This window comes from Mixophyes fleayi, chromosome 4 (assembly GCF_038048845.1).
Source record: "Mixophyes fleayi isolate aMixFle1 chromosome 4, aMixFle1.hap1, whole genome shotgun sequence".
In the NCBI taxonomy this organism is placed as follows: domain Eukaryota; kingdom Metazoa; phylum Chordata; class Amphibia; order Anura; family Limnodynastidae; genus Mixophyes; species Mixophyes fleayi.
In genome coordinates this window covers 95,069,677-95,141,765 of record NC_134405.1, presented here as the reverse complement: position 1 = coordinate 95,141,765, position 72,089 = coordinate 95,069,677, and the positions used below count along the sequence as shown (strand labels likewise).

The 72,089-nt window shown below is 41.1% G+C and overlaps 1 protein-coding gene across 1 annotated transcript; it reads left to right on the top strand.

The window, feature by feature from the left end:
- Window positions 1-21,595: 21,595 nt before the first annotated feature.
- Window positions 21,596-58,238, top strand: RLBP1 (retinaldehyde binding protein 1). Its single transcript, XM_075207769.1, has 8 exons — window positions 21,596-21,761; window positions 24,242-24,281; window positions 29,850-29,978; window positions 36,834-37,038; window positions 53,187-53,365; window positions 54,388-54,546; window positions 55,078-55,188; window positions 55,997-58,238. The coding sequence occupies exons 2-8, from the start codon at window positions 24,270-24,272 to the stop codon at window positions 56,153-56,155; spliced, it is 954 nt and encodes a 317-aa protein (XP_075063870.1). The 5' UTR covers window positions 21,596-21,761; window positions 24,242-24,269; the 3' UTR covers window positions 56,156-58,238.
- The last annotated feature ends 13,851 nt before the right edge of the window (window positions 58,239-72,089 follow it).

Sequence of the window (72,089 nt, the reverse complement as noted above, 5' to 3'; positions counted from 1 at the left end):
TCAAGCATCTTTGGATGTAATCTCAGTTTCTTCACAGCTCTCTGCACTCATTCTAGTGGCAATACATTCCTTATGGCTACACTCTTGGTCTGCAGTTGCCGATTAAAAATGTCACCATTTGATGGCGTGATACAAATTGGACCCAATTATTCAGGTGGCCGCTGGGGCAAGAGCTAAACAGGACCAAAGCATGGGATCTCGCCCCTTCAGTAGATCGCAAGGGGCTTCTGCATGGGGGCAGTCCTCTTCCACAAGGGGTGGGTTCTATGGGGGCTTAGCGGATTTTAGACTCGGAAACCCCAGGCAGACAGAGACGGTCTCCGCATGACTGGACTCCCAGACATGGGATGGTGGTACAGTTCAGTCGTATACTTTTTCAGGAACAATGGCTAAAATCATACCCCAATGCCTGGGTTTGTGGGATTGTCAGGGTTATGTGATCGATCTGCTAAATTTCCCACATCGCAGATTCATCACCACTGATCTGCCATGCTGCAATCTTCAGCGCAGTGCACTGCGGGAGGCAATTCAAAAACTCTTGGATTCAGGTGTCATCATTTCAGTCTTTCCGCTGGAATGGGGCTTCTGGTTCCAAAGCTGAACAGATGAAATGGAGTCGCTGAGGTCTGTCATCAGGGGCATGGAGCAAGGGGAGTTCCTTGCTTCTCTAGACATAAAGGATGCCTAGCATCAGTGTCTCCTTAGCTTTGCGGTCTGCAATGCCTATTATTAGTTCAGGGCTTTACCCTTTGACCTGGCTATCACCCCAAGGGTTTTCACAAAGGTCTCAGGGTGTCACAGTTGTTCCTTACGTGGATAACCTAGTCTTGAAGGCCCCATCTTACTCAGCCCTGCTCCGCCATCTTCGTATGACTGTCCTTAGAAGTACATGGCTTAATAATCAACATGCCCAAGTTGTCCTTAACTCCCGCATGGAGGATGCGCTTTCTGGGCCTCAACTTTGACTCCAGTGTCATTGAGTGTTTCTTATGGAGGGTAAGGTTCTCTTGGTCCTGTCCAAGACCCAGGTCCTGCCAGGCAAGCCCGGAGGTGGCCCTTCTCTGGTGCATGAAGTTGCTTGGCACCATGATATCCATGTTTGAAGTGGTACCGATTCTCTGGCATTTTAGAGAGCTTTTTCGGAACAGTTCATGAGGTTGATCATGACAGTTCGCCAGTGCCTCATCTGGTGGTTGGACTGGTCACATCTCGCCATGGATCGCTTCTTCCAGCCTTGGGTGTGGACACTAGTGACCAGGCGCCAATCTGGGATGGGACATGGTCATTGGTGCTCTCCGGTTCCAGGGCCACTGGGACTTCCAAGAGGCACTTCTGACCATCAATGTGCTGGAACTCAGGGTGCTTGTGCAGGGACTGCTGGCAGGCTAGCTTTTGAAGGTCCAGATGGCGGTGACCTACCTGAACCATCAGGTGGGCACCCGCAGCGCAATGGCCTTGAGGGAGACTTCAAAGATCGTGTCTTGGCCGGAAAGTGTCGTTCCGGTGATATTGGCTATTTTCATCCCAGGCGTGGAAAACTGGGAGGCTGATTAGCTCCGTTACAACAGTCCATTCGGGAGAATGGTCTCTTCACAGGAACATGTTTGCCCTTCTGGTTCAGCATTGGGGTCAGCCAGAGATATATCTCATGGCGTTTCACCTGAAATTCAAGGTCCTTCTCTTCAGCTCAAAGTCCTGTAAAGCTTATGTGCTATGGTGGGAGGGTCAGAATCTTCACACCTCTCGCTTTTGCCTTTTTTTCGTTTACACTTCTTCCTTCAGTCAGGTTTTGACAAAGATCTCCCTTTACCTTGTTTAAATATGCCATTTTCTGCACTGTCCACTTTTTTCAGTGCAAGTTGGCGGGCATGATGGATGTCCATGCCTTCCTGCAAGAGGTTCTTCATGGTCAACCCCCCTTTGTGCACTGGTGTAGCATTGTTACTTGCTGTCTCATCGGTGCATAGGGTGTCAAAGTTGGGGGCTTTGTGCTGTACTCCTCCTCTCTTGTGATTCTTCCGAATCAGGCAGTGCTTCGCACAAAGAACTCTCTTGTCCCTAAGGTGCTCTCCGGGATTCATTTAAACAAGGAGATTATTGTTCCAACCTTTTCTCTGCGGTCTTCAGATCTATCCTTGTTGCTTTTAGACGTGGTCAGGGCTCTTAGGTGTTATGTGGACTGTGCCGCTGTAGTTTGCAGGAGATGGAGGATGCACTGTCATCACTAGCTTCCTCACAGAAATCGGGACAGTTTCAGGTGGCAAATGGCTGTTCCTGAGAGAGGCCCATTTGGGGAGCTGTCCTTTGGACAGAGTGTCATCAGTGGGTCTGGGAACATGGGTGGTATCTCATTTTTGGGCTTTAGAGGAAAGCCCACCAGAATCTAATCTGACTGACTGACATGAGAGAGAGTCCCATATATGGTCAGCTAGGGTTGTACAGTGCACCTCAGAGGCTCCTCCCTAATTCATGTGAAAGAAGACTCCTCTGTTTTGTATTCTTCTCCTCCACCATTTCATTTCAACTGTGTGGGAGATTCTAGTCCTTTAACTACCAGGTAAATATCTGTCTGTTTATCATTGTAAGTGCACTTTTTTCAATGACTGCTGAGGCTTATTACATATTTCTCCCCTTCTCTGTACTACTTTATCCCTGCTGCCATGTTAGAAAAAAAGACCATATTTAGTCCTTGACCCTATGCTTAGAGTTCTACAAACCTGAAACTATTTAAGGCCATTTGTGTTGGTGACATGGAGGTAAAATCATCTGCTTTTGCAGATGATATTTTACTATATCTAATCCTAAAGAATCTTTACGTCCTTTGATGTCCTGCATTGATGAATATGGAAGAGTCTCGGGATTCTCAGTAAATTTTGACAAATCACTAGCTCTCTATCTTAGGCTGCTAGGATATCGTCGTCCCTACTGGGCTAGAGAGAAGGCAATGAAATGGGCATCTAAAGCCATACCCTAACTGGGGATCTGGCCCACGACAAATCTAAACCGCCTCTACCACCTCAATGTCTCAGTGGTGTTTGGAGACTTGTCACGCAAGATTGCAGGGTGGCAGTCTCTTATGTAGGTAGAGCTAATCTATTGGAAATCATATAATTTCCACAACTTCTCTATTCCCTGCAATCTCACCCAGTATTGCTGACATGAAGAGATATGGCTGTTATCAATAAACATTTCTCTACATTCATCTGGAATAAAAATAAATCTTGCATTGGACTATTTAGACTCCCAACGACTTTTATAACCAGGCTGCCCAGCTCAGATATTTGAGAAACTGGCTGAAAAGGACTGAAACCTATGCCAAGACCCACTTAGAAGAACAATTCTTTCCCAACATCAGCCTTCCGGCATGCCTACAGATGCATGAGCATGAAGTACCTGTAGTTATACTAGAGAACCCTCTCTTGGTTACCACTAGAAAATTGTCACATACTTCGCCATAAGCATAAGTTGAACCCCTGCTCCTCTATCTACCTCACCCTACTTGGTAATCCAAATTTACACAATGGCATGGCTGCTTACCCCTTCAGATATTGGTCTCGTAAGGGCTTTGGGACGGTGAGACACTTTCTAAATATCTCTGCTAAAAAAACAAAGACTTTCGCGCAGGCAGTGGAAACCTATGCAGAATTTAGACCTTTTAACCTAGCATTTTTACAGGCACAACATTATGTGAGTGTGATAATTAGGTCCTTCTCTCAAGCTGATTGGACCAATCCCTTGGACAGCTTACTTCTTAAAGCGCTACCCTCCAGAGGTGGTATTTCTCTGCATTATAAATTCCTTCAGCCCACATTAGACTAAGATGCCTTAAGCACGGTATTGGGACAATGGAAGGAACATTTCCCTAACTCACCCACTAAATTCTTACTGGTTTCCTTGTACAAGCCACGAAACTACTACCGGCCACCACCTATGTTGAAATGTTTTTGAACATTTACCACACAACCTATTTGTCCCCATTCTGTCACTTTAAAATAGGTCTTACCTCGGACCATACTTGTCCTAAATGTGGCTTTCCTATGGTGGATATTACTCTTTGCTTATGGGTTTGCCCAGTTATTAAGCGGTTTTGGGCTAGCGTCTGGAGGTTCGCTAATGACCACCTAGTGAATTATGTTCCCTTAACGGCTGAGTGGGCCATTTTTGGTATACTACCTAAAGATCTGAAACTAACCAAGGACTGTAGGAAGTTATTACTAGCAGTCTCAGCAGCTGCCAGAAAAAGTGTTCTCTAGATGTGGGCCCAGAGATGGCCCCCTACACCAGTGCTATTTAGGAAAAAAACTACATCACATATTTTGTATGGATTGGGTAGAGGCCTCTATGACAAAAGCAAATAACTTTTATATATAGTTATATACATAATTTATTTTATTGATTTTATGTTAAATAAATGTTTTTGAATGATTATCAGGAATATGAGTGTATTTATGCCATATCTGTTTAATGTTTAATTTTTATTTGATATAACCAAGCTGGCTGGTGCTCCTTATTGTGTTTTTTTTAAGATCATTTATCAAGCCACAGGCAACGAGCTGTTTTTTTCCAGTAAGAAGGTTTACACTAAGGATCGAAATACTAAGTCATGGTGCATTTCTATACCAAGACTTGGCTCGTCTGGCTTTACCAGCGTGGTTGTTGAAGACGTGGCACTGAGAGTGAATTGTCTTCTGGAAGAGGTCATCAAGACCATTAAAGCCAGGAAGCCGAAATACCATAGGGTGTGGAAATTATATATTTCCTGTTGTAACAGGAAAGTGTTCTATACCTCATCCTTCAGGTTGCCATGCCTTTTTTCTTTCTTATAGGATGTTCTTGATAGCCTGAGACTAAGGTCCAGGTTTCCGTCCTGTCAAATTTTTTTTCCAGTAGAAACTGGACTTGATTCCGAAGGGCCAGACATTCTAAAAGTAGTCATCCTTGTATAACCATTGTATGCCCCTCCAAAGGCGCCTTGTGATCCGAATTTGGTCTTTTATCTGATTTGCAGAACCCACTATTTGAGTCCTTGGACACTGATGATCTTAAGTTCCTTATATGAAAGACAGTATTCTCTTTGGTCATATTCTCTGAGAGGAGACTTGCTGTATTGGCATGCAGGTCACCCTTACTAGTATTCCATGATGACAAGGTTGTCCTATGCACAAATCCATCTTTCGAATCTAAGGTTGGTGTTGGGATTCCACCTTACCCAGGATGTTGCTTTATTTGCAGGACGTGGCCAGATCACTGAAAACCTATTTAAATAGAACTTCTGATTTATAGGACAGGTAATCTTCTATTCCTTTATGACGTGCAGAAGAAAGGTTGGCAGGCAATAAAAAGAGGTGATTGCCAGGTGGATTTTGAGAGTTTAACATAGGATTTAGAGGGGCAACATTGCTATACATCCCCATGGTAGCAATGTCCCCAATAGAAAGAAAGAAAGGATTTTTGTACTTATGTTAAATCCATTTCTCTGATTATTTTTGGAGGACACTGTGGTCCCACCTTTACACTTATTGGTTCATCTGTTTTGCACAATATTTCTGTTTGCACAGTGAGTTTTGCTCCTTGATTAATTTCTTAACCCTATCCTTTGGGTCTTTATTAGTTGTTAACTGGAGAACCGTTGGTGAGGGCATGTAGAGGGGAGAGGATTCTAAATCTGAAATTGTAAACTCCTACCTGCCGAACTCCTGCACCAGCTTCTATACCATATGGTAGCAGTGTCCTTCAAAAGGAATTAGAGAAATGGATTTAACGCAAGTACAAAAGTTCTCTTATTATTCATACTGCTTAAACATGTCACCGTTCATTCTGTGATGTGTCCTTCAGAATCAGTATATGATAAACACTTCTCTTGTTTGAATTCCAATCTTTGCTTAGTGTGAGCATGTTATAGTTTTGATGGCAGCCTTTTTTGCTTTTTAACTGCTCTGAATGCAATGCAGAGAGTGAAGCATGGGGCATATCATCAAAACATCAGTGTTTTCAATGATGTACAAATTTAATCTCAGACAGGCAATCGCTACTTATAGGACTCGCCTGCCGCTACCAAAATATTTGCCTTCCATAACTTTATCATGTTACGATCTGCAACAATGTGCAAAACTATTCAAAAAATTCATCCAGACAATCATTTTGTGGCGAATACACTGGAGGATGGGGTTGTGGGTTTAGAAAAGGATCTTTTTAAACTGAATTGAAAGTGTCTGCAGAAATCTTCAGGACACATCTAGAAAGGTGAAAAATAACTTTGTTGTCTAACAAAAGTAGGCACGCTTTAAATATTGCCGCCTTTAGAGGACAATGGAACATTGCAGCTCTCTGCTTTGTGTTTGAGTAGATTAAAAAAAAGTGAACTGTTTGTCCAACTTTCATGCCAGATCCACAGCCATTAGACAGGTTATCCCAGAGCTTACAATGGGTAATCTGCTTTGTGGTGATGTTTTGGCGTTAAGCAGAGTTTTTTTTTTATTCTTTTTGCTGTCTTTTGCTATATTAGAAAGCAAAGGGCAGCTATTTTCACTGTCCTCCCTAATAAGGAGATGGGACCCCTGGCCTTCTTTAAAAATTGACCTACTTCCTAGATGTACATATTAATATGTATACTTTTCCAATACCAGAAATAGGAAGAGTTGATATCTATAATTGCAGCAGAGGATATGAAACTGTAGACCTTTCTTTTTTAAGCAAAACATGTTGGATACTTTTCATTGTACGCAATTACAGTGGTGCTAGAAAGTTTGTGAGCAAATAAAATTTTTCTGAGTTTCTGCATAAATGTGACCTTAAATGTGTTCAGATCATCTTTTGCTCAACCATTACCAGAGTTTTCCATTTAGAAATACAGGCTCCTTTCCAACAGCTCATACTCCATATTAAGTGGATTAAACCGTCATTCTTTGTAGTCTTTGACAGCTGTTAATTTAGAAGTGTCCATAGATTTTATGGGACCCTATTGGTCTTTAAAGAGATGTAACTGAACAGCTGGAGCCAATAAAGGGGGCTGACTTGGTCATTTCAGCCTTCAAGTTATTAAATGTTCTGTTCTTGATGCCTTCATCTCCTTCTGTCATAGCAATAGATAGATACTCAACTTTATTTAGATAGACTTTATCGGTTTACCATTGTTAATTGTATGATGTGAAAGAATAGCAGATTCCATTGCCTAGTCTCCTATAACTATAGGTTGTTTCTGAACTCATAGGTAGTTCAAGTCCTCATTAAATGCTGTAAAGGGTATTCATACTCCTGTCTACCAAGTGTTTTATAGGAGTCTAGAAGTGTTTTGAGGTCTAGTCAAAGTATGAACCAATGTTTGTGGGTTGGAAGTATTCCATCTATCACACTTTACTCTTTGCATACAGTGAGACCCAGTGCTTGCAAATGTATGTTGTGATAGGAAACACGTAGCTTTATTTAACCAAGACCGTTTTTTGATACACTGCTTCCAGCATTTGCAATGAATATTCCTTGTCAGCGATGCCAAGCAGTTTGGAACTGCAGAATTATAGACATAGTTGGGGTTTCCTTTTGGAGCCAGTCTGCCAGTCCTGAAAACACCTCTGTATACACTCCTGAAAGATTGTCCTGTTCCTAGTGTATGTATTTGTTTAAATATATTACATACATTTTTCCCTAGTTTAACCACTGTAGCATTCATGAATACTGGTCTTGTTGCATTGCAATTGCATTCATTTTCTGTGCCACTAGAGGGCAATGTGGGATATTGGTGGAATTTAAATTTTAAAAAAAATGTTTTCCAATCTGCAAAACCGATGCCATTTTTTTTAGTATTATTTTCTTTGAACAGTGTCATCATTTCTAATCCGTAAACATACACAATTTAAAATAGCTGACGTTTACATTTGTGATCATATTTTTTTATTTTCCTCACCAAATGTATGGTTTACAATGATCTCAGTAGTGTATGCACATAGGTTAAAAAAAAGTCAGTATTTAACCTATGTGCAAAACAGAATACTAATTTGCACCCCTTGCATTGTAACATGGTTTTGTCCAGGAGACTGAAATAAGAAGTTTCTCAAGTTAAGATCCTTAATGAATCAGGCCCATACAGAGTAAGTGAGAATGAGGTATGTTTTCTGATTTAGTGCTTCTTGGCTCAGAAGCACTATGTAAAATGACCGTTTCTCTGACGTTGGTTGTTAAGCACTTGCTGCAGAATATTGTCCTAATTAGTGAACAGTCCCTCTTACATTGTCAGGAATGAGTAATTAAGTAAAACACACATCAAGTGGCCACAAACCTATGGAATAATGTATTCATTACTATTTTTTTGTGTGGAAAATGTTTTGTTTGACACAGTTTCACACTCTAAACCATGTTATAGAATTAATTGTCCAGACTTGCCCTGTATAAAAGTATAATTTAATATTTTCTATTATATTGTTTTTTTTGGATGGTTTGAAAATGCATTTAATTACTTCCGTTTGTGTCACTAAGACAGCTCAACAGCAATCTGCTAAAATTCTGATTAATCTGGACACCCTGCAATTATCAGATGAACCAAATTTATTTGATTAGATATGGTGGGAAACTGGGTTAAGCATCCACCCTTTACATCATTACACAGCCTGGAAGTGCAGGAGCACTCGGCCATAATGCAATCTTTCAAGGTTTTTTTTTTTGTTTGACACAGTGCTAAAACACCCAGTTAGTGTTTGTGTGGCCAAATTGCCCACTGATGTAGTTGTATTGACCAGGAAGGTCGCAGGCATGTTTGCTGCTTATTTAGAAAAAATAATTTGCATATTCATTGTGTTATTATAACAGACTGCAGCATAGTGTAAATTTGCAACATTGAATGAATGTTTACATTATAAGCTCTTTGGGACAGGGAAGAACAATTTTCTCATTACCAGTTTCCCTAACATTATGCACTTTTCTTTTTGTCTATAACTTGTAATCTTGTAAGGTGTACACTGGTGGTGTTATACATACAATATAAGCTCTCTGGAATCATTATGTGTGATCAGCTCAATTGTACAATGCTATGACATGTCTAGTGCTTTCAATAAATAATAATATAGTTACATCAGAAGGGCAAATTACTGAGTAGAACTTACAGGTTATGAAAATGCAGTGCCAGATTTCAATGTTTGTCTTCGCAATTTGGAATTAATCCCACTGTCATTAGACCATCTTTGGCAATCTTACTTCTAAATGTGTCTCTTGATGTTTACTGCCGAAGCTTCAGTTTATCAAAACACAATGTGAATCTAGGAATATTAGGCCTGCAGAAGTACTGTTACTGGAAGAAGCAGGGGTGGGCCTAGACTTTATTTTTAGGGGGAGATTTAGCATAGCTATGCTCCCTCATTCTGATTGGCTGGTCCAGATTGGCCACGCCCCCCTTTGCTCAGCATCTTGGCAATTTAAAAGGCATGATTGTGCTGTTAGGGAGGGCATTTGCCCCGATCACCCCCATGGACCCGCCACTGGGATAAAGAGAGTCTCACCCACCCCCTCTCCCCCTATGGACAACTGCAATATAGAACAGTTGTATCATTTCCTTCACTGCAAATATAAACTCTAAATTGTATTACCATTTATTTATAGGGCACCAGTATAAAGCGCAGAGTTGTAGACTGAGGAATTGCTCATTATAGATGAAACGTAGTTGGCAGCACGGTGGCTCAGTGGTTAGCACTTCTGCCTCACAGCACTGGGGTCATGAGTTCGATTCCCGACCATGGCCTTATCTGTGTGGAGTTTGTATGTTCTGCCTGTGTTTGCGTAGGTTTCCTCCGGGTGCTCCGGTTTCCTCCCACACTCCAAAAAAGCATACTGGTAGGATAATTGGCTGCTATCAAAATTGACCCTAGTCTCTCCCTCTCTGTCTGTCTGTCTATGTGTGTGAGTGTGTGTCTATATTAGGGAATTTAGACTGTAAGCTCCAATAGGGCAAGGACTGATGTGAATGAGTTCTCTGTACAGCGCTGCGGAATTAGTGGCGCTATATAAATAAAATTATGATGATGATGATGAAGTAGGTCAAACACTGAACTAACTAAATGATCAAAATACTGGACAAACATAAATCATAGTGCAGAACATAAGTCAATACAAGGACCCACATCCTGTTGAGTTGGGGACAGACAAGAGGAAAGGGCCCTGCTCCAAAGAGCTCACAATGCAAATGAGCCACTGTATTACTTATTTCACACACAACTAATAAACTAATGTAGAGAGACAGATGTGTCCCATAGCTTCCTGAGTGTTGTACATAATAGGAAATCTTCTGTGCTTTCTATCATTTCCTCTTGCTTTGATGTGTTCAGGCTCTGATAGTCTTCAATTCATCCCTGTTGGAGAGGCTGCTCCGTGTCACACCTTAGAGTTTAAGTAAATAGACAAGTGAGGCTTGAACAAAAGTAGACAAATCCCAGGGGAATACAGACAAGAAACAAAGCTGCTCTGTGCTACTGAATAGGCTATTGTGTTTTCAAATCTCTGAAATTACAGAACAAGATCCCTGCTTCGGCCCTTTAATTACATGAAGCTGTCGGCCACTGTCCCAGAATAAGCAGATCATTTGTAGTACAGCTGAAGGTCTGCCTGTTCCACATTTGTATGCTAGAAGGAAGCATTTACATTCTAGTTTGTATGGCAACAGTAAAATCCTGTTCATTATAGGAATAGTAAATTGATGCGTTTGTATTTCATTTAAAGAAATACACCTAAAAATAGTCTCCATAGTTTACAACATGTGCTTATTTTATAAATGGAATGTGTTGTAAAATTGCTATTCCCACATGCCCTTATGCATTAATGGCAAGCGTTTACTTGTTTGTTATCAGTTGTCTATCAGTTACCTTCATGCAGTTTTGAACAAAATAGCTTAATTGAAATGTACAGTTATTAGAACTTGAGAAAATTAAGTAAACCTAAAGTCACCCCTCCCTCACTGTCCAGTAGTTACTGTTAATGTGCTTTCACCACAATTTAAATTAACAGATCCTGTGCTACTAATCTCTTTTGGTTATTCAGAGTCAATTTGGCAGACTTCCTACAGCGCGGTGTCATAACATTTTCTTAGCAGCAGACTGAGCATGCTCCTACCAGTACATAGGATGTTCACATACTCCTTACACCTGAATATAAGGGCTTGTTGACCCTGATTTTTTTATTTATTTAAATTTTGTTTGCATGCTAACGGATGGATCATTGATTCCAGTTATCTCCATCCCTACCTTGTCTATACTGAAAGGTGTGCTAGTCCACTGCTTCAGGATCTATGAATGTGTGAGCCACAGTGGCCAAAGGACCTAGGCTGGGTACACACTACACAAAATTTCCCGATCTGCATGCCAATTCAAGTGTACACTCTAAACACACTTAGTGTGTACCCAGCCTGAGTTATCCCAAGGTGACTGTACATACTACAAGTGGAAAATATGCAAGCAGCACATCCTGACCGCACTGCCTGTAGAACTGTTTCCGATAAGGAGCCCTGGCTCATCGTTGATTGGAGGTCTGCTATACACTAACTACCAGATTTGTGGTCTGTTTTACATACTAGCCACCTATGTAAGTAACAGGTCTGTTTAAAGGGAGATAACTATGTTACACATAAGGTGTCCACAGCAAGTGATTGTAGAGCTGGATATAAAGTGTTTTTTTCAGCAGGGTTTTTAAACTCTCCACATACTCAGTGTCTTCAAAAGTATTCACTGTCTTTTCACATTCATGGTAAAAAAAAACCACTATTTTAAATATACTGAATATACTGCATTTCAAAAAGATGTAAAAAAAAAAAAAAGTATATTACATATACTTATTACATATGTTTAAACAGCCTGCTTAGTATATTAGCCGGACCTTGCATTCACTGACTGCATTAGCAGTTTTCTTCTACAGTTTTATATTCCCTGTATGACCACTGGGGGTTAAATATCTTCACTCTGCTTTATAGCTCACATGTTTCTTGAGTAACAGTTTTCCATAAACTTCTTATACAGAAAGAAACCAAGGTTAAGTCTCATGAACAAGGGGGAGCTTTTGTTAGCAGTGCTGATGTAAGAAGCTTGGTTTTGAATTTAATATATGAATGGAAGTTTAGAAGGGGCAAGTCTTCCAATGCTGAAATCTGTCCACTTTCTTCTTTCGGAGAGCCTAAGCTGTCGAATCACCAGGGCATTATATGTTCTATATTCAAATTCAATTTGTCTAAACCATGTATCACCTGTCCTAAACATGGGGATACAGTATTTTAATGAATAAGTTAAGTCAATTATGATAATCAGTGTGCATTAACCTGCTGGTTTTACGATAAACTAAAGGGATTTTCCACCTAAGTAGCCCCCAGGGCCCCCAAAATAATTATGGGCCCTGATAAAGCAACTTGTTGGGCCCCCTCCATAGATCTTTACCGTACAGTTTTTATGTGCTGTACAGTCCAGTGGGGGCATTGGTACCTGGCTTATAGATCAATATCAATAGACTAGCTAGTGGGTGAAGCCACACCAATGTGGGTTGCACCAACTAAAGAGTCAAAAAGTACAGTTTCTTTATTCCTACCTACCCCCACACACCTTGCACCTCACAGTATGCACAGTGCCCTAATAGTACTCTACATTATACCCTACAGTATGCACAGTACGCTCATAGTACTCTATAATTATACACAGTGCCCCCATAATACCTCACAGTATGCACAGTACTCTCATATTACTCTATAATTATACACAGTGCTCCCATAATACCTCACAATATGCACAGTACCCTCATATTACTCTATAATTACACACAGTGCTCCCATAATACCTCACAGTATGCACAGTACCCTCATATTACTCTATAATTATACACAGTGCTCCCATAATACCTCACAGTATGCACAGTACCGTCATAGTACTCTATAATTATACACAGTGCTCCCATAATACCTCACAATATGCACAGTACCCTCATATTACTCTATAATTATACACAGTGCTCCCATAATACCTCACAGTATGCACAGTACCCTCATATTACTCTATAATTATACACAGTGCTCCCATAATACCTCCCACTATGCACAGTAGCCTCATAGTACTCTATAATTATACACAGTGCTCCCATAATACCTCACAGTATGCACAGTACCGTCATAGTACTCTATAATTATACACAGTGCTCCCATAATACCTCACAGTATGCACAGTACGCTCATATTACTCTATAATTATACACAGTGCTCCCATAATACCTCACAGTATGCACAGTACTTTCATATTACTCTATAATTATACACAGTGCTCCCATAATACCTCACAATATGAACAGTACCCTCATATTACTCTATAATTATACACAGTGCTCCCATAATACCTCACAATATGCACAGTACCCTCATATTACTCTATAATTATACACAGTGCTCCCATAATACCTCACAGTATGCACAGTACCCTCATATTACTCTATAATTATACAAAGTGCTCCCATAATACCTCCCACTATGCACAGTAGCCTCATAGTACTCTATAATTATACACAGTGCTCCCATAATACCTCACAGTATGCACAGTACCGTCATAGTACTCTATAATTATACACAGTGCTCCCATAATACCTCACAGTATACACAGTACGCTCATAGTACTCTATAATTATACACAGTGCTCCCATAATACCTCACAGTATGCACAGTACGCTCATATTACTCTATAATTATACACAGTGCTCCCATAATACCTCACAGTATGTACAATACGCTCATAGTAATCTGTAATTATACACAGCGCCCCCTTAATGTCAGTATCACCAGTACACATGAAAGGACACTTAACCTGTCTCTCTATATGGGTGATGTTCTGGGCTCCAACTGCAGTAGGCGTGTTGCTTCCAGGATCATACTGCGCATACACAATGTTGCAAAGAGCGGTGTGAACTATCACACTTCATCCCGGGGCAGGACCAGGCACCCGGGGTATACTTAGCTCTGCACGGGTCCACTCCGCTGCTCACAATCATGGGGGTGCGAGTTCCCCCTCCCCTCTTGGCACCCCTAGTTTCCCCCCCCTCCTCCCCCCATCACCCTTTCTATAGTACCCTATTTTAACATTAGATACTCACTATACTTATCTTATTATATTGTCCACCTGTGCACACTATAGGTCATTTACAAATACATTGATTACAGCACACTATAATGAGGAGAGCACAGGGGTGTCAGAAGCAAGCCCTTATTCACATCTCAGGCCGATTTTTCTGTACTACCCACAGCCCTCTCTTGTCTAAATATTCTGCAACACTGTCACCAAATCTACCCGTTTATAGTCTGCTTAAATCATATTCAGTTATTATTTATAGTCTTATAAATGAAAGATAATGTACATGTCATTGAAACTAAAAAGTATGTAGTTATTGACAGCCATATTGAGTGTGTCCAAAGTGAACTCCAGGTACATGTCTGCTTTATGTGAGTCTCTCTTCTACCAAGTATTTGTTGTGGATGGATTGAGGGTATCGTATAATTTCTCCTGATTTTACAATGAGAAACTTTGTTAGGAAGTATCTATGAATTTGTTTCCTATGTCCTGTTGCCTTTTAGGTTCCTTTGTTTATTTTAACTTTGGACCAGTTCTTGTTTCTGTGTTGCCCCAGCTAAGCCGCCAACAATATCTCCCATCAAAGTCAGTGAAGCAACCAGGGCCTGATTAAGGGTTCTGGCCACCCTAGGCTAATACGGCCGCAGCGCCCCCCCTCCTCCGAATATATAGGTGTATAGGAACACTCCTGAATATGAATGTTCATGTGTATTCTCCAGCATTCAAATTTAGACAGATTGTGCCATTGTCTCTTACCTGTTCTTGCTCTTCGCTCTTGCAACTTTGTTATCCTCTCGCTGGCTTCTGGAAAGTTGGCGTCCTGTTTTGAAAATGCAAAAATGTATTATAATGCAAACCCTGAATGATTAGGCCCTTTAGTTAAAACAAAACACTCCATTATGGCCAGCTAAAAGTACCCCATTGGACAGGCATATATAAGCAATATCTGAATATTTGTTGTCAATCAAATACAAACCTCTACCAGCCCCATCTCACTAATATTTCGTATTCTAGTGATTGCTGAGACCACCCATGTGACCACCACACAATCATGAGATTCTGCCCCCCAAAGCTATTTTTTAAATACCCCCTGCAGCCATTTTCCTTAACCACAACCCCCCCCCCCCCACAGCCATTTTCCTTAACCCCTGCTGAAGCCATTTTCTTTACCTCCCACCCTGCATCCATCCCCCTTGCAGCTATTTTCCTTACCTCCACTCTGTAGCTATCCCCCCCATCACTTAAAAACTCCTCCAGTCACATATATCAGACCCCCTCCTCTGTCCTCCTTCATACATATCAACCTCTCTCCCTCCCTATAGATTTTCATGGCAGCCCCCCCTCCCACCCTATAGATTTGTATGACAGTCCCCCCTCTCCCTCCCTATAGATATGCAGGGTAGTTCCCCCCCCCTCCCTATAGATATGCAGGGTAGTTCCCCCCCCCCTCCCTATAAATATGCAGGGTAGTTCCCCCCCCCCTCCCTATAGATATGCAGTCTAGTTCCCCCCCCCTCCCTATAGATATGCAGGGTAGTTCCCCCCCCCTATAGATATGCAGGGTAGTTCCCCCCCTTCCTATAGATATGCAGGGCAGTTCTCACCCTCCCTATAGATATGCAGGGCAGTTTCCCCCCCCCTTCCTATAGATATGCAGGGCAGTTCCCCCTCCCTATAGATATGCAGGGCAGTTCTCCCCCCTCCCTATAGATATGCAGGGCAGTTCCCCCCTTCATTTTACTGTAGTTGTGCCAGCGTCACTCCTCTCCTCAGATCAGCAGATAGGAAGTGAAGACGTCCTGCTTCCTGTCTGCTGCACAGCAACAGGCAGCCTGGCGATTGGCTGTGTGTTGCTAACCACTGACCATCAATGCTTTTGATCGTCGAGCCCTCCACCCCCCCCCCCCCTGCGGCGACCCCCCGAAAAAAAATGAATGAAGAAAAAAAAAAAAAGAATGAAAAAAAATAAATAAATACCTCGGGACTCAGCGCCCCAGCCTAGTGGTTGATCAGGCCCTGGAAGCAACTGTGGAAAACTCGGATTGTTGCAAAGTAAAGAGTCAGCCAATCGTTGGTGTAGTTAGTTCTGTACAACAACATATGTTACAGAATATGCATATCATGCAGTTTTATATCTAAAAAAAAAATTGGGTTGTTAATGTTTATCATTTTTTGTATCAATAAAATGTAGTCACTTAATATCATATACATGTATTATTGCCTGCTATCTACAAAAAATGTATGTATGTCTCAAAGCATCTGATCCACCTAACACCACTTTTCCATTCAGCTCTAATGTTTGTCTTCTATGTATTGAAAGGACTTGTTTCCCATACTCTACAGTGGTAGAGTAAAATGTTCTTGGATACTTCAAAAATATGGAGCAAATGAAAACAGACATAAAAACTCTTTTACACTAAATATAAATACATATACCTTAGGATGTATAAACTATCTTCTATTGTTTAAGTGTTATCATAACACTTAAACAATAGAAGATAGTTTATACATCCTAAGGTATATGTATTTATATTTAGTGTAAAAGAGTTTTTATGTCTGTTTTCATTTGCTCCATATTTTTGAAGTATCCAAGAACATTTTTTATTACTTGATGGTGTCTCGAGGCACATACCCGGCCGCTCCGCTCCACCTCTGACCTCCTCCTCAATTCACATTACCTCCTCCCATGCTCACCTCCAAGACCTCTGTTGTGTTGCCCTCAGTGTTTGGAGCTCCCTACCTTGTCTCACTTGACTCTCTCCCAAACTTCAGTCCTTCAAACGCTCCCTCAAAACTCACCTTTTCAAACTTGCAAATCCTACCACCTCCTGTCCATTCTACCCATCATCTCCTCTTCCTTCCTCTGTCATTTCTATTTTCTCCCAGTTGGTCCTACTGTCTCTCTCCTCCCCTCCCTCTAGAATGTACCTGATCTATTTGTGACTTACTTCTGTATACAACATCTGTGGTGTCTGATAAACAAATAATAATAATATACATAAGTATGACACTAGATAGACAGAAATGTTAGTCTCAAAACAGAAGAAGCTGTTGGTCTTGGAGGTGGGAGGCTGTTGTATAAGAGATGTCTGGTTTGTGAGCCTGCTCCTTGAGACTTGTTTATTGATGCTTTTAATGTGTCTCAGTACGAGACATTTTTCAATCTCACTTGTGTCCTATTTTTACAAAAACATTTAATAAATGAACTATCCTGTTTATGTTCTGTGTGACACATGGAAATAACAGCCCAATTACTCCCTTTCTCAGAGGTGATCTTGTCAATTTCCCTTTCATAACTGTGCTGGCGCATGAGCCAGAACAATGGATTTCTGATACATCAGAATGTCAAGGCTTGTTTGTGAATGAATCACCATCCTGAACTCAAAAACAAAGGAGCTATTTATGTCTGACTACCCTACTTTACAAACAGGGCATCAAGCGGGCACAATGCAGGCTTTGTTCCTCCTTAGGAAGAAGGGAAATATGGCATATATGTGATGCATAACTGATGTTTGGAAAAGACAGAATATGGAATGTTGCAGAACTTTGTACTAATAGTATTATTCATGGTCTGGTCAGTGCAGTGTGTAGATTTTTATGTTGTGTTATAGTCTAGTGTGGTAGCAGAAGACAACCAAATATTCTGTTTCATTGCTATAAAAATCCCACAGATGAAAAGAATTAAATATATTGCCCATCTTATAAATACAATGTTGTTTTTATGTTACATGCTTGGTTTTATTGTTTGATATGTCAGATTATGTTGGCACTCAAGGAATGTAATATAATAATTTATTATTTAATTGATCAATACTTTAACAGGGAGAGGCAGTTGATAGTTTAGCTGAATGGGCAAAGCACTAATATGAGATCATTGTTATTGGAGTGTACATAGCACAGTGTAATTTATAGAAACCATTAAGAAAACCATATTTATCTCCTTGACATGCCAAGACATCAGATTGCTATGTGCATGGGTTTAAAACAACTAAGGGAGAATGACAGTTGCCAGTATGTTCTGGATGCTAGGGCTTGTAGTTCTACAACTGCCAGCATAATCTGGCAGCCATAGGTAAGTTGACAATTGTAGTTTATATAAGTACCAGTATACACCTTTGGAATTCAGGCTTTGCTGGGACCTGTAGTGCACCAGCAAAAGAAAACACTAATGCAAATATTGCTACTTTATTACCCTACAACCATTGCCCCAGGGGGTGTCTGGGAAGAGTCTAAGGGCTAGATTTACTAAGCTACCGGTTTGAAAAAGTGGGGATGTTGCCTATAGCAACCAATCAGATTCTAGCTTTCCTTTATTTAGTACTTTCTACAAAATGACAGCTAGAATCTGATTGGTTGCTATAGGCAACATCCCCACTTTTATAAACCCGCAGCTTAGTGAATCTAGCCCTAAGTGCCTTCAGCACCTGGCTGTTTTATTATAGGGGTTTTGCATTATATTTTTGGGCCTGATTACCCTAAGAAAATCCGCCCTGTGGAAAACAAGCTAGAACTGGTTGAAGTTACGCCAGGGGGAACCCATGCTGAGGGTCATCCTGTTACAGTGTCACTAGCCCAGCCATGTATAGCCTAGTGCTGTCAGGGCTGGATTAACCTGAGGTCTAACTGGGCTACAGCCCAGGGGCCTCGGGCATCTGGGGGGCCCTTGTTACTGCTACTTGTTAGTTTCTTTTTGTTTGTTTTTTTAGCTGCTCAGCTGTAGCAAGGCTGGGGGCTCCGACTGTCAGATGATGGTCACGTAGAATAGCAGACAGCTAACAGCAAATGTTATGCTGTTAGCAGCCTGCAGAGCCTGTCACCCCTCCGAGCACTTACCTCCGTCTTTTCTTCACTGTTCTTCCGTCACTCACCCCCTGCTTTAGTCCTTCCGTGGCGTGCAGTAATCTTCTTACTGAGGAGATCGCGTGAGAGTGAGACTGTGAGTCATAGTCTCCATTAGCCCGGGAGCCTCCATTCCCTTAATCCGGCCCTGAGTGCTGTTAGCGGCTTTATTCAGGGGGACCCCACGCTGTTGGTCCCCCCAATTTTGCAGTTACCTGCCTAGACTAGGAGCGCTTTAAGACAGTAGAAGGCCTTGTTTTATCTGTACATATATCAGACAGAACAAATCAGTGGGTGCAGAAGCTGTTATTGCACTTAGACAATTCGCTTATAAACTTACAAATAAAAAATTGATCACCACAGTACCATAGCACTTGGATAATAATGACTAAATATTTTTCATGTCATAATGAAACCACACCCTTATATAAGTAGATTGTAAATGCTGTCTGCTCCTGAAGTTAATACAATGTACAAATAGTTATATTGTCTGGAGACACTCTTTGGGTGAATAAATACTCTTTATGTTACAAAAAATGTCTAGGATTAATGTAGTTGACCATCAAAATATTCTGCCCTTTACGTTAAATGCACAAAGTGAAACTTTTTCCTCTACCCAATTTGTCAATGTCTCCCCAATCATTACACTTTCTGAGAGAATCTATAGAAATGAAGAGTTGGGCATTCTTGACACAGAGGAATCTTTTGTTCCCTCTGAATAAACCTTCTAATGAGGAAACCTTATGTACTGGAAGCAAATAGAAACAGCTTCTGTTTGTGAATATACAAGGGGGGAATATGTGCCTTAAACCCCACTTCTGGACACAATTAAAGATTTGCTCACTAAACTTTGTTGTATATTGCTGTATCTGCACTTAAAATGATGTTAAGAATATTGAAGGAGACATTCCAGATTTTATTTACTGCTTAATTTACTAAATATTCTAACACTATAGACGTAACAAGTGAATATGCCTTTAAAATTTGAGTTGTGTTGCTTGGGTGTCTTTCACATTACACCAGCAATTTAATGCCAGATATTTTCTATATTATTAGCTATGTTTTAATTATTGCTTTATCATTATTTTCCTTTAGTTGTAATACTAATACTTAGTTGAGACAAATTACACACTTTTGTGTTTTAGGAAAATGGTGACGAAAGTTGATTTAAACACAGAGCAATTCAGGATTAAAATGTTACACATTTCTCTGGCTTTATGTTCTATGTGGTATCGCCCTAGTCCGCAGAATAGCAGAGCAAAAGTTGAATACAAAATTGTATTGCTGTAACTTCACACCTCTGATATGTACGGTTATATACCTGAAATAACGGACATACTTACACTTAAGTAAGTCAGCATGATATTTGAATCAGAGTCGAAATCTTTAAATATCTGTCTAAGAGAGTAGCGCTTTACTAACTAGTTCACAGAAATAGACTGTACCGATTGGTTGACACCAGAGGTGGGACTAGTGAGCTGTGGGCCCCGATGCAGTGAAGTACTAAGGCAGGAACCTTGGGTCCCTTCTTTCCACTTCCGTGCACCGGGGTCCACAGCTCGCTAGGTCCCCATGCAACGGGCCCTAATATCTCTGTGGGCCCGGGTGCACCAATGGTAGTTCCACCACTGGTTGACACCCAGTGTATGGGCAGCGTTGCCATAGCATTTGCACAACTAACATGCTATGCTTTGCCATTAGAGGTTCTTTGTGTGGTCTCACACAGGCGCTTTCCACCCCGTCTTTAAAGAGCAGCATCTAATCGCTTCAAATTAAAATAAATAATTTTTTAGGAGGGACAATGAAAGGCTGTAACATAAGAGTTTTAATCACTCAAGTGGTTTTTAAAACTCTGACAATAAAAATACTCTGTGAATGAAATACATTATACTTGACCCTGTCACCCAGAGCATTTAAGTACACTTTTCCAGCTGGAATAAAACAATATAAATATTAGGTACTAGTGGATTTTGGGTTTGAAAAGCCATAAGAGCTGTGTAACGTATCTTTTGCTTTTTGTGGTGGCTGGAGGTGGGTGCAGCTATGCTTTGAAGGAACAAGGTCGGTGTCACCAACTAGCATTATTTCCTATAGACCTTACTTCAGTTATACTGTGCATAGCAGACCCATGTCCAGCACAAGAGCCACAGAGCGAGCTACATGTCCACAAGATAGCTATGCCTTCTAAATATGTCATTTTAGTTTGGTATTTAATTCTGAATAAAATACACTTGCAGCATAATTCTTATCCACAGTCTAGTGTGCTTAGAGACCTCATGTGTTTTATTTTACTACATTTTATTACAGGAAATCTTTGCAATTCTTATTTTCTGTAAATTATTACTCCAGAAAGGCCTGCGTTAATAAGGATCCTGGGGATATATACTCCTTTTTACTGGATTACAAGCACTGGTTTGCTGTGGAGAACATGTTAAGTGATCAAACCTGTGTCCTGATTTATACGTAAACCATGAAGTCTAGAGACTGACATCACAGACCGGCAACACAGAACATTGAAATGTATTAATAAAGGGTTCTCAGGAATCCGGGGGACCAGGAAAAGGGTTATTGTACCAAATCCCATTCAACCAGTTACTTGTCTCCTCCTTTTCTGTAACATCTAATGGCATCTCTTGAATGTTCTGTGCTGATTTAATTAATAAGCCTGACTGAGTAATGCCTTGTGACGCCTAATCCCAACCTGATGACTATAGAAGCTTTGGGCTGGCGTCTCCCAGGCATACACATCGTGACTACATTCGATCCATCTCAACTATAGCTTCATATTTAATAATCTTTTCAAGTTCAACATATTCCAACACTGACTTTCTTTGCTGTTTTGCTCACCACTGTTCAACGGTGAGTATTATTTATTTCAATTTGTTTTGGAGATTATGCTGAAAGTTTACAGTGAGTGGTGTGTGTTTTTGTAAGTCCCCCCATTCAGTTATCAGTTTCCTGTGACTTTGTATACTATCAGCAATAAGAATGATACTTTGCAGAACAGGAAACAGATGCATTTTCTGTTTGAAGATAGAGTATATTTATCAGTCGAGGCGATATACAGGAACACACGTTCTGTTTAGTCAGGTAGACAATGAACTCTTATTTCTATATAGGTTTGGCTCCAAACACTGCATATATCAATTCACATTGCTTATCAAAACCTCGTGGTTTTTGAGTAAATCTTTGTACTTCATAACATGGGAAAAATCTCCAGCAGATTCCGTAGCTGCCAACTCCCCCTGTATTCCAGAGATAGTCATAAGGTTGTCTCTAGCAATGTTCCTGTTTTAAACACTGACAAATTACCCAATAATTTTTTCCTGGTTCCTGGATTATATAGAGATGACCAAAATCACGACGAAATTCCGGACGGAACTGGTCGGTTGCGCAGTCTTGGCGATACAATCGTCCATTTCCACTTTTGTTTTGCCATTCCATTGTATTTATATAATTGTAAACTCACATTTCATAGAATTTATAGTCTATGAATAGAGCTGGTACCACAATGGTCAATATTATCTAATGTGTGGTGGGGTTGGGGTAGGACTGGGAACACTATAAGGCCAAATTCTGTCAGTGACACATGGAACATTTTGCAGCCAAATACGTTGGATGCTAATATCTTGTTCAACAGTCTTGAAAATTTCTACCATCTGTATTTAAATTGAATCAGAATTGCATGATGCTCATGTCAGGTCACGTGTTGGTTATATGTACTGTTTGGATGGAATGTAATAGGATTGTATTATGCTCATGTCCATTTGCCATGTTATATTGATAAGTGTAGTGTCCAGTGTCTATATAGAGTGTAATAGAATTGGATTATGACCAGAATCTAGTCCCCACGTTTTATTCAGTAAGTGTTCTATCTGTTTAGAGTAATGGAATTTTATTGTGATAATTTCCAGTGTTCAGATTATGTTGGGTAGTGTAGTTTTTTTATGTTTGTATAGATTAATTATATTATCTATCTATTCTCAATGTTATATTGGGTATGTGTAATAGAATTGTTTTCATGATAACATCCAGTGCCCAGGTTGTGTTGGGTAGTGTACTTTTCTACACTAGAATTTCAGTATGGCCACATTCAGTGGTCCGACCTTATTGAGGGCTGTTCTGTCCTATTTATATGCAGAGTGTAATAGAAGCGTATTATGACTATATTCAGTTCACATGTTATATTGGGTAAGTGTAGTCTTCTGTTTCTGTATAGTGTGTAATAGAATTGTATTATCTCCATCTCGCATGGTCTGGTCATGTTGGTTATGTGTAGTACAATGTCTGTCGGCAACGGCAAGTGTGCAGAATATTAATGTTGCTAGATTTACAGGTTATCATTTTAATTTCTTTAAATGGAAGCAGTGTCTCAAATATCCATCTGGAGAGTGTGGAAGAAACTAATCCCACACAAACATGTACGAATCCTTTTTTAATATCTTTGTACAACAAGTATTATTTACTATGGGATGTTATGTAGTTTGCTTCTTCCTGTTAACACGTTAACACAGATTGCATGAAAAGAACCCCAGTGACAAATGCCTTTTCTACTGACATATTTATAACAATGTTTGTCCGTGTTCAGTTTTTCAAAATATGTTGGCACTTTCTTTTCGCAAACTAAAATGGGATTATAAAAATAACAATGAATGTTTTGGGGACTTTATCTGTAAGTAACTTGCCTAGACCAGCAAATAGAAGAAGACTGTTGTACTGTTTTAGTCTTTGAAAATTGGCTTATAACGTCTTTTGGCTTGCTGGGTAGGGTTGGATTGCAAATATACACACACAACCTGCTTCCCTCCAGCTGTTATGGAACTACAAGTTTCAGCATGTCCTGCCAGCCCAGTTTATTGTCACCATTATTTACTATTAAACTCCACTCCATTAATTAGTTGTCCTTAACATATCATCAAAAAGACAGAGGTGGACAGTCTGTGACTGTGTACATGCTGTGGAACCACAAGTACCAGCATGCCCCGCCACCCTGTATGTTTCCAGATATCCGTGGTTCTCACTGAAAGCATCTGTGCACATCAGTATACACGACACAGTGCTGGGATTTGTAGTTCTGCAACAGCTGCTGTGTCATTATGGGCTGCCTATCCTTGTTATTAGAAACAAGTATAAGGATGTGTATAAATGTTTATTTTGCTATTACTATTAGAGCAAGATGATATACACACATATATATATATATATATATATATATATATATATATATATATAGTACATATATAAATTAAATATATATGTACTTATATAAACCAGGCAAAATGTGGTGCTTGAAATTAACGAGTTTTATGGTATTTCCTCTGCTTTAATTATTTCCCCAGCTTCTTGCGTGGACGTAGAAGAAGTGAAATGTCAGACATTGTAAGTATTTTACTATGGTGGGGATCTCTGTAAACTCTGTTACTTGGTGTGTTTTTCCCATTTGTAACGTTTTATTTGTTTTCTAAACAAAATCCCTATTATGTGGCACACATACCTTTCCATGTCTCTCTTTATAGCTATGAGTTCTTATGGTAAATGCATTTCCTCGCTTGCTATACAACAGTGCAGCAGATAGAACCTTTGTTTGTTTAAGATCAAGCAAAGAGGACAGTACAGTTCTGGGCCGCTTGTGTGGCAGAACCGCAAGAGTTGTGTTTCCTAAATATAAAGCTCAAGAGCCAACACAATGCTGTGTACAGTAGGTCACCGTGATTCTTTTTTTTTTTGGAAAAATTGTGTTCTATCAACTGATAAACTTGTTATTACTCAAATCTGAATAGTATTGTTTTATATGTCTCCAATTCCCTATTTGTTACACACAATAATTTAAATGTTTTATCAACAATAAAATAATTAAAATAAAATATTTATGTATTAAAATCAGAATTTGTGAATCACCCATATAGTATGTGCCCTGTCAAAAAGCCTATGATAGTTGACTTTTAAAAACTTTTTTAAAGAAAGTTTGTACCTTATGAGCAGCTCATGCATTTATAGCATGTTTGGCCAGCACAGTGGTTAGCATTGCTGCTTCACAGCACTGGGGTCATGGGTTCCATTCCAACCAGGACACTATGTGTGTGCAGCGCTGTACACAGTACAAACAGTAGACTAAACAGGGTAAAACAGTACAAACCAATAAACAAAAATACCCTTACTTCAGAAACTCCAGGCTGGCTGATGTAGTAAACAAGGAGCAGAAGAACGGTAAGGAGACAGGAGGGAAGAGGGCCCTGCTCGTGTGAGCTTACATCCTAAGAGAGGGAAAACAGACTGGCACAGGGGGAGCCAGATAAGGCAAGGGGAGAGCGGGTGGAGTATAGAGAAGGGGTTATGCGGATGATTGGTAGGCTTTGAGGAAGAGGTGGGTTTTCAGCGCACGTTTGAAGAAGCACAGAGTAGGAGAGAGACGGATGGAACGAGGGAGGTCATTCCAGTGAAGGGGGGCAGCACGGGAAAAGTCTTGGATTCTGGAGTGGGAAGTGGTGATAAGAGTGGAGGAGAGGCGTTGGTCATTGGCTGAGCGCAGGGAGCGGGCAGGAGTGTGAATAGAAAGAAGGTTAGAGATGTAGGGGGCAGTAGACTTGGAGAGAGCCTTGTAAGTGGTGGTGAGGAGTTTGAAAAGGATTCTGTAGGGGAAGGGAAGCCAGTGTAAGGCGAGGCAGAGGAGGAGCGGCGTGAGAGGAAGATGAGTCTTGCGGCCGCATTGAGTGCAGAGTGGAGGGGGGAGAGATGGGAGTGGGGTAGGCCAGTGAGGAGGAGGTTGCAGTAGTCCAGGCAGGAGATGAGTGCATGGATGATAGTCTTGGTAGCATCCTGAGAGAGAAAGGGACGGATGAGGGCCGAGGACAGAGCCCTGCGGGACTCCTACAGGGAGAGGGTAGGGGGAGGAGGAGGAGCCGGACATGGATACAGAGAAGGAGCGGTTAGCGAGGTATGAGGTGAACCAGGCGTGGACAGATTCGGAGAGGCCGAAAGAGAGAAGAGTTTGCAGCAGGAGGGGGTGGTCCACAGTGTCAAAGGCTGCGGAGAGGTCAAGGAGGATAAGTATGGAGAACTGACCCTTGGATTTGGCCCGATAGGAGGTCATTAGTAACCTTGGCCAGGGCAATTTCGGTGGAGTGAAGAGGACTGTAGCCGGATTGGAGGGGGTCAAGGAAGTAAAAATCAGAGAGGTGACTGGCAAGGCGGTAGCAGACGATCCGCTCAAGTAATTTGGAGGCATAGGGGAGCAGTGAGATGGGGCAATAATTAGCCAGAGAGGTGGGGTCAAGATTGGGTTTTTTAAGGATGGGAGAGATAAGAGCGTGTTTGAAAGAGGAGGGGACTACACCAAAGGAGAGTGGTAAGTTGAAGAGGTGTGCAAGGTAAGAGCAGACAGTGGGAGAAAGAGAGCGAAAGAGGTTGGAGGGGATGGGATCGAGAGGACAGGTGGAGGGAGGAGAGGAAAGAATAAGGGAGAGAACTTCTTCCCCTGTTGTGGGGCAGAAGGAGCACCAGAGTTGATTGCTGGAGGGAGGCGAGGCGATGAAGGTGGCGGGAGAAGGGAAGGAGGAGGTGTTCAGTCTGATGGCCTCAATTTTGGACGAGAAAAAGGTGGCAAAGTCAGTAGCGGAGAGGGAGGGTGGGAGAGGAGGGGGAGAGAGGAGGGAGTTGAAGGTGGCAAAGAGGCGTCGGGGGTTGGAGGACTGAGAAGAAATGAGGGACTTAAAGAAGGATTGTTTAGCATGGGAGAGGGCGGAGTAGAAAGAGGAGAGAATGAATTTAAAACGAAGGAAGTCAGCCAGGGAATGAGATTTCCTCCAGAGGCGTTCAGCAGTGCGAGAGCACCTTTGGAGGGAGCGGGTAAGTTTGGAGTGCCAGGGTTGGGGAATAAGGCCGCGTCGGCGGATGGCGGAGGCCGGGGCAACAGCATCAAGGGCAGTAGTGAGGGAGAGGTTGTAGAGAGAGGCCGCCTGGTCAGGACAGGCCAGGGATGGAAGAGGTGATAGGAGAGTTTCAAGAGAGGAGGAGAAAGAGGAAGGGTCAATAGCATCGCGGTTGCGCCTAGTGAGGGTGGCTTTAGGCGGGGCGGGAGTAGGGGCGGAGGACAGAGTGAAGGAGAGGAGATGGTGGTCCGAGAGTGGGAAGGGAGAGTTGGAGAAGTCAGAGAGATCACAGAGATGAGGCAAGGTCTAGGGAGTGACCAAGACAGTGGGTGGGGGAGGAGGTCCACTGAGTGAGGCCAAGAGAGGAGGAAAGGGCAAGCAGTTTGATGGTGGCGGGGTCAGAACGGTTGTCAACGGGGATATTAAAGTCGCCAAGAATGATAGAGGGGAGGTCAGAGGCGAGGTAGTGGGGGAGCCAGGCAGCAAAGTTGTCGAGGAAGAGGGAGGTGGTGCCCGGGGGATGGTAGATGACGGAGACACGGAGGTGGATAGGGGAGAAGAGACGGATGGAGTGAACTTCGAAGGAGGAGAAGGAGCGGGAAACTAAAGAAGGAATCACCCGAAAAGTACAGTTAGGGGACAGAAGGAGGCCTACTCCACCTCCTAGGCGCTCATCCGGTCTGGTGGAGTGAGTGAAGGAGAGGCCCCCATAGGAGAGAGCAGCAGCAGAGGCAGTGTCGGAAGAAGTAAGCCAGGTTTCAGTGATGGCAAGAAGATTTAGAGAGTTGGAGATGAAGAGGTCATGGACGGAGGATAGTTTATTACGGATGGACCTGGAATTCCAGAGGGCACACGAAAAAGGGAGGGCGGGAGCAGGGGAGATGCGGATGAGATTGTTGGGGTTGGTGGAGCGAGGGGGAGGGTGAGAGGAGGGGTGGAGAGAGTTGGGCAAGAGAAGTGGGCTGGGGGAGAGGATAGGTATAGGAAAGGAGCGGGGCGGCATTGTACAGTGCAAAATCAAAGGCAGTGGCGAAGACAATATGAAATATAAATATGAAATGAGTTGCAATATAAAATATGAATGCAGTAAAATATGGTGCAGTAAAATTAAAACAAAGTGCAGATGAATGAAATAAACAAATAAATAAAAGTGAGGTGAGATAAAATGAAGTAAAAGCGCATAAAATTAAAATAAGATCAAATTAAGATAAAATAAATTAAAATTAAAATAATAATAAATTAAGATAGGATAAAATTACAGTGAAAATAATATTAAAATAAAATACAGAGCAATAGGATAAAATAGTAAACAGTACAATACAATGCGATAAAATTAAATGGAAGTTGTAAGATTAAAGGAGAGCTGCAGAGAGCCCGTACCAGGTGAGAAACGGGAGAGTCCTGGATGGAGAGTCCTGTGTGGAGAGACCTGGTTGGAGTGTCCAGAGACCAGGGAAGGGGAGAGTCCAGAGGCAGGTCACTGTAGCCGTCCGGAGGGACCGGAAAGCGGGAACAGGCAGCGGGATACGTGGCAGGCCACGGGAACAGTAGCGGAGCACTGGAAGAAGACCAGGTGGCGGGAAGATGAGATGGCGGCAGGAGTCCAGAGGAAGTAGCCGGCAGTCCAGGCGGTGGGAGAAATGAGGACGTGGCAGGCAGCCCAGGCAGCAGGAGACAGCAGGCGGATCCGGATTAGCAGGCAGCGGTCAGCGGTCCCAGAGATGGCAGGCAGGCGGACTCACCGGAGAAGCAGAGCGGGCCGGCAGCAGGTCAGCTTGGCCGGAGCTGGGGGTCCAAGCAGGGGAGCCAGCGGGAGCTTCAGGCGGGACACAGCAGGCGGCACCGAGGACGGCAGGAGGCAGCAGACTGGAGGTGAAAAACCAGCAGGGGTGGTTGGAGGTCGACAGCTGGACCGGAGGTAGGAATCCAGGGAGATAGTAGGCCCAAGCCGCGGCCTGTAGTAGGTGGAAGCGGCGGCAGCGGCCGGGAGCAAACTTAGTGGTGAGCCACGTGATGGGCATATGGATGGATGGGACAGAAGAAAGCAGTGGAAGGCAGCATCACCCGACAGGTGTAGCGTGGCATACTGAGTGGAATCGACCAATAAAACAATATTAACCAATATACTTTCGTTCATCCAATTATACGACTTCGACAGAGATATCTATCAGTATGGGCATATCTGCGTAATTGCAAAATGAGGTAAACCACACCGAGGCACACATACATCTCTCAGTAGCTGGATCACTTACGGGTGCCTGGTGCATATACATGATGATGATGGTCGCATGCACTAACCAGCTGATTCTGATTGGCTTAATGCAAATTCACCTCTGAAGCATATAGAATATGCAGAGGAGAGATTGTGTCAGAAGTATGAAGGAATAGTAAGAAATATAGGAGGTGACCCATATAAGAACAGTGGCACGAAGGCTAAGATAATGAAGGGTGTGCAGAAGAAGACGGTGGTTGATGGTGTTGAGCAGAGAGGTCGAGAAGAATGAGTCGGGATAAGTGACCCTTTGACTTAGCTGTGAATAGATTGTTGGTCACATTAGTAAGGGCAGTCTCACTGGAGTGTAAATATTAAAGGATCAAAAGCCCAATTACAGGGGGAATGAATGAGAGAAAATGGGTTTGGCAGTTGTATATAAGCCACTTAAGTAATTGAAGAGAGGGAGTGCAGGGGTTGGGAGGGAATGTTGTCAGGAGGACAGGTTGAGGGAGAAGAGAGCATTACGAAAACGTTGCTGTCAGTAACGGGAGAGAAAAAACTGAGGGTGGGTAGGAGAGTAAAGGAGAATGTGGACATCCTGAATCTGACAAGAGGAGAATACGAATGACTCAGCATTATCTGTAAATCACAGTGTAATATGTTGGCATTATATAAATAAATAGCTTTAGAAAGTGTAACTTTCATGTTAAAAGAATCAGGCTGCATAATAGCACAAGACTAAAATGAGCCATGTTGTAGAATGAGTGTGGCCAGTACTATTGTAACATATATGGCCATCTTACATGGGAGACATGTGGTATCATGGAGCCACAGCCAGTGCTGGAATCTCTTTCTTGTTTTTAGACAGGAACATATCGTATTGTTTCTGAGGAGGAGCAGTCCCTCCGTGCCAAGCTAGAGCGTCTCACAACCAAAGACCATGGCCCAGTGTTTGGCAAATGTGAAAAGCTTCCAGAACACACAGTGCAAAAGGTAATGTGACCGTTAGATGTATAGGATATATAAATATATATGGAAATGAATAAGTATGTTGTGTTTTATGTAATTTAGGGTTTATGCTCATCTGTATGTATATATACCTGCATCTGTTTACACAATCATTAAGCTTCCTTCTTGGTTATTTTATTTGGAATATTGGAAGGTCCCTTTACAATTAATTGACAAAAGTTGACAGTTAGTATAAAGATGCTGTCTTTATAAATAAGATAATAACCACCAGTTATTATGGGATCTTTATGGTGGGACATTAATTTTGTATCTTAACTGATGTAACTGTGATTAACGTAATTAAACTGATAGACTGGAGATCTCAGGGCACATACCATACACTTTTAAGAGACCAAGGAGCATTGTGCTCTCAGCTATTAAGGTATTAAGACAAAGACAGTAATGTACAGGTAGTGGACAAAAAAATGGAAATTCCTGGGTAAATGAGGGACACCAAGCATTTTAAAAGGACACAGGTGTGGCTCATTCGTTAATAACATTCAGCATAGTCACATGTGAAAACACTGGAATGCTAAGGTTGTCTATAATTATGGCTTGGATGACTGCAAGAGGAGACCTCAGTGACTTTGAAAGAGGGGTATTTTGGGGTACATTTGGAAGGAGTTTCAGTGACCAAGACAGCTCAACTTGCTAATGTTTTACAAACAAGTATCTAAGGTAATGTCAGCATGGAACTCCAAAGGACAAACTTTCTCAACAAAGGGAAGACAAAATCCAGTATTTTGATATCTGTGCGTTAATTTGAAGTGCAAGCTAAACAACTGCAGACCAACTGACTAAACTGGCTGTTCGTTCCCCAGGCTGAAAGTTTCAATCATCACACCAGTCAATTCTTATTTGTTAGTTCAGTGGTGCAAACAGCACAGGCTATGGACTGCCGAGCACCGGAGGTCAGATGAATTATCTGTTTATGAGAAGTGGACGTGTGGCACCAACCTCAAGAGCTCTTCAGCCATGCATGCTTGTTTCCAACAATGAAGGTTTCTGTTGGTTCCATAATGTTGTGGGATGAATTTTCATGGTTTGGGCGCAGTCAAAAATTCAAAAGGCAAGGTCATTGCTAATCATTACTTAATGGTACCGAGTGATTATCTTCAGCCTGTGCTGTAACATTCCTTTCCTATTAGGAGGGGTATCTTCCACGATGACAATGCCTCCATCCACAGAACATGTGTGGTCATCCATTGATTTGATAGGCAGTGATGCTACCTATCATGGCCTTCTCAGTCACTAGATCTAAACTCAAATAAGAATTTATGGGATATTCTGGAACGACGCCTGAAACAGTGTTTACCAGCGTTTACCATCACCATCAAACAAGCGTCAGTTGAAAGACTTGCTAGTGGTCGAATGGTAACGCATCCCTTCTGCACACTTTGCAATATTGGTTGATGCAATTTATTTCAGATGTTTCACTCGAAACGGGCTGTGTAATTAATGTTTCAGACATCCATGCCTGCAGGAATGTGCCGTTTGGTAGATGTAGCCTAATTATAATCTTGGTCCTTAAACTACTCCTTTGATATTTGTGTTGTTACAGTATATTAGTATGTGAATCCCTTACAGAAACAGACATTTAAACATTGTAATCTGCTAGATGATCAGAATAAATCATCATAAATTCCTCCTACAATACTATGGGCAAATATGTGCATTGTTAGCCAGTAATACGTCAATGTGGAGTGATTGTTCTGAAACAACCTGTTTCTTTCCCCTCCTTTCCTCCCTTTAAACTTGTTCTCTTCCATTCAGTATTTTTACATGGAGAAATAGAGGAAAATAGAGTAGGTGCCTCATATAATAGGATTTTTAAACCTATGCACTGATGTGATGTTATGGTCCTCTTTTTGTAACATATGTAATCTATGTGTCACAAACTTACCCGTCCTCGCTTCATCGCTGCCGGCTCTCTGCATCGAAAGCTAACTTCCGGGTATCGGCGGTTACATGATCACTAGTTCGGGGCGGGGAGTTTGAATCTGCTGCATTATTTAAACCTCACTCACTCTGACACTCTGTGAGTGTCAGAGCAACTTGTATGCTTCCTGATTCCTTGTGAATCTCTGTGACTCCTCAGTTCCTGATCTGATTACTGTGTACCAGTTTTGCTTGTGTGACCATTCCTAATCTCCTGCGCTTAGTGTACCGACCCAGCTTGCTGACTCTCCTCTCCTCTCTATTGTTATCCGGTGCCCCCGGCTAGTTTGAAGTGGCTTCTGTCTCCTGTTTTGTACCTCTGCCACCTGTCTGTGTACCAAACCTGGAAATCCCTCACGCTGAGACTGCCTGCTGATCCTGTACTGCGAGTGGCCATTTGTATAGCAGTCCCGGCTGACCAACCTGCTCACTCTCTTCGCAAGTACTACATCAAGAGGTGGACCAGAGGACTGCGACCTGCGGCCCCCGTCAGCTAAGTCCATCCCTCCTTGCGGCGGTTCTTGGTGAATACTGGGGAGTTCGTTAGACTCCGCACCTCTGGTAAGCTAGCATTAATCGTGATTAGTACTAGATACAGCTTTTCCGTTACACTGTGGTCTTTGTGTGCAGGTTCAGGTCTCCGGTCAGCCATTTCACCTCTCCACATGAAGACTCACTCCTTTTCCTACGTTTCGCCAAATGATGAGGTTTTGCGAATAAAGGAGAAACATAAGCCAATCAGCCACAACACTAAAACCACCTGCCTAATATTGTGTAGGTCCCTCTCGAACCACCAAAACAGCTCTGACTTGTCGAGGTATGGACTCCACAAGGCCTCTGAAGGTGTCCTGTGGTACGTGGTACCAAAACGTTAGCAGCAGATCCTTTAAGTCCTATAAGTTGCAAGGTCTCCATGGCTCTGACTTGTTTTTCCAGCACATCCCACAGCTGCTCGATTGGATTGAGATCTGGGGAATTTGGAGGCCAAATCAACACCATGAACTCTTTGTCATGTTCCTCAAACCATTCCAGTGTGGCAGTGTTGGTGAAAGAGGTAACTGCCATCATGGAATACCATTGCTATGGGTGTACTTCTTCTGATCCAATATTTAGGTAGGTGGTATGTGCCAAAGTAACATCCACATGAATGCCAGGACCCAAGGTTTCCCAGCATAACATTGCCCAGCGCATCACACTCCCTCCCCTGACTTGCTTTCATCCCAGAGTGTATCCTGGTACCATCTTCCTCAGGAAACCGGAACACACGCACTCGGCCGTCCACATCATGTAAAAGACAATGTGATTCATGAGAAAAGGCCACCTTCTTGCATTGCTCCATGGTCCAGTTCTGGTGCTCACCTTCCCATTGTAGGCACTTTGGTGCCTACTATGGGGTCAACATGGAAACACTGATCCATCTGCGGTTACGCAGCCCCATAGACAGCAAGCTTTAATCCCCTGTGTGTTCTGACACCTTTCTTTCATAGCCAGCATTAACTTTTTCAGCAATTTGTGCTACACTAGCCCTTCTGTGGGATCGGACCAGAGAGGCTATCCTTCGCTCCCTATGCACATCAATGAGCCTTGTGCTCCCATGGCCCTGTTGCCAGTTCACTGGTTGTCCTTCCTTGGACCACTTTTGGTAGGTTCTAACCACTGCATACAAGGAACACCCCACAAAACCTGCTGTTCGTTGGTGGGGGGGGGAGCTAAATAGTTAAAAAAAAGTTTACATACTCACCTGATCGCGCCGCCGGTTCCCTCCTCTCTGTCCGGTTCACACTGAATTTCGGGCGTGACGCCATCAAGTCACGCCCGACACTCAGTGAAGAACGTCGCAGAGGGGACCAAGCAAGAAGAGAGAAGAGAAGAGAAGACAGAAGAAAAGAAAAGAAAGAAACTAACAAAAAGTAAGTAAAGGAAGGAGAGTCAAGGGGAGGAAAGTAGAAAGGGACAGTGTGACAAAGAAAGGGGGGAGAGAGGCACAGTGAAAAATAAGGGGGGGGGATTTCAAGGTGCCATAAACATTTTCATTCTCATTGGGGTGTCCACTGATAATAGGATATAGAAAGAGTGTTTGTTAGCAATGTTTTGGATCTTTAGTAGTTTCATATATAAACTACAAAATGGAAATATTTTTCTAGTCTCTAAACAGCTGAGGCCAGTTGGTATGGAGATAGGTGCTGGTTACATTATTAATGCCTATAAATAAATAATAATTCAAGAAAATATCTATCTATCTAGTTTCTTTTGCTCTGTTCTCTTCTTATTACCATATTATAACCTGTAGTTCTTTTACTTTTTTTTTTTAGCTAGTTATTAATATATTTGGGGAGAGGGGGCTATTAGTGTTATAGAGTGGTCATTGCATTGGGATTATGAAAGAAAAGAGGAAGGAGGCAGAGTGAAAAAAAAGGGGGGGAGGGAGGCACAGAGTGAAAAATAAAGTGGGGAGAGAGGCACAGAGTTATAAAGAAGGAGGGGGAGAGAGGAACAGTGTGATAAAGAAGGGGGGAGAAGCACAGTGTGATATAGAAGGGGGGAAAGCAGCATGGAGGGTGCAGTGTGATCATAAGGGGGCACAATGTAGTTGTGATGAAGGGGCACAGTAATATGTATGTGATAGCACAGGGGGCTTGTTGCAATATAATGTGTGTAAGGTAGGTGGTGGCTAATTAATGGGTGCTATTTTGTTTGTACGGTGATGGTGGGCCAATTTAATACTGGGGACTATTAATTTAAGATGAGGTGGTTTGGGGAGAATGAGGTCTCTTTATTAAATGTGCCTATGAATTATTTCATGGCAGTGATGGTTGCAGGAAATAGGTATATTTCTGAAATGTAAATACTATTAATTTATTGCTGTGGCATTTTCTAAATGTACCTATTTTTTTTTTCAAATAGGGCCCCCAACATTCCAGCATCCAGAGAAACAACAACTAAAGAAAGCAGCAGCCACAGGTGGTGAAAGTGAGAAGAACAGGTAGGACACTCTGTGAAATGTTGTGATTCTAGTGGGACAATCCAGATTTTTGGTGAGTGTTCTGCCCAATGCAAGGGGCAGGCTAAGACTGTTAAGTGTTTATGTGCACACTGCATTCTTTCTATACTACACTATGGTGCTAGATGTCCTCAAAGTCAGGAGTGCTGGGACATATGTCACGCTCCGGCAAGCGGGCACTGCACCCTTGTGTAATTGTACACAACAATGCTTTTTTTTGTGTGTAGGAAGGTGGGCTAGCACTTTTCACCTGCTAGCCACGCCCCAATTATGCATAGCCACGCCCAATAGTATGACCACACCAACAGTAAATCTTCTGCCCAACTATAAGGGGGCCCCATGAAATTGTTGTACCGGGTCCCTGAATTCCTCTTGGCAGCCCTGCCTGGAGGGTAGGAAGACAGGTCCAGAGTCGTACAGAGATGAAGACGTCCAGAAGCGTGGTCCCTGATGAAGCCGGAAAATGAAGATGGGGACAGAACGAGAAGTTATTAGCTGCACATTTTATAATACTACAGCTGAGATACCGGGCTAGGTAGGCATATGGTGCAGCAATAGAAAGTAAGCAGTGTTTCAAAGGTTTAAACAGTAACCAGTCCGATAATCCAGCGTCAAGTCGGTACACAGAGTATCAAGATTCAGTAAACAGGGTCCAAAAATGTTCAAAAGCCCAGTCAATACACAGAATATCAGAAATGCAATGTTTTATGTAGATAAGTCCATTTTATAGTACCTGTGGATGCATCTTTATGATGTCAGCAGGAAACTTCAAACAATGAGTTAATAGATCTGTGCATGCATATAACCGCCGGCAAGGTTGCTTAGCAACACAGAAGACTGGGCGCGACTTCTGTCGGAGAGCCTGAGCAAGACAGGCCAAGACAGAAAAGCTCTTAGCGGAGGACAAGCCGTGAGAAGTGGCTTACTCTAACAGGTAAGATGCGGCATGTCCAGAGTGGGAACGGACATGCCGCAGGTACAGTTCCCGCTGGCACTGAAAATCGGCTATTCTTCTGTAAAGGTAGGTCCACCTATAAAGAATGATTGGAATTGCATATAGAAATGTTATCTGTGTATTGAATAGACATGGTTACACAATCCGGATAATCCACGTGCATTTGTGTTATCGTGTATGCCACTTGTCAACCCTTTGTAGCAGCATATATGCAAATGCCCCTAGTATCACAATGCACCTTTATATGTTCCCTTTGGTAAGACTTATGTTCTGGGGCAGGTAGGTAACGCATACTTGCCAACTCTCCCGGAATGTCCGGGAGACTCCCGCATTTTGCGAGAGTCTCCCGGACTCCCGGGCGAGTGTGGCAATCTCCCGAATTCTGCCCACTTCACTAGGAAGTGCCCACTTCCTAGTGAAGTGGGCAGAATTAGATCCCAAACGCCGCGATTCCCGATGAATCGCGGCGTTTAGCCCCGCCCCCGCTGTCAAATGACGCAATTTGCGTCATGACGTCACAGGGGGCGGGGCCGAAATGACGCGATTTTGGCCGCCCCGCCCCCTCACGCCCCCCTCCACTGGCTGGCTCCCGGAAGAGAGCTGAAGAAAGTAGGTAAGTATGAGGTAACGGATTATGTGCTCCCTCATCTTCTTCATGCAAGTAAATGGTTACAATTGCACATACAAGTCATAGTCACCACATGTGGTTGGCCAATGCCCCTTCAAGTGTGTTTGTGTTTTTGTGTCCACTACCTGTATGTTCCCGCTGTCCACCAACAATCAATTTAGAACAATGCTATATCACAGAAAAGGTAGAAAAAAATCCACAATGTTATAGTTAATAATAAGTTCATTAATACAAACACAGACTTTTAGGGACACTATCCGTGGCCTGTTGATTATATTTTATTAGATGTAATATTTTTGTTTCCTTTTACATTTTAAGGCTAAAGATGAATTAAATGAGACAGATGAGAAGCGAGACTCCGCTATAAAGGAACTTCGAGAGCTGGTGCAGGATAAAGCCAGCACTGGAGACGACCTCTGTAGAGCCATTGCGGAGAAGGTGATCGGAAAGGACAATGGCTTCTTCCTGCGATTCATAAGGGCTCGAAAATATGATGTAAACCGATCTTATGAACTTCTGAAAGGTAAAGTGATCCAGTATATTGCAGCATATCCATATGTACAGTCAGGGGCGGATCTAGGAAATGACTATACCCCGGGCGATGTAGGGGGGGCGATTTAGGCCCCGCCCCCTTTCCGACTTCTAAGGCTGCTGGCGGCTGCACAGTATGTGCAGGTCCGTTCAGCAGTGACAGTGTGCTGCCCCGCTGCTCTGATTGTGTTTAAAACACAATCAGAGCATTCAGTCAGCACACTGTCACTGCTGAACGGACCTGCACAGTGTGCAGCTGTCGGCAGTAAGCCCCTGCTAGGGGGGGGGCAATCGCCCCCTTCCCCCCTGAATCCGCCACTGTGTACAGTCTAGGTCAGCACACTGGCGGATCCAGGGAGGGTGTGATCGGGGCAATCACCCACCTTAGCAAGAGCTTTCTGTCTGCGGCTGCACACTGTGTGCAGGTCATTCGGTAGGGATAGGCAGACAGAGAGTCCTGCCCGGCTGCTCTGATTGTGTTTTAAATTTAATCAGAGCGGCTGGGCAACACACTCTCCCTGCCTGTCTCTGCCCAACGGATCAGCACACAGTGTGCAGCTGCAGGCATACTTAGCTGTTAAAAAAGGGACGGGGACTAAATTGCCCCCTGTAAAACAGAACCGTAGATCCACCCCTGGGTCAGCGATGGGCAACTGGTGGCCACAGGGCCACATGCGTCCTTCATAGACTTCACGTGCGGCTCCAGCTCCCTCTTGCTATATGGTCAGATTTGTTTGTTATAGCTTGTAACTAAATGTCTGCTGATATGTTCTAACAGATACATGGCTCTTTTTTTGAATAAATGTAAAGTGTTAAATTATTACTGAGATTAAGGGGCATATTCAATTGTTGGCGTTTCCCGCGGCGTTAAAAATATTACCGTTATTACGGTAATTCTAACCTGGATTTCAGCTCACAGCTCCCTGAGCTGCGAGCTGAAATCCAGTGTTAAAGGTACCGTAATAATGGTAATTACTCGCACTATTACCGTAATGACGGTAATAGTGCGCACTCTGCGTTACTTTTCCGTGTAACGCGAACAATTGAATATACCCCTAAGAATAATGTACAGCCCTTAGGAAGGTTAGAGGGCTGCCCGTGTGGCCCCCGATGTGTATCAAGTTATCTATCACTGGTCTAGGTTGATCTTACACTACTACAATCCCCATGAAGTTTGTGTGCTGACTACGAATATAGACTGGGAATTACAAATATTGTCTACAATAAGTCAAAATGGGACTATGCCATTCCTGACACTTAAAAACAAAGTAGGTTTCCTCCGGGTGCTCTGGTTTCCACCTCCAAAAACATACTGGTAGGTTCATTGGCTACTAACAAATTGACCCTAGTCTGTGTGTGTGTGTGTGTGTGTGTGTGTCTGTCTGTCTGTGTGTGTGTGTGTTAGGGGAATTTAGACTGTAAGCCCCAATGGGGCAGGGACTGATGTGAGTGAGTTCTCTGTGGAATTAGTGGCACTATATAAATAAATGGTGATGATGATGTAACAAGAATATTTTATATACAAATCCATTAATACTTACATAAGATAAATATAAAGCGAAAATAGAAAATAAAGGGTATGAGTGACTTTAAATCTTTATTGATATGCATGTCATTCAAAGCATAGTTTGAAGATGCTGTAGGCTCTTTGAAACCAAAGTTCATGACACTCTACTTCTCCATCATGTTTGCGAGTTAATAAAATTGCAGCAGACCTCTATTAAATAGTACAGTCTAGTCAGGTTCAGAGCGTGAGTATACAGCAGTTCTAGCATATTCAGAACACAAGACAAGTAAAAAAAATGTTTTGCTTAGTTATGCTAATGTGATGTGGCATTGCCTTGTGTGGCATAACCACTCCCCCTTCTAACAGATTGCCAGTCCAGGCCCAAATATAACATGTTACATTATGACACTCATGTCGCTATTACAATTTAACAACATACTTTTGCAAAATAAGATTTAATAGTTCATCATTGTGAAGTTTTGATTATTTTGCTTTTTCACCAGAAGGTGGAGCTAGTGCACCAGACTTAAATACTGTATTAGTTTATATTCATGTAAGGAGAAGTATACCAACATATTTTCTGGAAAGATAAACTTTATAATTAACTCAGTTAAATGCCAAAACTCTCCAGAACTATATTATCTCCCCTGAGTAGTTTATCAAATTGAAAAGCCTCAGTTGCGTACCATATATTAGTGGTTAGCACTTCTGCCTCACATAACTGGGGTCATGAGTTTGATTCCCGACCATGGCCTTATCTGTGTGGAGTTTGTATGTTCTCCCTTTGGTTGCGTGGGTTTCCTCTGGGTACTTCGATTTCCTCCCACACTCCAAAAACTGGTAGGTTAATTGGCTGCTATCAAATTGACCCTAGTCTCTCTCTCTCTCTCTCTCTCACTGTATGTTAGGAAATTTAGACTGTAAGCTACAATAGGGCAGGGACTGATGTGAGTTCTCTGTACAGCGCTGCAGAATTAGTGGAGCTATATAAATAGCTGAAGATGATGGTATGCCACATGACAGTTAGAGCTACAAATTGCACTTCAACCATAGCTCAGACATGTATTATTCAGAGACTATGTTATGTGTGTCACATGTGTTGCAGCTCGAATGCTTGGAGATTTTATTATGCTTGTATAAAGTACATTCAACGCTATTTGTTTCTAGTTTTGCTTACTTTTCTTTGACACCTTTCCAGAATGTGTCTCTGGAACTGCATTGGTGACTGATACTTCTTCTCTGTGTCCTAGGAAGGTCACTGTGCACACCACTCTAGTCCATATCTGTTGTGTAACTTGTGTAGTGTTATTGTTCATTCATTTTATAAGTATGACATTTTCCTTTGAGAGTGATGATGGGCTTGCATTAGAACATGTGATTGTGCACAGATATGTTAAGACTCAGGAAGTGGAAAGGATTACCAAGCTTGTGATCATACTTTAAATTCATTAGCGATGTTCTAGAATATGCTTAATTAAGCGTCTATATGACTATAAATATAGAACAGTGGTTCATTTTTGTTGTGGTTTAATAAAACACTGGTTTGATTTCAAGTAGAGATGCTCACTGACCCCCATGTTGTGGTTTTGGTTTGGTTTTGGATTTTCTGGATTACCTTCGGGTTTTGGTTTTGTTTTGCTATTTTTTACAAAATTACATTGTTTGGGCTAAAATCACATAATTTAGGTATTATTTTGTATCTACATTATTATTACCTCACTAACACTAATTTCCAGTCATTTCCATTCAATTTTGACCTCACAGGTCACAATATTATTTTCATACACTTTCAAAAAAAGATTGCTGCAGTTCTTGCCAGTGATAAGAAATAGGCCATTGTCATGCCTGGGCATAAGACCAAAAATCCACCTCTTATGTGTGGAATTATTTTTATACAAATCCTGACAACAGTTGTCTAGCCATTTGTAGCGTTTTTAAAGCCACAGTCAGTAGAGGTAGGGACCTTAACCATCTAGGATCCTCATCCATGTTACGGCATTTTAAGTGAGTTCATGGAAAGCTGTTGGGAAAATCAGAAACTTATGTTAAAAAACAACAAGCAGTCCAGCATCATCTACCTCCCTTCTCTCATCTAGATCCCAGCACCTGCAATCTACACCCCCAACACCTTCATCATCAATATCCCCAGAAGCAACAATTGACTGTTAAACAATCCTTTGCAAGAGGAAGCAAGTATGAAACCTGTCACCCAGTCGCAAAGCGGATCACAGACGCCATGGGGACTATACTAGTATTAGATATGCGTCCAATGTCCACTATTAATACAGTTGGATTAAGACATTTAATTGAGGTTTTGTGTCCCTGTTAGAAAATTTCATCACTATACCATTTTACTAGAAAAGCTATTACCTGTACCGGAAGGTTCCTAAAAATTTAATTATTGGGCTACAGAATGCCATTCTACCCACTGTACACTTAACCACAGATATGTGGACAAGCGGAACTGGGCAAACTAAAGATTATATGACTGTGACAGGCCACTGGGTTGGTCATTCTCCTTCACCAGCAGGGACAGCAGCAGCATGTACCCAAGTACGTAACATTTTTCAGAAGTAGGCTACTCTGTGTATCAGCGGCTTCACTAAGAGGCATACAGCTGACAATCTGTTACAAAAACTAAGGGGTGTCATTGAAACATGGCTAATCCTGCTTGGACTCTCCTGAGGATATGTCATTTCTGATAACGACACCAATATTGTTCAAGCATTACAGCTGGGTGGAATTCCATCATATTTCCTGTTTTGCTCACACAAGCAACTTGGTGTTACAGAACTTTTAAGAAATGACATGCAGGAGATGCTGTTTGTGTCCCGCAAACTTTAGGGTCATTTTCTGGTCTCTGCAACAGCATGTAGGAGAATGCAGCAGCTGCAAGAAGACTAGCATTTGAGGGGAATGTACTTTAGTCCAGCAAAGTAGTCACCTGTGAAGAGAGTGCAGACACTGTAGCTCCTTTGAGAAGGAGCTTCAGAAATTTAACGGATGAAATTAAACAAAGTAAATGTGTTAACTATATTTTAATTGTCGATTAACTACTTAATTTGCTTCGCCAGGATCCAAGAGCTATCAACATCTTGTAATGACGTCTTCTCCTTCAATTTCTCTGGCAACGGCTTGTTGTAAAAAAAAGTAGCTTTCCCAAGACACCCAGTGGTGATGCAGATGAGTGAGCACAAAATTTTGATATTTGCTGTACTGTAAAAGAATTGGCCAAAAATTGTGACAGCTCTGCCCTAAAATTAACTACTAATTACATTTGGAAGGCCATTATCGACAATTACATCATAGTACACAGACTTCTATGATGGTGGGATGAATTAGTATTGTTTGAGGAAGATTAGCACTGAACCCTGCCACCTCTCCTGTTTCTGAGTGAGCTATGGTACAATAAAATGTAAGTGCAGATTTAGACCAAGCCAGGCAGGCCTATAATTTCTATTTCAGCAATTACAATTAGCAATGGAGTTCTTCTCTTTGGGTGTTACCTATATAACGCTGTAGATAGTATTTGCCTGCAAATTCTACAGACAAGCCTGCTTGTCTTTCTCTTCATCAATGACTCTTAGCAATTGAGCACTAGTCTTTGGGTGTATATTACACCCAAACCTTATTAGTGCAAATTAGGAAAAATACAGTTTAATCCCTGCTAGGCCCTCCACCATCCTTTGCATGTTAATAGTAGGATTGGTTGGAGTTATGGGCAAGGTCACACATTTTTTGCTAAAATCTTTCAAACCAGCCCAGACATCAAACTGTTGTGGTCTGCCACCTGCGTCATCCCTGCTTCTGTTTGGAAAGTGCAATTTGGTGCCAGAACCTCATGTGCCAGAACTGCTGCCACTGGTGTCACACTGCTGCCACTGGTGCAGGACTTACACAATCAACCGCATCCTCATCAGCGCCCTCGTCGGCTACCCAAATCTCCCCCTCATCCTCTTCTAATTCCAAAGTGTCATCTTCACTTGGTGTATCAATGGCTACACTCGGGCTGTTCAGGCACACATCATCAGAAATGCTGAAAGGGCCCTTCTTTTTGGGTACACTATCAAAATGGTCATGATTACACATACCACATGTGGATGGACTCTCCTCAGGGATTGGTGTCTGTCAGGATGAGAGCATAAATCTGATATGATGCAATAGAATATTGAATGTTAGAGCCCAAATAAAACTTTGCATGGCTACATACAAATGAACCTGATCTTCAACTCAGATAAATGTGTGAACAAATGTTTGTTTGTTTTTTTAAATGAAACAATGAGCCCAGGAGGAGGTAATTAGGTTAAGCAACCCTTTGTGAAGAGACCAGCTTAAGATATGCAGATCACAGACATCCATTGATTTTGATCATGTATTTCACTTGCTAATTGACTTCCTTTCAATAGGGTTGTAAACACAAACTAACCACTAGGTGTAAATTGGAGAGCCATATGCCTAGGTGAGAATCTTGGAGACTCTTGTATAAAATCTGCATGGTCTTTATGCAGGTATATAGAAATTTGAACTTGAAAGGAAATGCCTTCATTTTTCATATTTTTGAAAATCCCTTTGCCACTCCGTACTGAGGGGCAAAAACCACACCAGGGTTTTAAAACATAGATACCAACTATAAAGGGAACAGCCATAGTATTTCAGGAAGGGAGGGGATATTGTTGTAATCCCATCATATTTGGTATTTAAATGTGCGAGAAGTTATGACCGGTTTATTGAAGGGAAAGTTATGTCTATTGGAGATATCTGAGATAAGCTAAGACAGGTCAAAATTTAGGAATAGTTTTGAACAAGCCTTAGGTGACACCCAAGGGACATTTCCATCCCCACATTAGCATTCACACTGACCTTGTGAATGCCGTCCCATTTCAGTTTGCTTAAAAACCTGTGTTTTGAAGGGACTAACTGTTAGCTTCTTGGGGAATCCATCTAATTGAAGGACTGTACATCATCTCTGCCTGCCCCAGGCATACAGATTATAAATGAGTTATGCTCTGTACTGTTATCCCTTTTTATTTAAAACTGTTTTTGCTTGTTATGTCAGTCTATTAATTGTTTATTCATTATTTTTCTTTATATCTGAATGCCCTGTATTTTTGTATATTAAATCTATAATTTAATAAGTTGCGTCCTTGGTACTCTAACAAATCCATTAGCCTATTAGAAGAAGAGATTGCTCGACCAGGTTAACCCTTGGAATGCCATTGTGTGATTTGTTGATACATTTGATTAACAAGCTGTGTGTGCTTGTATGTACATTTGTGTAACAGTCTGGAGGTGTGAAGAGTTAACCCTGTGCGTGCTGGTGTGGGTATTGCTAGTTTGTGGATAGCTAGAAACCTGCGTGCCAGTGTGGAACAGTATATTGGGGTCCTATTGCCCGTTTCCAATAGGTGGCAGAACCTGAAGTGTCTTGGGGTGTGAGAGCGCTGTGTTTGGGGCGATTCCGTAGGTCTATAACCTTTGTGATAGGTAGAGAGACTGCGGGTTGAAATCGTGTGTGACCTCATACAGCGAACACCCCAAAGTCACGGCAGCTGGGATCGTGTTCATGACAGTGTCATTTCTGATTCTGAGCATACATTTTCCTCTAATGCCTTACTGTTTCCTTGCAGCTCGGCTTTCACACGTAAGAGTAATTGTGCACCACTTTTGGACTCCGAATTACTTGGTCTTGCTTGGTCACGAGTGACCTTACAAGAAGAAGGCTCAGTAACATTTTTAGATCTCGCACTAATAGAGAAAGGCGAAGGCCTCATTCTTTCTTTGCCACTGCGTGTGTAGAATGGCATGTTGGCAATTTTTTTTTGCCAGTTAACTTTTCATCAGTTACACCTCTTTTTCTCTTCAACACGGTAAATTTTTTTATGTGTGTAGGTTTTTTCCCTGACTTAAAAAGACTATGTACTTTTACATATGCTTTACCAGATGACGTACAGGCAACACTACCATCAGGACTGGTGCCAGCACCTGCTTGCTGATCCTGCTCATATGTGGACTGCTGTGAATCCATTTTAATGAGACCCAAAGCACAAATTCAGAAATATATAGTGCTGCTAGATAATACTTTCAGCACCAGAAAAATTGTTTGTTCACACAGGGGAATATGGTACACCCCCAAACACTTGTAGTGCAAAATATTGAATATATAGTGCTGCTAGATAATACTTTCAGCACCAGAAAAATTGTTTGTTCACACAGGGGAATATGGGAGACCCCAATACACTTGTAGTGCAAAATATGAAATATATACTGCTGGTCCATAGTATTTTCAACTACAGAAAATGGCTTTTTTTTTTATAAGTGGGGGATATCTGACACCCCAAAGACTTGAAGTGCAAATTCAGAAATATATACTGCTGGTATCTAATAATTTCAGCACCAGAAAATAGATTTATTGGACCTGGGTAATAGTCACACCCCAAGCACTTGTAGTGCAAATTCCAAACTTTATACTGCTGGTTTATTTTTATTTCTGCAGGCAGAAAATAGTTTCTGAAGGAGGGAATATGACACCCCAAACAGTTGTTTGCAAAAATGCCTCCTCTATCCTCCTCTCTTTCTGCTATAACAAGTGCTAGAAGAATTGCTCTCTCCCTGCTCTAATGCTGCCTGCGACCTAACCCTTCTCTCTCCCTCTGTCAAATGGCGCTGGATTGCTGTGGTGGAGGCGGCTATTTATGGATTTGAAACATCGCCAAAACCGAGCTCCGAGATCCAGCGACGTCGCAATGACGTTTTGCCTCGATTTCGAATCCGAATTGGCGCCAGAGTACAGAGACTGCTCGGCTCGGTACGCGGATACCGGGAGTTCGGGCGGGTTCGGTTCTTGGAGAACCGAGCCCGCTCATCTCTAATTTCAAGGCAAACCTGTATGTGATGACATAAGACAAAGTGGGTCATTACTAAAGCAATACACGGCAAAGCTTCCAGTCCTGGGTTCTACAAATACATGAATGCTTTTGCATTGTCTGTGACTGGTTTATGCCTCTGTGCTCCAACTTGTTTAGTTGCCTACTGAGATATCCTTCCAAATTTCATTCCTCTCCTCACATTGAGATTGTCTGTCACTTTGTGGTGTTTGTCCAAAATCTCAGATTTACTTTTTTTCTGAAACAGTCTATATAGGGATCCATAGTTTGGTTGTGTCCCAGCTGTGGGGTCCAGTTTGTCCTCTTTTTCTTTCTAGCATTTTCTTGTTGCATATCAGTTTGTAATGTGATATCTGTTTTGTCATAAAAGAATTCCTTTACCTGCCATCTTCGGAAGAATTCTTCCAGATCACTGCAAAAATGAGCCGTGTTGTGGGACAGAATGTAAGTCCTCTGGATAAAACACTCTTTTCCACTGTGCTTGGCTCATATTGTGAGAGGTTCAGAACAGATGACGATGTATCCAAATTGTATCTACTTACAACAATAACCATTAGAGTAGAGCAGGGGTGGGGAAACTTTTCATGTTGGATTGCCACATTAATTTGGACTCCTAAATTTTGAGACGTTCTCCCAGACTCCTGGAAGAGTAAAATCCTGCCAATCATTTTACGAAACGCATGGGGCCATGATAACATGATTACCTGCAATACAAATTGAAGCATGGATCTGCAAGACCAGGGCCGTGATTCCACAAATCCATACACCAGCAGTATTTGCTACATATCTTAACTGTGTCTCCATCCAACAGGCCAAATTCTTCTGGCTGCAATGCTGAGTTTGCAGAATTGGTGGAATGACATAGCTCAATAAAGCTTTTCCCCTAAATAGTAGAGATACGAGTTACAAAATAAAACTGTTTTACCCAGAGCCGGATTAACAATAGGGCTAAAGGGGCTACAGCCCAGAGGCCTCGGACAGCTGGGGGGCCCTCCAGCATTCATTGGGTCGGGGGCGTCTCCACCCATGGCTCTGTCTGTCACCTGTTCAAGGAGAATGGCAGGCAGCTAACAGCAAATGTTATGCTGTTAGCTGCCTGCTGTCACTGTAGGGCTTAAGCGGCGCACAGTAAGCTCCTTACTGAGGAGATCTCGTGAGAGTGAGACTATGGGGAAGGAAGGCCTCATGGCTGGGGGGGAAACGGTGGCCCTCACAGTACCCTTAGCCCGGGGGCCTTCCTTCCCTTAATCCAGCCCTGGTTTTATCCCATGTTACCTAGCACATGAACCAGAATTGTTCTATTAATTGGTAGGAGGGCAAACAAATTTTCAAATGACAAATTTGAGATATACATGCCCTTAAAATAATCATCACAGAGTGAACCCCTTTGACCTCTGAAATGTGTGACTACCCTGCCAAAAAAATGGGACTGTTGCGAGTGTTTTATAACTGTGATGATATATGGTGTTGATGGGCATAAGATTTATTTGTAGAAAATAGAAATCTATTTAATCTATTGGCTGGGAGTACTTAATCATTTCCCATGACTGACATTTTCCTGATCACTTTGTCTTACTTAGTCATGATGTGCGGTGTAAAGCTGGGTACACACTACAGAAATTTCGACCAACTTTTTATGCCGAGCGATTTTACATGCGATTGATGTTCCGATCGCTCGGTCCATGGACTGCATACACACTAGCCTTGTTTAGAACGATAAAGGGAAGAGCGGACGTCCCTTTAGCGACTTTTTACAGCCATGTTGTCGTGAGCAATGACTGTAATTTCGTACTCACTGTTGTGGATCGGTTGGAAGTTTATACACACTGCACAGCGGAAAACGAGATTGGAACGAAAATATTAAACGGTACGACCAACCAAATGAGGCAATAATCCTCCATTTGGGCAGACTTTCGACCATCGTGTCACTGCACACACTGACCCGACTTTTGAACGAGCAGTCGTATGTTGGCTGTTTGAGCCGATTATTGGACGAAAACCGTGTAGTGTGTACCCAGCTTAAGGATCTGTTATTGATTTGCCAGTCACTGATATAACTTCTACTTCTGGGATTTCACAAGTGACCTGATCTCTGCCTGCCCATGACCCTGCGTCTCAATTACCCATCTCTGGCCACCTACAGTGCTCTGTCTCATCCATTCGCAGCCTGGATTGGCATGTGGGTGACATACTGCAGACCAGTTTGTAAACGCAATAAACTATTAATGAGATCTCTTTACCGATCCCTTAATTGTGCAATAGGGATCGGGTGACAATTTACAGCTGTCACTGCATAACACTTTACTTTAAGCTGGCTTTAATGTGGGAGATATAACCGGCATATTTTAATGTATATTGGATATTTTGTTAGTATTAGTATTACTAGGATTCATTTATATAGCGCCAATATAAAAAGCAATACAAAATATTCCATATTTCACAACCTTGTTAAATAGAACCCTATATTCTCTTCCAAACAAAGACACACTAACATTTACCTATCATCATCATCACCATTTATTTATATAGCGCCACTGATTCCGCAGCGCTGTACAGAGAACTCATTCACATCAGTCCCTGCCCCATAGGAGCTTACAGTCTAAATTCCTTAACATTTGGAGTGCGGTAGGAAACCGGAGCACCCGGTGGAAACCCACGCAAACACAGGGAGAACATACAAACTCCACACAGATAAGGCCATGGTCGGGAATTGAACTCGTGACTCCAGTGCTGTAGGGCAGAAGTGCTAACCACTGAGCCACTGTGCTGCCCTATCAGAATGTTCTTGGACTATTGTCTGATGTTTATTTACATTTATTGAGCTTCATAGTGCTGGAGGTCATTTCCAAAGTGCAAAATCACCTTTGGTGCTGCCATGTGCCTCATTTTGTGCAAATGTGCTTCAATTTTAGACAAAGGGCAAAGGTTTATGGAGCAAAAGGGTGGCGTTTACTTATTAAAGTGAAATAAAGGTGTTTGGAGGTGTTTCTTGCTGTGAGGAGGGGTTCGGTGTCAATGATGAACTAAACTAGCTCAGAGCTAGCTGTTTACGGATCTCATGCTATACTTTTAATGGGAAGCATTTTCTGCCTTTATGTTGCACTACAAAAGAGAAGCAGATTTCTGGGTGTACTGCAAAGTAATTGGGATCTCATGTGGCACCCTATAAATAAAGGTTAATAATAAGTAACTTTTTTTTCATTTTCGTAATGATTTTACAGTAATAATTGGGGATGGGGGTGTTAATTCTGAAAATTTTCTTAGGACTTAGTCTTAATTTAGGGGACTTCATATATATTTTTGGGAATGTTTTACATTAATTTTGAATCCTTTATATTAATGTGCAGTTTTTTTCATTATTCTGGCATATTTCATATAATATAGAGACAACACTTCATTAAAGAGGTCCACCCATAGAGGTATTTTACTATTAACCCCCATCCCTACTCCCTCCAATAGATATCAGAAAAGCCAGGGTGAAGTGGCTGAAGCCCTGCCATTTGGGGTGACTGACCTTCCTTGTAGCTGTGTAACAGCTGATTCTACTACCACCAATAGCTGAAGAAATATGAAACTGCTGCATTCAGAAAATACGCTCTCTATTTTTTTGGCATATTACAGCTTATAATGTGTCCAGAGTGCTAATTGGTCAGTAATCTTCACACATGGACAAGCTTGTCGTGTATTGACAACACTGATTGGTTAGTGCTCTTCACACATGGACAAGCTTGTCATGTATTGACAACACTGATTGGTTAGTGCTCTTCACACATGGACAAGCTTGTCATGTATTGACAACACTCATTGGTTAGTGCTCTTCACACATGGACAAGCTTGTCATGTATTGACAACACTGATTGGTTAGTGCTCTGCACACATGGACAAGCTTGTCATGTGTTGACAACACTGATTGGTCAGTGCTCCTCATATATTACAGGATGCAAACAAATTATTTTTGGTGTAGTACAAAAGTGAAGTATTCTGAGTAACGCTTGATGGTGAAGTATATTTCAACCATGAAAACTTTTTACCTTTTTTTTCTTACAAAAAAGATAAAGTAAATGGAGAAAGGGTTATCTATGTACAAGACAGTACTGTGTATCTGCATGTATCTCCTCATATGTTCTTAACGTTTCACACCCAAACAAGTGGAATCCCATGTTATTTGGTTCAACTACCACCTATCTTTAACCTTAATCCTAAACTCAGCAGCTAAGATCCTTTCCCTGACATTTCAGGATCTATATCTGCTCAAACTTTACTTAACTCTTGCTCACGGCTCCCCTTCATTCACCTACTTCCTTCTCCTCCCCTGTAAAGACCTCACTCACTTCTTATTGTATCTTAAAAGTATTTCACATTTAGAATTGCATAGGTGACAAGAGGATATCAACTGTAACTGGAATTTACACAGTTTCACAATCGATATAGATAAAAGTTCTTTATTTTAAAGATAGTCAGACGATGAAATTCTTTACTAGGGGAGGTGGTGATGTCAATTTAACTGGAGTTAAATGTCGATTGGATGCTTTATTTTTTAAATGGTATCTCTGAATAAAATTCAATGACAATATTAGGGTGAGAATTAATCCAATTGGTGTTTATCGGGTCAGAAAGAATTACGTTTTTACCCTCTGTGAAGATAAATTGATAACTCCATTTCTGGAGTTTTATTTTGCCTTCTGGAGCAACAACATCTGCCTGTGAATTTCTTCCCCTATCCAATTATACTGTAAGCTCTTTGAACCATGAGCATTAGTTCTATTTTATTCCTAATTTGTTTACCTTATAGTACGCTATATACTGTAAGGTCTTCAGACATTATACACAGCCATATATAAACATAAATGTAATTTGTTAGTCAAACAGCTCAGATGCACATTATGAGTTCAATCAGACATGAGCCACCTGAGGGTCTGAACCCCAAGTCTAGTCCCAGAATCTGCTGCTGGGGATCTTCTGATTGTCATATACCCAATAACTCTTGAGAGCCCCTGCTGAGGAATATCTCTTCCATTATTGTTCTGTGTGTCTCCACATTACTGTACTTTTCTGCCAGTTAAGCAGTACAATACAGTTAGTTGCACATGGAGGATTAGGTGCTAGAGACAAACAAAATTTTCCAAACTACACCACAAAATATTAATCATTTCGACACAAAATTTCATACATTTCGCCTGGAAATTTGGCCATAATTGCTTCCAATCCTACTCCAACCTCACACACAGCTGAATTGTCTGTGCCATCCCAGCTTTATTCATAGACTACAGTTTTCAAATAGTGTGTATGACATTTTGATAAATGGCAAAACAGAAGAGGAATTCAAAAATTGCTTTTCTGGAACTTGCACCAAATGGCCTGTCCCTCCACAAAACTTTTTTTGTGCGAAATTTCACTGCAACGTCCCTTATATCTAGTTAGGCTGAACAAAAGCAAGGGCTTTTATTTGAAGTGCCATTTATTGCTGACACTGCATTCCTGACATTTATCCTAATTTCCTGACATATATCCTAAAATAGCCAAGATTGTTAAATTCAGTGCTAATTGTTAGCTTAAAATTCAGTGTGTCATATATTACATTTCAAGCTAATGGTTAGCATTGAATCTTTTTATTGCATCTTGGAATACAGAGGAATATTTTATTAATTTAGTTATGCAGACATTCTATCCTGGAAGTCCTCCATGTTAATAAAAGTAAAAGCAAGCATCTGTTTCCTTTACATCTGATTTTTACATACCATGGTTTTATTAAGCCCAACACTCTGCATTTCTCTATGAAGTCTACTTCTTTTACATTGTACATGAAATAAAACAAACTTCATGTTGTTACCTATTTATTCCATAGACAAGTGCAACTTTGGAACAGAAAGGCTGCCTATGAAAAATCATTCCCCAAAACTAAATTTCTCTTCAAAATTAAACATCATCAAAGTGTTTTAAATGTTTCACAGTCCAATTAAAATAACGATTTTCTGAATTACTCTCTTTCAAAAGTTTTACATTTGCAAAAACTAGGTCTTAACGTTGGATGCCCAAAGGAGCCATTATTATGTGCAGAACTTATGACCTAGACATAATAAAACAGAACCACAGCTAGCTGAGAGGATTGAATATAAAGACCTCACTATATAAGTGGCAGTAGCAGGACACAGCAACCCTACACAGACTGCAATAAGCGTGCATGTGGGAGGTGCATGTTCTCCCCTTCTGAGACCAGGCAAATGAAAGTTTCTCTTACAAACCAAACACACAGCAATAAGGAGGCATTTACCATCCAGCGACTGACTTCACAAGGATTTCCTCTTTCAGAAATCATTTCCTCTGTTCCTAGTTATTACTATCCCTCCCCCACACTTATTAAGACTCACAGGAAATATTGCAGGCAGGTCAGTCTACTGTTCCTTCAAGAAATTATCTACACTAGTAAAACTAGTTTTGGAAATAGGTATAACATGGATTTGTAGGGATGGTATTAGATCAAATAGGGCCAAGATGGGCATCACACGGGCTGAATGCCAGAGGTCGGTAAAGTTTTATATGCCTCCTTGACAGCTGTATTGCACAGCCCAGTGGCCCAGCACATTGTGCTTACCTCTGTATATAGCTTTGCTGCTTTAAAATAAAACCCGCATCAGCTCCTGACACTTATTACAACTGCTTATATCACTCATTGCTATATGCCCACTGAACTGGAGCCGACTGCATAGACTAGCTCTGGAACCAGATATGTATCTTCATATTAATGTCCAGAGCTCTATGTGGTGCCAAGACCAGGGCCGGATTAAGGAAATGGAGGCCCCTGGGCTAAGGGGGCCTCCATTCCCCCGTGAGGGCCCCCCTCCATGATCCGAGCCACCCTCCCTGGTGAGCCGAGTCGCCCCGTCTCCAAGGCACTTACCTCCTTCTCCTTCTGGCATTGCAGTCCTTCCCCGGCGCGCTGTACGCTCTTTACTGAGGAAATCTCGTGAGAGTGAGACTCACAAGATCTCCTCAGTAAGGAGACTACAGCGCGTCGGGAAAGGACCGCAGTGAAAGTGCTCAGCAGCATTGATCGCGCCGGGGGCGCCCCCGATCGAATCAATACTGCTGCTCAGCACTTTCAAGGGCCCCCTGGATGCCCGAAGGGCCCTGGGCTGTAGCCCAGTTAGCCCTATGGTTAATCCGGCCCTGGCCAAGACTAATGTTTAGAGCTTTAGCAGATGCCAAGGCTAATGTTCAGAGCTCTATCTGATGCCAAGACTTATGTTTAGAGCTTTAGCGGGTGCCAAGGCTAATGTTTAGAACTTTAGCGGGTGCCAAGACTTATGTTTAGAGCTTTAGCGGGTGCCAAGGCTAATGTTTAGAACTTTAGCGGGTGCCAAGGCTAATGTTTAGAGCTCTAGTTGGTGCCAAGGCTAATGTTTAGAACTTTAGTGGGTGCCAAGGCTAATGTTTAGAGCTTTAGCGGGTGCCAAGGCTAATGTTTAGAGCTTTAGCGGGTGCCAAGGCTAATGTTTAGAGCTTTAGCGGGTGCCAAGACTAATGTTCAGAGCTCTAGTTGGTGCCAAGACTAATGTTTAGAATTCTATCTGGTGCCAAGACTAATTTTCAGAGCCATTAGCCTGGTGCTAAAAACACTTATATCTTGTGTACAACTAATGCCTATATTAACTTGCCATTCTCAACATTATTTTCCCTTTAAAGGAACAACTTTACCACTTTTCTATCTAAAGAATATATTCATTAATTTATCCGCAATGTTTCCAACAGGCTATGTAAATTTCCGACAGCAATACCCGGAACTGTTTGAAAACCTGACACCGGAGGCTGTGCGAAACACCATAGAAGCTGGTTATCCCGGAATTCTAACCAGTAGAGACAAGAACGGCAGAGTTATCCTCCTGTTTAATATTGAGAACTGGGACTACGAGGAGATCACATTTGATGAGGTTTGTGTTACTGTGTATTGTAAGTTCTCATTACAAGTAAACAATATTTTTAAAAATACCAATTAAATATACAATATTAATAATGAAATACATATAAAGAATCAAGCATGCATGTAAAATGTTCATGCTTTAAAAGATTAGGAATTAAGGGACTGATTCATTAAGGCCCGCATACAGAGCGAAACCTGTGTTTGGTTTAAAACGCAAGTATTTTGGTTTTGCGCACACTTGAATTCATCATTGCACGGATCTCAAGATACGTGCGCTGTTGAAGGTCTGCTGTGCTCTACTACACTGACACTGCAGGAAACGTTCAATACATGTGTAGATTATAAATTTGCAAAAGAACGCACAGAAAAGAATATACATATCTAAAATTAATACCACCAGTTAATAATAAAGGCATTAATGATCAAAGAGTAAAAAAGAAAATAGCCCTCTCCCCCTTCCCCCATGAAATACATTTATTAGTATGCGGTTAATGTCTACTGAACATAAAATACATCTTTACAGTTGCTCCTGGTTGCAAACACATGTTATAGCATGCATACAAGACTGACATCACTAGTGATTATGACTCAGTCTAGCATTGTAGCTGGAGCAAGAGATACAGCAGAAAACCAAGTAACTTTGCTATGCCCAGAGCTTGATTTGGACGTTGCTGCATGCACTTGCGTTTGGCATGCACAAGCCCAAGTGTAGGCCCCTACTGTAAATGGACTACGGCCAAATGCCCCTTCCCTGCCCCGTTCACTCCCCAAAATTGTAAGCTGTAGTAAGTGTCTTTTGCATACAAAGATGGAGCAGACAGGTCGGCATTTACTGGCGTTTGTCCCAGTTCTGAGTAATTTTGCGCACGATATGCTCAAAATCGGCAGATGCGTGCCCTGGTGAATCAGACCGTATATATGTGAAACTTCCTGGTGGTGCTGTTGGTATTGCTGCTGTTTTATGGTATATTTGACACATCCTATGGATATTTACAATGGCTACTTCACAGCCTGTATTTGGGTCTATTTCAGATCCTCCGTGCATACTGCATTATTTTGGAGAACCTGTTGGAAAATGAGGAGACCCAGATAAATGGCTTCTGCATTATAGAGAACTTCAAAGGATTCACAATGCAACAGGCTTCTGGCATTAAACCTTATGAGCTTAAAAAAATGGTGGACATGCTACAGGTAATTTCAACACAGCACATGAACCGGCAGGGGAGAATTAGGCACATTTTGGGAGACTTACCCCATTTTGCAGGTAGGTGTCCAGTCTTTTCCTTCCCCCAAAATAATTTTGGGCTGATCAGAGGTACATGAAACCCAACCTAATCCCTATGCTTATTATGGGTTGAACTTTGCATCTAACAGTTGCACATTTGTGCGAAAGCAAAATTCTTGGAGCACTTCAACCAATGCATTTATTCACCCAAAAGTGAACACGTATAGTTATCTAATGTAAATGTATGCATGGTGTTATCTTATGAATCATAAACACCCATCAGCCTGTCTGAGTCTTGCACATAACAATGACCATTTCATTCCTTACAAAGCTTTGTCATGGTAGATGAATTACACTCCAGCATTTTCTTAGAGCCAATGTTATTGGAGGATCCAAAGAAAATGTATTTCTTTGTCTGGATGAATGTCCACTTGGCTGGGCAAGTTGACTAAGGACATTTTGGTTTTTAGATAACTATTAATATCTTTTGCTAACAGGACTCATTTCCGGCAAGATTTAAAGCTGTTCACTTCATAAATCAACCCTGGTACTTTACCACAACCTACAATGTTGTCAAACCTTTCCTGAAGAGCAAACTCCTTGAAAGGGTGAGTCTCATTCGAACACAATCACTCTGTTTTCTCAGGGCAGATACTTCCAGATATGTGTACCTTGCCTTATTGTGATACAGTTGGATAGCGTTGTATGCAATGGGGACATTATAGACTTAGACACAGTGGGGCTCATTTGCGTAAAATACACATTTATATACCGGCGCATATGTACAAAAAATGCATTTGCTTATGCCCATATGCAGACTTAGCTGCATCCTACACTTATTTTACGCTTAGAGGTCCAGACTGGGGGAGGGATGGGGGAAGGGATGGGGGGGAGGGGGAAGGGAGGGGAGGGATGGGGGGAGGGGCAAGCATAAGCCACTTACAGTTAGGACGTGGTTACATCATTTTGTGGTCGCCAGTTGTCTATTGCTGCTTTAAACAGATCATCATGATACTTTGTATTTTACAGTGTATTCTGAGTGGCACATATCTTAAGATTTTGCATGTGTTGTGCTATATACAAGAGATTCAATTTGCATTTAATGATTCTGTTTGTCAGTTTGCATGTATCTGAAATACAAATTCTTGCAACATTCCAGTCCATCAATGAGAGACAACTTGAGTGTAAAAAAATAATTAAAAAAAGGGATTTACATCTTCCTCTGCTTAGAGAGGGATCAATGGATTAATTTGAGCTGAAGACTGGCCAGGTACACCTCGATATCAGCAACAATATTGGCCAACTGTCCCAAATTGGAATGGTGAAATTGGAGACTGATTCTGTCACTCATTACTTGGCATGAGAGTCAGTTCTGTTCTATAACAATAAATATACAAAATATTCTAATCTATGTAGGTTTTTGTACATGGAGAGGACCTGGAGAGTTTCTACAAGGAAATCGATGCTGACATCCTGCCAGCAGATTTTGGAGGAAACTTGCCAAAATACGATGGACGAATAATCGCTGATAAGCTCTTTGTACCAAGAAATGAATCGGAAGACACAGCTCTCTAGAGAAAAATATGTAGTTTAGCATACACATCTGAAAGTTAGTAAAAAAAAATTGAGAATCAGTTGACAATCTCCTAGCTCTGTTAGTGGTGATAAATTCTACAAGAAACATTTCAAAAATGCATATAAGACATCTAGATAAAAGAAATATACAAAGCTGCAGAGAAAAACTTTAGTCCCAGTGCAGTGTTGGGCTTTTACTCTCCCTCCCCAAAAGTGCACGCACAGCAGAGGGGGTGTTAGCTCATGGACCAATAGAAAGGAGCCGGAGCTGTGGACTAGTTTATTTTCTTTACTATATAAATTTGTGTGCCTTTAATATATAGTAATGAAAGTGAATATAATACTAGGGTTTTGCAAAAGAAGACGACTGATCTTTATTAAATCCAGCTCTTCAGAACCACATTGTGACTTTCATCCTAGTCATCCTGACAAAGGTCATTGTGCAATTGAAATAGTGGATTTAATAAACTTAAAGATTTCTTTTTCCCTAAGTCCTGTGAGTGTGTTTATAGCATGGCTGTGGCAGTAGATGAATCACTTAGATTTTTCTAAAAGACTGGTGCTATAAGGGACAGGTTTGCAGGAGTTGAAGTCATCTGTTTTACATAAAGTAATGTAAAGAAGGAGAGTTAGCAGCTGTGACAGATATAATGGCTCCAAACTTCTTATTGTGCAGCTTGCACTCCTAATGTATTCCATGCACATTCTAGCAGATATTATTCTGGTTTTTATTTACAATACTTTTACAATTAATAGTGATTAGGACTAAGTACTGGGTAAGATGGATGGCAGTATTTGTACAAATAGAATTGGCCCTTTTAAAGTGTTATGTTATGCAGCGTAAACGTGTAAGTGTTTACATCAGCCTTTAATAAAAATGCATGTACAATTTCTGATCTGTAACTTCACCTGATGATGTCATTCATGGGGCCACTATTTAAGAGCATGGATGAAATTATAATTTGACTCCTTTACACCTATGACTAAAATGAGGGCAAGGATGACGTGTAGACACATGAGTAAGTTGTTTGGGTAGAACAAATCATAGGGGAACTGATCCACATATTTGGCTTCTTTCTTATTGGATTGAAGCAGCGGGAGCATTGCATTTAGATTCTCTGCCTTTCCATCCTTTGCCGGATTTACATATTGTCATAACCACTCACAGAATAAAATGCAGCCGGCTCGCCACTAATACTGTGGCCTTATGATTTTCCATGTGTAGATGTGGGGACAGAGAAGGGTGAGTACAGGTTGCCATTGTTGCTTTGGGTACCAAAATACATTGACCCGGTAATGACTGCAGTTGCTTGAAAGAGAAGTGGACATTAATAAAATCCCATCCTTCATTAATAGCTAAAGGCATATATTGAAAAAAAGAAACATTGTTCATGTAATATGTTATTTACTAAACCAAGGAAAGTTCAAAAATGAAAGGTCATTTTACTAGAATTCTGTACCCAATTAGAAGATAGACTCTCTGATGGAAAGTGTATCTGTTTCCTACCTGGTTATTTTTTTGGCCAGTAAAACATTTCTAATCTGGGGGTGTGTCATTTATTCAATGTTTATGGTTTCACAGCCCATTGATCTACACATTGCTGTTGGGTGATCTTCTAAATTACAAGTAAAGTAGGGCATTTCATTAAAAAAACATTACTGTGAAAGTCTAAGGACTTTAGATAAAGGTGTAGTTATCCTATAAAGGTTATCCTGCAGCACCAGAAGTGCCCCTTGAGGCAAAATGGCAGAATATACTCAAGTTTCTGTCGATTCAGAAAAGAACTAAAAACTAGTGTCATCTGTTAGCTCTAGACTATATGTGAGAACATGTAATATCTTTATAGATAAAGACAGAACTGGATAATGTTTTATTATAACCTCTAAGGTGAAATATGTATGATTGTTTCTTCTGTATGTTTCCTGTCCTTAAGTTTTAAACCTCTAACTATGAAGCAGAATAACTAGTACAAATAAACACATCATATACAATTTAGCAATGTTGTTTATTCCATGTAGATTGAAATTCATATAGAGTTCTATATTTTTATTGTCTTATTCTTGAAATAAAATCTTTCATGTACTGTAAGTGTTGCCTGACGTCTTTCTAAGTCTGGAGTGTGTGTATTTTTATGTTACCCTGCAGACTCTGTTACACATATTGCAGTAAGGTAAAATTGTTTGACAATCTCTGATAGATATACTTATGGGGAGAGGGGGGGTTGGGGGAAGGGGTGTTGTGACCATAGTGCGGGTACCTGAGATCCCAAACCCAAAGTTTCTAAAGAAGAACAGTGGTGCTGCCGAATAGTGAATTCAATTAATTGTTTTTAATTAAGGTGAATAAAGTTGGTAAAAAAGAAAATGCCCCGTTTAATGCCTCTGAATAATACCCAATGATTAAGTCTGGTAGCAGCCTGCTAATTCAGTGCAGTTTAGGTCCCTTGGTTGTCTATCAGTGAGAAAGCATCTACTTTGTGCTCAGTTAAAGTAGCAAAGTTTGTGGTTTCCAGGGCATCACAGTCTATCATTTCATAATGATATTCTCCTTACTGATCTCCCCCACTCCCATCTTGCTCCTCTTCAATCTATACTCAATACTGCAGCAACACTTATCTTCCCCTCTTTGCCAAACCTACATACTCCTCATCCTCACATACAAGGGCCTCTCCAACTCCACTGCCCCCTATGTCTCTATCCTCATCTCCACACATACTCTCAATAGCTTTCCTCTCCTCTGGTAACCACATCTCACTCCCTTATCCAAGATTTCTCCTGTGCTGCCCCCCCCCACCAATGGAATGATCTCCCTTATTCCATCAGACTATCCCCTAACCTATATAGCTTCAATCAGTCATTAAATTGACCCACCTGTTTAGAAAAGTCTACCAGTCCTCCATTTAACCATTTCACCATGTAGTATACCTCACCTTCTTTCATCCTTCCATCTCTCCCACTCTTGCTTCTTGCTCTCAGGTCCCCTTACATTGGCTCACCCTCATGCGTCAACAGTTTGTCGGCCCCTTTCCCTTTAGATTGTAAACTCTAGAGAACAGGGCCCTCTTCCCTCCTGTTCTCATTGCCTATAAACTTTTGCTCACCAGCTACACTGCGCAACTCCTCCTGCGCTAAATATACCCCTTGCACCCCAGTAGCTGTGTTGAGAGTTGTAGTGTTGTTTACTGCATTGTACGGTTATACTATGTACTGTCTTGTTGTTTGCCCTCTGTATGGGGGTGCGGACTTCATGTGGCACCCTATAAATAAAGAATAATAATAATGGTACCAGACAAGCAGTGGCCATCAAAGATCATTTTGTTTTAATACCAGATTTTTTACATTTCAACAATTGTTTTTAAAGTGAACCTGTTACCAGGTTTTTATTTTTCCCTTTACTACATACTTTGGAAGCCTATTTAAGTGGGAGAGAACATTTAATATGGAGCCATGTTCTCTTCCAGGCAAGCTTCCTCCAGCCCGTACACTGTGCGGCACACAGCAATAAAACCCAGCTCAAGAACATTGAGGCCAGGAAAAGAAGAGGGTGGACACAACAACCAGGTTAATCTTAGCGAAGAATCAGGATTATTGTTATAATGTATCTTCTTTGGTAGCTGTATCTAATCACATTCCATCTAATCTGACGGTATGTGGAACATTGCAATGTCCATATGGTGACCGTCGCCAAGTTGTGCACGCATCCAATACAATTTGATTTTATAGTGGTTCTTGAATTTATTCAGAGTAATTTAAGAAAAAGAGTTTTAGCTTTAAAAAAAAAAGTATTTATAGCACACATACACTTGGGACTAATCCCACGGAAATGTGGAAGAGAATGTCCACAATTTGTACATTACAGAAAAAAGTGCATTGTTAGTTTATTGGGATAGTGAATTTTAAACATATTTTCTTGAAGAATTTTTGACACTTAACTCTTTTTAGATTAAAGTTCAAGTTGCAGGAAAATTCCAGGTGTTTCTGAGCCTTTTATAAATCACAAGACACTTTACAGACAGTTACTTTAAATTATGTACATATGGACAAAAATGTAAAGGTTAAACAAGGCCACATGCCGAGTGGATGAGAACAGTGTGCAGTAGAATATTATGTGTATGTTGCTGGATGTCGTATTGTTTTATGTGTGCCAATATGTGGGCAACATGAAAGGCTCCTGTAAGTATAGGGGTGAGATTTCTTTAGGATGGGCACCCAAGAACAATTTTCTTTTAGTGAGCATTCATCCATCAATGATTAACCCCCTCTAAACACTACAGTGTGACATGCACAGTAAAAGGACCAGTTGAGGATTATAGAATTAGTAAGAAATAAAGAAACAAAAGCAGTTTATATTATTCAATATGGGACAGATTGCAAGCTCTTCATAAAGGACAATTGAGCAAAGCCAACATTAAGACTGAGATATGCTCCATGAATCAAGATCTAAGTGGAAAGCTCAGTAGCTGTAAGAGGAGACCATGCGAGGAACCCCAGTAGTGTGTGCCAGCCATGTAGCAGCTAAGACCAATCATAAAGTTGTGTCCAGGTTGTTTTAATAGAGCGGCAAAAAGGGCATATGCCCTGGGCCCATGAGAACGCTTAGGGGTATATTTAGGTATAGCAACAAATCAGATTCTAACTGTCATTTTGTAGAATGTACTAAATAAATGATAACTAGAATCTGATTGGTTGCTATGGGCAACATCTCCACTTTTTCAAACCCGCAGTTTAGTAAATATAATCCTTAGTCTTTCTAGTAAAGGAGCCTGTATAGAAGATTGTAATAAGATAACATGAATAAAAGAACAAAAAAACTAACCTCAATCCAATCATCTTAATCTCAACTTTTAAACATTAGGACAAAACTTAGACGAAGCTTAAAAGTCAAATTAGCACAGGGAGAGAGAGCGAGATCACCTTTGTAAATACACACACACAAACAAACAAATTTGATAAAATGTTTGCAAATGACTTCTGTACTTGACTGTTCCTACCGACTAGATTTTCCTAATTTCCTGGCCTTATTTCAGTTTTTTGTGTTGCAGTTGGGTCATTCCATGTCAGTTCACCCAGCCAATGACAGCCACCGGAACAGATTTTCATGAAACTTGGTACACCTGATATTACCACATATCTACTAACCCATGTAAAATGTATATTCTCTGGGCCTCATAGTTTCTGAGATATAGGGTGTCAAATTTATGTAAAATTGCTCAAAAATGCCACTCCTGATTCTCTGTTTTTAGTGTTATATGTCTAATAAATAAATTCACATCTCAGTGACCCATTTACAACAACCTTTGCTATTCCAAATTCACTTAATTTTCTTAGTGTTAAATTCATAGATATATATTAATTAATTTAAGCAATAAAGTGTAACTGTGATGCCACCTAATAGGCAAATGTATGTTGTGGCAATAACTGCACAGCAAGAAGCAGCAAAATGACAAAGGGTGGAGCAGGATAAAGCCTGACGGAAAACTATGACTGATGACCAAAGAGAATGCGCACATGGATCATCATGCAGATATGACTCCTCAGCAAATTGCCCGTCACAGAGAAAACAATCGAAGGCCAAACAGGACAGAGGTAATATCACATCAATGCCTACAAAGTCAGCGAACAAGATGCCGCGCCATTCTTGATGTTGGTAACTTTGATGGAACAAACATTAATACTCATAACTGTGGTCCTATGAAAAGTATTTGTGAATTTTGCCACACTAAGCATTTTGCTTCTGAGCAGTCAGCTGACAAACTAATAAATAAATGCTGCCACAAGGGTAAAGTCAAATTGGGGGCAATAAGGTCTGCCCCTGTTATTGAGCACTTAATGAAAGGACAGCATGAACATGCTAAAAATTTGTTTGACAACATAAGATCCATTAATGGGTCCAACGTGTTCTTACTCATTTTTTTCCACCAATTTGACGGGCTTTTAACTAGTAAATCAATAAAGATTGAGATATGCGTTTATTAAAAATGTGCTGTAACCCTGACGTTTCCTTTAATTCTCCTCTCAGGTGCCTTCTCGTATTCCCCCTGCTCACTCCAGCACATGACCTTTTACTGACCATACCTCTTTTCTTCTGTTTGCGTTTTCCTACTACAAGTAAAATTTCCTATAGGTAATGACTATAGTTTAAACCAGGCCTGTCCAACCTGCGGCCCTCCAGATGTTGTGAAACTACAAGTCCCAGCATGCCCTTCCAGCTATCAACTGGTTGTCTACCAGCAAAGCATGCTGGGGCTTGTAGTTTCACAACATCTGGAGGGCCGCAGGTTGGACAGGCCTGGTTTAAACACTATTGTGGAGCTATTCAACATAGGGCTGGCAGGCCCCGGGGGTTCATCTCCATACTGACCAGGTTGAAGGCTGGTTCACATTATGAAAGAATTATTTCATGTTGCAGGTCTCCCTGTTATAGTGTAACCTACCCAGCTTGGCAAAGCCTGGCGCTAGTTAACGCTTTACTTAGGAATCCTATGCTCATTCTCCTCCAGCAAAAGTGGTAACCTGCCTAAGCCATAACAGTGCAGCCAAGTTATTAATTTAGGGGGTGGGCACACCATTTACAAAACAAAACCAGATTTTTTCCCCCAGTAAAAATACATACTGATGTGGTCATCATTATTAGCATGTATCTTTACACCAGGCTTAGGGACCCACAGAGATACACCTCTTAAAATATGTAACTGGTGATATGGCCACATCTTTAAGTTACAGGTACACGTCCATACTTTATTGAGCATGAACATGCATCACCATAAGCAGTGCATTCTTGCATGCCACAGTCTGCATCAGGCCCTATGTGAGGAGCTGAATGCAGGCAAGAAGATGCTAACACGCCCCCTGTTCATTAAACAGTTTTCATTTACCTGCGCTGAAGAATTCAAATATCCTCACTAGATGACAGACAGGCTTATCTACTAACAACTGGTGGACCAGCTGGTGGAAATAATTATGGTGAATCTTCATAGAGGGCGATTCTAATATATATATATATATATAACAAATAGAGCAAACAACAATACAAACTTTATTGAGCAGGGACTGCAAACCCCTTTAATTAAGTTTTATATAGTCTACTTGTCATACAGTTACCCCTTGTGATATGGAGGCCCAAGGCCAGTAATGCTTTTCATTGCAGCCCAGGGCTGTGTTGGTCATATAACACTAAGCTCTGCTGTACCCAGGATATTTTAGCCACCAATATTGCTCTGCAAAATAATATAATTCAGACAGAGACAGTCCCATAAAGCACCATTACCTATAAACACTGGGACTGTCAGTTAACATTTACATTCCTGTAATACAAAGCCCATGTATGGTTTTCCTGGCTGGAAGTAGACCATATATTAGATACGTAGATGGCAGTCTATACATTGCAATGAACAGCCTTATACACAAGTAAAGCATTATTCACCCATCACCTGGCTTCATATCAAATCAAACAGGATGTCTGACATGTGGTCACAGAGAGGGGAGGTGGAAAGTGAGTGGGGAGAAGTCGTTCTATGTTATGGGATTCTTACAGACTCTGAATTGCGCACAGTGAGTTATTTAGAAAATCACAACACAGAGGAATGTAATGCACATAAGAATGATAGCCTGAAGACTAAAGCTATTTTATATCAATTACAACTTTGAACTGAACACAATTACATACCCAGTTCTACTAACAGAAAAACCATCTCCAGCAATTTATCAAATTATGGAAAAAAAATGATGTTAGTCTGAAAAGCCTATGTATCTAATGAACATAATGTATATACCTTCGATACACAAAATGCACAGAATAGCAGAATCTGCGGAGTAGGGGGGACATTCATAGTGCTTGGTGAATGAATGAATGAATGAATAAATAAATAGCCTGGTACAATGACATGGTGCAAAAACAAAATTGCAGACCTCAACCAAAAACACGTGTGTGTGTGTGTGTGTGTGTGTGTGTGTGTGTGTGTGTGTGTGTGTGTGTGTGTGTGTGTGTGTGTGTGTGTGTGTGTGTGTGTGTGTGTGTTTATAAAAATCACACACACACACTGCACAAGGTATAAGCATCTGAACTTTGTCCCTCAAGGTTATAATTATTATCATCGTTTTAAAAGGCAATAAGGTGCTCTGCAGCGCTGTACAGTAGGGAAAACAGGACATATATAAAACAAGGACATTGAAAGTATACAAAATAAATGTAGACATGAAAACAAAGGATATGAAGGACCCTTACATTCTAAGTTGAAGAGGGCACAGCTGAATCAAGGAGTGAGTATGGCTTAGAGTGGAGATTGAGGCAGTTGTGAGGATGCATTAGTGTGAATAGTATCATCAGGGATAAGGTAAGCTCTTTAAAAAAAAAAAAAAGAAAAAAGAGATGGGTTTTCAGCATCTAAAGATGTGAAGGCTGCGCTAAAGTCTGATTGGGTGTGGTATGGAATTCCATAAGTGGATAGCAACACAGAAGAAGTCTTGTAGGCGGGAGCAAGAGGTGGTTACCAGAGACGAAGCAAGGTGCAGGTCATTTAAGAGTGCGGGTGGGAGAGTATTTTGATCTGAGATGTAAGAAGGGTGGTGTTGTTGAAGTTTTTGTAGGTAAGGGTGAGTAATTTGAATTTGATTCTGGAGGACACAGGGAACCAGTGTAGAAATTTACAAAGTGATGCAGCAGATGGAGCGAGGTGAGAGGAAAATCAGACTTGCAGCAGCATTTAGGATGGATTGAAGTGGGGATACACGAGTGTCAGGAATGCCGGATATCAGGAGGTTGCAGTTGTCAAGACGGGAGATAAGAGGATGGATAAAAGTTTTGGTAGCATCTTGCGTAAGAAATTCTGGCAATGTTTTTAAGGAGGAGTCGACAGGACAGAGAGTGTAGATGCGAGGTATAAAGCAGAGGGCGGAGTCTAGTTTGACACCAAGGCAGCGGGTTTGGGAGGCTGAGGAAATTGTGGTGTTAATAACAGTGAGGGAGTTTGAGGGGAGGTGGTGACTCTAGCAAGATGAAAAATTATAAGTTCTGTTTTCGACATTTTGAGCTTTAGGTAGCATTAGGACATAAATGTGGAGATAGCATACAGACAATTGGCTACACGATATAGTACAGAAGGGCAGAGGTTAGGGGGCAAGAGATATAGATTTAGGTGTTTAGTCAGCGTAGAAGTGGTACTGGAGGCCAAATGAGCAAATTAGTTCCCAAAAGAGGTATACAGTGAAAAAAGTAAGTAAGGAGCAGAGGCTTGTGGGACCCCAGCAGATAGTGGAATTGCAGGTGAGGATGTGCCAGAGGTAGAAACACTACTAAAGGAGAGGTTTGATAGGTAGGAAGTGAACCAGGAAAGAATTGTCACCAATGGAGAGAAGGGTGTGTAGGAAAAGAGGGTTATAAACCGTGTCAAAAACAGAAACGAAGAAATTGACCTAAGAGTTTGCAGTAGATCATTGATCACTTGTGTGAGTGCAGTTTCAGTGGTATGTTGAAGGGTGGAACCCTGAATGCAGAGAGTTGAGAATGGAGTGAGAGGAGAGAAAGTGAGAAAGCTGGTTGCACACTAATTGTTCAAGTAGTTTGGAGGCAAAGAGGAGGCGAGAAATAGGTCAGTAGTTGGACAGAGTGGCTGGATCGAGAGATTGTTTCTTTAGAATTGTTGAAATGAGCACATGTTTAAAAGGAGGATGGCAATGTGCCACTGGAAAGAGGTTGAAGAGGTGAACATGCAGTGGAGAGAGTGAGAGTAGTTGGGAGAAAATAGGGTTGAGGGGATAGTATATAGGGTAAGATGAGTGCAGAGACTGTCTAAGTAATTCTCTCCAGTAACTGTAAAGGTTTATTATGTAGTGAAGGTGGTTAGAGTTTATGGAATTTGGCATGAAGATGTATCGTGTCGATTTCAAAGTGGGAGGCAAAATCATGGGCTATGAGGGAGGAAGGGGAAGGATGTGCAGGTGGGCAGATAAATTACTATAAGTTGGCAAAGAGGCGATATGGGTTAGAAGAATGGGTGGATATTAGAGATGTTAAGTATGCCTGTTTGGCAGTTGAAAGGGCAGTGCTGGAAGATGAATGCATTCATTTATGGTAGATAAAATTGGTATAGGATACTAGAGGGTCTCCGGCGCTAATAGGCAATATAACAAACAAATGGATATAGATAGGACATCAAGTGCAGCAAATCAAACAGAGGAAGTGCAAATCCTCTAAATATAAATAGATACAGAAAAACAGATTGCGCATAAGATGTCCTAATATAGATAGATACAGTATGATAAATAAACCAAAACAATAATGGATATAGATTGATGTTTACTTCGTATACAAATGGTTAAAACAATTTAATACATGTACCAATATAACACATGATCCAGTGCACAGGCTCAATGACCTATTAGGAAAAAAAAAAACACAAAATGTGTTTTATATTCCACAGAACTCCCAATGTTTCCAAAAAGATATCCTAGAACAGTTAGATAAAAAATTCTTAACAAAAAATGTATACAGAGGCTCCGTGGTGTTGAGTCAAATCATAGCTTCAGGTGACAACTTGCCACATACTGAATAAAGCGATAGGGGTGATTAATTATACACCTCTCTAGTAATCGTTATATCGCATTCATATGGCAGCAGTAAATTACAAGTATAAATAATATATCCGTCTTCCGGGTCTTAATATAGCCAAAATAAAATGAATCCAGCCATAGATAAAAGAGTCGAGCTTACCCGCCTCAACAATCCAGATTGACAATGTAAGTCCGCCGTCTAAGCGGCTAGGCAGTCCAAAACGAAACTTGAATATTGGTGCGCACCAGTAAATCCGTCCGGACAAACACAGACTTGTATGGAAAGGTTCCTTGAAAGAGCTTGTAAATGTAAAAAGCGCCTCTGGAGACAATGTAACAAAGGTCTTCACAATAAATGAGGCCAGAGAGAAAGAATGTAATTACTCTGTGGAGCCAGCAAAACCTTGCGACGCGTTTCGTCTGTCAAAGCAGACTTTTTCAAGCAATAAAGAATTTGGTATAAAAATTGGTATAGGAACAAGATTTCCTCCAGTGGTGTTCTGCAGAGCGGGAGCACCTTCACCGTAGAGGGTCTATTTGGTGTGCCACGATTAGGGTTTGGATTGCCTGAAACTGTATGTGGCAGCTGGAGATTCATTGTCTAGTGCTAACATGTGTGTTTTGTTGTAGAAAGAGGAAAGAACAATGCAGTCATAGGAGAAAGAAGTTTTAGTGAAAATGTTAAGTGGATTGAGTTAAGAATACTTAGGTGTCACTGTGAATGTTCGGTTTTGGATGCCAGGGAAGGGCATAAGGTAAAATTAGGCTGAAAGAAAGGAGGTTATGGTCAGAGTGGGAAGGCTAAGCTGGAGAAACTAGAGATGGAGCAGTAGCAGAAGAAGACAAGGTCAAAGGAGTGTCCATCACAGTGGGTGGGAGATAAGGTCCACTGGGAGAGAACAAAGGAGGAAGTTAGTGAAAGAAGTTTAGTGTCAGAAGAGACAGTGTGATTATCAATGGGAATGTTGAAATTGCCTAGAATGAGAGTAGGCCGGTCAAAGGATAGGAAATAAGTGAGCTAGGCTGCAAATTTGTCAAGGAATTGGGAAACTGGACCTGGGGGGGGCGATAAATGGCAGCAACACAAAGGTGGAGAGGATAAAACAGACGGATAGGTGGACTTCAAAGGAAGAGAATGAAAGAAAAGGTTCAGGAGGGTATGACTTCCAAGGTGCAGCTTGAAGAGAGTAGAATGCCTACTCCATCACATTGTTTGCACCTAAGCCTTTTTGAGTTTCGTAAAATTACCTCCACACTGCTTATGGGAATAATTTTTAGAACACATAAAAGTCATAAAACTACTGGATTTAAAAACATTTAGGGCTATATGAACGAATGTTCATCTCACACAGTGCTCCGATTTTTGAGCAGAGCAGAAGAAATGGAGATGCACATGATGCTTGAGAATGATTATTCTCATTACCATGTATGCACACTGTAGCTCCACCATGACTCCTCCCCAGGGCACTGCCCCTAAGGAATGGCCATGTAAAGTGGCAGAGAGAAACATTGTGATCCAAGTACTAAATGCTCCGCTCTTTCCGCTATATTTGTCTTCGAACATACAGAGCCAGTGCAAGGATTCTCTGCACTCTAGGCAAAGCTTCAGCCTACCCGACAATACCCAATGACTTTTGTAAAATAAAAATAATAACTCCTACCTCCTCCTGGCTGGCAGGTAAAGCTGCAGTCCAGATGAACTAATGACTGAAGCAGAACGCTGTCTAAGTTGCAAACTCACGATTTCTAGAGGGTGGTTCAAAATGTTGAATTTCGGTCCATCATAAATGACCCCTCATCATCATTAACCCCTCATCCTCATTCACTAGCCAACTCTAAATAATGAAATCTCATCATCATAATAACCTTTTTATCAACATCCCTGATGTTAACCAACCTCCAACATAACAAATTAATCCCCTTATAATCATTAACTCCCACATCATCCCCCCCCTAGCGAATTAACTCCTCATAATCATTAAATCCTTTGGCCTCATCACAGCAACCCCTTCAACATCATTAACCCCTTAGGGTTCTTAAACCATGTTGAAGTCCCCTTTCGGCCAGGCAGCAGGGACATTGGAGAATTGAGACATGTATAAGAATTCTTGAACATAAACAGTTAAGTGTTCAATATATTTCAATAAGTCTCACAAAATACTTACTCCAGAAACAAACTTGTTTAGTAATAAACATTGAGGGCATTAAACACTTTGTGGATAGTCACATGAGCAGGAAGAGGTAAAACAGTTCTTCTTTCTGTCTTAATGTTTCTGTTCCCCTTGCTGACAGACTGACCATTCACATCCACTTAATGCTTTGGCATGTCAGGAATTCCCCATTATCTGCTGAAATATGCAGCCCAAAAGACCTTCAATGGTCAACTGAACACGGATCTGAAACAGAAACAGCTGCTGGGTTATACAAGAGCACACGCAAGTTTCACAAACCTTCTTTTCAAGGACTTGGAGAAATTCTTCCAGAGATAAAACAAATAGATAAGAGTACAGTAAGTCATTGTGAGATCTATAGAGTGGAGACCCGTCTACTGGATATGATAGGCTAAAGGATTATTTACAAAAGTAAACATTGAATTTTATTACAATTGTTTACTTGATTATAATATAATCTTTGATTTTGCACTATCATTATGTTGAAAGTTTTAGAGATTGGGTAGAATTACATTTTTTAATCTACTTTTACTGCTTTTGTGTAAATAAAAATAACACGCACACACAAAAATGTAGGGCATGATGTCCATGTGCCAGAGGCTTAAAAAGGTGGTGACCACCGTAATCTTGATTTTAAAACAGATATTTTTTTTCCATTTTAAAAAGGTGAGCATAAATGGGTAATAATAATTAAATTATAATATTTATTAATAAATTACTGGAATAAATGTTGCAACAGGTGAACCCTTCTGCCTAAGTAACACAAGATAATTTTTGATCCAACAGAGCAGAGACATTTGCAGTGCATACGCAATGTAGGAGAATAGCACCATCAGACAGTTTCAATTCAATCATTTTCAAGTAAACATTTTCATCTGAAAATGCAAATATCTAATTTGACAATCTCCATATAAATCATAATGGATCCATTGTTACCTAAAAAAGTTTTGATGATTTAAATGATTAACAATTTAATAAAAGCAACCGGATTGTAATTTGTGACCAGATTAAGTTCCAGACAAGAAAAAGAAGGTTCTGAAAAATTGCAGAAATTAATCCAGCATCTCAACTACATGACAAAGGATGTTGGGGGGAATTGTCCTTTGGGAAACATCTCTCACTCTAGAATCAGCAACAACTCCTCAATACTAACAGTTTTAAAACAACATTGGGTATGTCCTTGCTAGGACTTCTCATGCCCCCTGCAGACATACAGGACTGGCATTTGGCAAACACCTGTAGATGTAAAAGAAAAATAACTTGCCTAAGGCTACATACACACTGATATTTGCAAATAGACTTGTTACTGCATGTTAAAATGCAATGGAAATTAAAAATGAAAATAAAATATATAAAATTATATATATATATATATATATATATATATATATATATATATATATATATATATATATATACACATACACACATACACGCACACATACATACACATTGCACTAACACTTAAGTAACATATTTTACTAATGTGCCCCTCTTCCTAGCCAGGGCTGCAGGATTTTATTGGGGCACTGCTGGATATGTAACACAGAAAATGTATCCACAAGGGCCAGATTCATCAAGGCATGCATAGCCAGAAACAAACCTTATTGCAACATTAAATGAATCTTCGATTGCAAATGACCCTTACAACAGTCTATGATTTCATGGGCAGAACGGGGAGGGGAATCGGCGCATGCACGTAGCAAAGTACAGTAAGAGCGTGCCAAGCCCAAGAGCACGCAACAGTGTCCGATTCAATCTTTGGGCAACTCTAAGGTACGTGTTTTTTGGTCATATCACTTGCACCAGCTACAGGTCTGGTGTACGTGGTGATTACTAGTGATGATGGTCACGAATGCATGCTAGAACATGTGTTTGCCATCAAGAGCAACTGTAAAAAGGAATTTTATGTACCTGGGGAACACTTTCACTCTAGTTCTTAGGGGCACAAAACATGTTCAACAAATCTGTTTAGAGATGTGAATTATTGGATAATGTTATTAGTAATTTGTCTGGAATCGTAAAGCAAGATAGTTTAGCACCATCCAGTGGTTATATTCTCATTGCTCCTCAAGTATCCAGACACAACAATGTCGTTCTTATCGCACTCGAATATCTCCAGAGAAATTATGGAAATCAAATTTGAGCCAATCTAACAGCTGAAGTGAGAACTGTACAAATTAGAGCCTAACGCGTTTCTTTACTATCTGTGAATAAATCCATGCTGACCAATCACTAACCTATTTAATTAACTGTTGATAACACAAAAAACAAGTAAGTCAATCTGAGTTTCTACAATAAAACATGATACTTTAACGTTATTATCTATTTCTTATCATTTCTTGGTTTTGTTTTAATTAAGAGACTTGTTCGTGCGTCAAAACATATGATTACAAATTTTATCAATCACCACAAATTGGGATATAAAACACCTTATGGTGATTATATGTAATAGCTTTCTTTGTTGATATACAATGGCTAGCTACAACAGAAAAAAGTTTTAGTTCGACATTCAATAATTGAAAAATATTTTGTATAAATATTTGTGCTCCAGAAACTGCTATAACCATATACAAATCCACCTTTTGGTATTGGGTTGCGACACATTCGTAATTATGTATGAAACCGAGATAAGTCAAAGATAAACCCACTCTACATAGACTTTAAAGTTTAAAAACAAAACAACAAGGAAAAAGGTTTGTAAATATTAACACTAAAGAACATTGTATTTTTGTTATTGATAAATGTATAATCTGTTCTATTTTGAGATCTTTTTCCAAACCCAGATTAGACATTTTTAATAGCAAAAATGCAAAATCCTGAGTATAAACTCCCACCACGGTTGGAGTGAATGAGACCTTTACAGAACTCCAGCAGAACATGTATATTATTAGTTTTGGTAAGATCTCCTCAAAGTAGAACAAACTAATAATATACATGTTCTGCTGGAGTTCTGTAAAGGTCTCATTCACTCCAACCGTGGTGGGAGTATAAAGCAACAAAATACTCAGTACCTACTCCACAATACCACCTTCCCTGGACAGATTCTTCTCCCCTTCTCCATTGGAAAATATAAACATTTCTCAACACCTATTCTGCCCAACGCCACAAAAGGTAACAGGAGTTGATACGATTTTGCAGTTTGAAGAGATCTCATAAGCAGCAGCAAGATATTCAGCGCTCTACACCAGTGGATTCCAAACTTTTTCAGTTCA

Bases quoted from the DNA above. Each gene is read 5' to 3' on its own strand.
- RLBP1 (XM_075207769.1), top strand. The intron at 53,366-54,387 runs GTTTGTGTTACT...GGTCTATTTCAG, and splicing joins AGGAGATCACATTTGATGAG to ATCCTCCGTGCATACTGCAT. The intron at 55,189-55,996 runs GTGAGTCTCATT...TAATCTATGTAG, and splicing joins AGAGCAAACTCCTTGAAAGG to GTTTTTGTACATGGAGAGGA.